The 72,089-nt window shown below is 41.9% G+C and overlaps 1 long non-coding RNA gene across 3 annotated transcripts; it reads left to right on the top strand.

Moving 5' to 3' along the window:
- Positions 1 to 12,897: 12,897 nt before the first annotated feature.
- On the top strand, positions 12,898 to 62,279 carry LOC309800510. Of its 3 annotated transcripts, XR_014293467.1 has the most exons (4): positions 12,898 to 13,194; positions 45,640 to 45,767; positions 48,194 to 48,320; positions 62,194 to 62,279. It is a non-coding gene; the product is annotated as an uncharacterized lncRNA (long non-coding RNA). The 3 variants fall into 3 exon arrangements; XR_014293468.1 differs by lacking the exon at positions 45,640 to 45,767 and having other exon boundaries at positions 13,053 to 13,194; XR_014293469.1 differs by lacking the exon at positions 45,640 to 45,767 and having other exon boundaries at positions 13,053 to 13,205.
- The last annotated feature ends 9,810 nt before the right edge of the window (positions 62,280 to 72,089 follow it).

Here is a 72,089-nt window from a genome sequence, read left to right as displayed (position 1 = left end):
AGGCTACACTGCCTTTGCCTTCCCAACTCCGGCTCCACTCCTCATCTGTTTAAACATCTCCCAAGATAGCTCAGGTCTTCTCCTCTATGAAGCTATTCTGAACTACTCCTCTAGAATGAACTTAAAATACATTGCTTGCACTTATATTAATTTATATCAAGTACAAACTTCTGCAGTGGAATCACTCATCCTCCGTCAAACTTATATGGACCTTTACCTCCAACACTGATACCTAGCAAATCCTTCCACTACATTATAAATTATTAACCATAAGGTTTAGCATGTTCTCTCTTCCAAGGTATTTAGAACTTTAAAGGAGAAAGAAGCCTGCCCAAGTGGACAAAGCTAACACTTATCAAGCATGAGCTCCCAACATTTGCACCAGACAATTTCACATCATCTCATTATAAACTGACAATAATCTTTGTGAGGTTGGGGTCCTAACCTTCTTTTTACTGTGGATCCCTTTGACAATATGGAGTAGCCCATTTAAAGAGTCTTAAAATAACACTTTTAAATTCATAAAATATAATACATAGAATCTCAAAAGAAACTAGTTACTATGTTTTAAATGCAGTCATTAGACTATTTTAAGAACCAAATTTGTGATATAGAAACAAATGGGTATTTAAACTCATTAAATAAGAAGATATAACAGAGACTCTATTAACTACTATACTTAAAAATAGTGATGTTGGGGAGATGGGTTCACAACTCTGATACATGTGTACTGAAATTGAACAATTAAATAAATAGATGGTGGATGGTGGTAGCCACATTTCTCAATATTGAAGTATGAATTTACAGATAAACAAGAGGAGAAGGCTAAACTAATCTCAGAGTTAATGGATTATAGTTGCAGACATCAGTATACACTCAGCTCAATATAGATATAGATAGTTATATATAGAAATATTTACTGATATGTGTATATACATGGGTTAGTATACATATATATTTCTTTGTTCTCTCAGTTAAGAGAGCCTAATCAAATAATAGCCCATTAGCAACAGCACATCTAGAGCCCAGATCTTGGTTTCTATTACTACTCTCCAATTAAAGGAATCAGGGCTCCTCAGAGAAATGACTGATTCTAGGACTGGGGCAGGAAATACACAAAATGAGCCTGGAGCATCTTGTGGTACCAGAAAGTCAGGAAGTGTTAAACACACACACACAAACATGCATGCTAAACACAGATACACACAGATACACAGACACACACAAACTCACACACCCCAAAGGGAGTATGTCAAAGGAGCGCAGTCGCCAAAAGCAAAAGCTCCCAATGGCCAAAGCTGGAACAATTCAAACAACAAAATAAAGTAGTATTGGATTATAACCCAAAGGATAAAATAGATATCCATGAGTCTATACTGATATAAATAAATGTCAATAATTGAATAAATTAATGTTTAGGGGGAAATAGACAAATCTGTGTGGAAGAATTCCAAATACTTTATGTACATACTCTGTCCTCAAGGAGGTGGATCATAACTCTCCACTCTTTGGGTTTGTGCTTCACATAGTGACTTCCTTCCAACAAGTGTAGTGTGGAAGGGGTGGAGGAGTAACTTTACAGTGGAGAAATCTGAGACACTACCTCAGCCAGGTTATCAAGGTCAACATCAACAGGCAAATCACATTGATAGCATGTACCCTTGATAAGATGTTATAAAAAAGGCACTTTATCTGGTTGTCCTCCCAATAAACCATAATCCCAGTCTTACCATGAGAAAAGCATTGGACAGTTTACATTAGTGAGGTATGCTACAAAACACTTGATCACTGCTCCTCAAAACCATCAAAGTGGGGGCTTCCCTGGTGGCGCAGTGGTTGAGAGTCCACCTGCCAATGCAGGGGACACGGGTTCGAGCCCTGGCCTGGGAAGATCCCACATGCCAGGGAGCAACTAAGCCCGTGCGCCACAAATACTGAGTCCATATGATGCAACTACGGAGGCCCATGCGCCTACAGCCCGTGCTCCACAACGAGAGAGGCCACTGCAATGAGAGGCCGGCGCACTGCAACGAAGAGTAACCCCCGCTCTCCGCAACTAGAGAAAGCCCACACGTAGCAACGAACACCCAACACAGCCAAAAATAAATAAATTAAATAAATAAAATTTAAAAAGAAACTGTCAAGGTTATCAAAAACAAGAAAAGCCTGAGAAACTACCATAGCCCAGAGGAGCCTAAGGGGGCTTGATAACTAAATGTAATGTGGTGTCCTGGATGGAAGCCTGAAATGGAATTAAGGGCACTAGGCAAAAGCCAAGGAAATCTGAATAAAGTACAGACTCTGGTTAATATAATTGTATTAATATTGGCTCATTAATTGTAAAAAAGGTACCACACTAGTGTACGGTGTCAATAATAGAGGAAATTGGGAATGAGATATATAAGAACTCTGTATTATCCCCTTAATTTTTCTGTTTATCTAAAACCATTCTAAAATAGATATAGTCTATTAGATAAAACAAAAAAGGTAATGATGATTTGATTGTAACATCAGACTAGTGATACTTTGAGATATCTATAAAAACTGCCTTAGGAAATTGTCTGTGGAATCTGCTGGGGTATAGTCACAGGTACTCCTAATGTTATCGTGGTTTGTTGTCTGCATTTAGATTTAAAGGACATGCTAAATACTAAATTGCAGCTAGAGGTTAGTGAAATTAAAGATGTAATATTCCCATCCAGATTCCACATACACTTTGATACATATTAAGAATCCCCTGCTCTTTGGTGAGGTCTAATTTTATGAAAGTGAAACTCAGAGAGATGAATTAGGTTGTTCCAGCTTTTAAAAAGCCCGCATTCTAGGGTCAAGAATTCTTACTGAGCCTTGTTGAAACTGTTTGCTACACTACCTCCTAATTTTGGAACTGCTAAACAGAGAGCTGGGAACTCTTCCTAGATTAAAAGTACTGCCTTGGCCTTGTGCAATTATACTGTTTAGGTTGCTGGACAAATCCAAGGATAAAACTGGCCTGGACCTAGTGATGGGCAATTCCAAAAGCAAGCTGAATGTGAGAAGTTCACTCACAGAGAACCCTAGTGTCAAAGAGCCTCTCTACTTGGGAATGGTTCAACGCTGGGAAAATAAACCCTGTTTCAGCTGTAAAGAGAGCACATCCTTGGCCTTTTTTCCCCCTTAAGTCCAGAAACTGATGATCTGGTCAGCTTAGGAGAGGGAGGGAGGGAAGGAGGGAGGGAGGAAGATGAGACAGAGAGAGAAACCTGTTAATAGCTAGTGCCAATTTAAAGAGAGAAGGAAAGGGTTTATTATATACGTATATGCTAATATTATTCTTAAAGCCAATTCTGATAAATCCTTCGGGAAAGAAAGAGATGCAGTCATCTGTTAATGTGGCTTCAGCTTGTTTGTTTCCAAATGTTACAGCTGTCACCAGACCAGGCATTCCACTTGGGGCAAGGCCAGGGGGTTAGAGGGGGAACATCTGTCCACTAAGGACACCACTAAACAGCAACAAAATCTTGGGGCGACCCCTCTCTCTTTCCTCGAGTGCTTTTGCTAGCCGGTCCTACTTCCCTGTCAGAAGCCATCCTGGAGCCATTGCACCATGACAAAGTCATGAGCAACGGAAGGCGAAACTGCAAGGCAGCGCCGTGCCAGGAAGGTGGACTACAGCTCTGTTGTTATGTTTTATGATAATAAATTTACATACAGGGGCAATTTTGGGGGGATGTTGCTCCACGTGAAAGAAAAATTCCTCTAGGACTCCCCCTCCTGAAACTACCACAGAATGGGAAGTACCCACTAAAGCCCGGGGGAAATGGGTAAAGAATTAAGAGCCTGGAACTAAGGGGATGTTTTTATGAAAAACACCCTCTAGTATGGAGTTATGGCCATGGGCCGGAGTTTCTGATGACATAGGAAATTTATGGTTCTATTATAAAGGAAGATTAATTATAGAAAAGCAAATGACTAGAGCAGAATTGGTTGCCAGGATAGGGAGAAAACACTGTCTCAGTTGAAGGAAACAACGAGAAAGAGCATGCAGGTACATTGTAAATATTTTCATGGAACCATTGTAATAGGTTGTGCATGCAAGAAGAGAAATAGGAACAAGTAGCTCCAACTTTTACAATTAAAATAATCATATAACTGCTTGGCTTGGTTACTAAGAAATAACCTGTGATTAATGGGAACTTGGGGAAATAATAGGACATCTATAAACTAGGCGATATTTTTTAAAAAAAAATCTTTATAGAACATTTTGCGGTTTGATTGTGCTAAGATTGTTTGGCCACGTACCTGGTAATGTAATCAACTACAATATATAAACCTGTGATTGTAAACAATAGAAGAAGAATGAAGAATAAAGACATGAGAAAGAGAAACATGCAATGCTGATACTTTAAGAAGTGTAATAGAATTATTTCCTTTGCCGACGCTATCCATCCCTCGGGTATCCCTGGACTCGCTGGAGCTGGACTCCAGCAAGTGGCGCCCGAACAGGGACCTGAAGGGTAAGTGTAAATAGAGTGAGTTCGGGATAGCTAGGCTTCCACCTAGGGTGCTGCAGACCCCCTTGCAGAGTATAGGTAAGGTAAGTGAAGGGTGGATAATCTAATAAGTAATATAAAAGGTAAGTTAACTATGGGTCATAAGGAATCTAAAGAGAGAAAATTATTTATTGATATTATTAAACATATGTTATCTGGAAGAGGTATTAAGGTAACTACTAGTCAATTAGCTAACTTTTTAAACTTTATTCAAGAACAATGTCCATGGTTCCCAGAGGAAGGTACAGTTAATTTGGATACATGGGCTAAGGTAGGGGATCAATTAAAAACATATTATTCACTTCATGGGCCTGAAAAAGTTTCTGTAGATACTTTTGCTCTATGGAATCTCATTAGAGATACCTTAGATCCAGTACAAGAAAGACAGAGAATACCTTATATGGGAACTCCAGATGAAAGTACTCCCTTAATACCTCCAAAACCACCTCCTAAGAAAGTATTGGCAGCTACATTTGAAAAATGTAAAATAGATGATGATGATGATGATGAGTTGTCGCCTCAGGACCAAAAAGACCTGGAGGAGGCTGCTGCTGCTTATCATAGAGAGCCAAATCCTTGGGATTTTCCTGTTATTAATTCTGAGACAAAAACACCTTTGCCAAAAATTAGTTATCCTGCATTACCAGATTATAAACAAGAGATGCCTTTGAGACCACCGCCGCCTCCTCCAACTAACAAAATGATTAAAAATACATTTAATATTAAGCCAAAGACGCATTCCAGAAGAATGCAGGTCTCTGATGATCCAGAATTTGCTGCTTGTTTCCCTGTAGGTTTTGAAGGAGCCTTTGATGATGGGGTGACATGGGAACCTCTGCCTTATAAGATTCTCAAAGAATTAAAGGCTGCATGTGCTGATTATGGACCACTAGCTCCCTATACCCTCACTTTGCTAGATGCTCTTGCTAACAGATGGATGACACCATATGATTGGGTCGGCTCGAGTCTGTCTCTCAGGTGGGCAATATCTGTTGTGGAGAAGAGAATATGAAGACTTAGCTAGAAAACAAACTGCAATTAATAAAAGACAAAGGAAAGCTGATATCTTGTTGGATATGTTAATAGGTGAGGGAGATCATGATACTGCACAAAGTCAAATGTACCTAGATAAGGAAGTCTTGACGCAGGTCACTAGCTGTGCTGTTAATGCCTGGAAATCTCTTCCTTTGGTGGCTGGGAAAGCAACGACCTTGGGGGAAATTAAGCAAAGGGCTGATGAAGCATATGAAGACTTTGTGTCAAGATTAACACAGGCAGTACAGAGAGTAATTACCAATCAAGAGGCAGCTGATATGCTTGTTAAGCAATTGGCATTTGAAAATGCAAACAGTACCTGTCAAGCATTATTGAGACCTATTAGGAAAACTGGAAATATAACTGATTTTATTAAACAATGTGCAGATGTAGGACCTGCCTTTATACAGGGCGTTGCTATAGCAGCTGCATTAAAAGGGGAAATGTATCCACAATATGTACAAAATAAAGAAAAAAGGAGCTCCTGTCATTATGGCTCGGGGTACTCCCGGAAATTATTGTTATGCCTGTGGTAAGCCAGGTCATTTTACTAGAGCATGTCCTTATAAGAATGCAGATAACCAACAAGAAGCACCTAACATGCCTCCACTATCGGTTCCTTCACCTATAAATTCAAAAGTCAATCTTGCAAATACTTTATGTCCACGGTGTCAGAAGGGTTATCATTGGGCAAAAGAATGTAGATCTAAATTTCATAAGAATGGACAACTTTTACCACCTAATTCTGACACAGGCAATTTGGGAAACTTCCAGGGGGCCCTGCCCCAGGCCCCCAAAATGATAGGGGCAACACAAATAAATACATCCCAACATCTGAACCCCTTCCTTCCTTTTGTTCCATCTCAGAACTCTTCAGAGCAACCCCAGACAGTGCAGGATTGGACCTGTGTTCCACCACCTCAACAATATTAACTCCTGATGCTCCTCCAATAAAAATTCCTACTGGAATCAAAGGGCCATTGCCAGAAGGTGTATTGGGTCTCATATTGGGAAGAAGTTCATCATCTCTTGCAGGGTTAACAGTTTTGCCAGGTGTTATAGATTCTGACTATACAGGAGAACTACAAATTATGGTGGCTCCCCCTACAAAAACGCAACAAATATTTAAAGGTCAAAGAATAGCTCAATTGCTTTTGCTCCCATATTATCAGACGGGACAATCTGTAATTGATAAACCTAGAAATGAAGGAGGTTTTGGATCTAGTGATATGGCTTTTTGGGTAGAGGAAATTACCCAGTCTAGACCTACAAAAGCACTAAGGGTTAATGGAAAAGAGATTATAGGATTATTGGATACTGGAGCAGATGTGACCTGTGTGGCTGGTAAGGATTGGCCTCCAGCCTGGCAACTAAAAGTACTCATAATGAGCTTACAGGTTTGGGGAAAGCTCCATCTGTAGCAAAAATTTCACAAATATTGCATTGGACCAATGCGGAAGGTCAATCAGGTAATTTTGTCCCTATGTAATACCTTCTTTGCCATTTACCCTTTGGGGAAGAGATATATTGGCACAAATGGGAATGCTATTATATAGCCCAGATGAAAAGGTTACTTCTCAAATGTTAAATATGAGATATGATCCCAATAAGGGATTAGGTAAGGAACAACAAGGTGATATGTTGCCCATACTAACTAAACAACATAAATTTAGGCAAGGTTTGGGTTATCCAAATTTATAAATATGGCCATTGCTTGAGCTGCTGACCCCATTTCTTGGAAATCAGATCTTCCTGTATGGGTAGAACAATGGCCGTTAACTATGGTAAAAATTGTCAGCAGCAAGACAATTGGTACAACAGCAATTAGAAGCAGGACATATTGAAAGTTCTAACAGTCCATGGAATACACCAATTTTTGTAATAAAGAAGAAATCAGGAAAATGGAGACTCTTACAAGATCTAACGGCAATTAATAATACTATGGAAGATATGGGAGCTTTACAGCCTGGATTGCCCTCTTCTGTTGCTGTTTCAATAAATTATAATATAATTATTATAGACTTACAAGATTGCTTTTTTACTATTCCTTTGGACCCTCAAGATAGAAAAAGATTTGCTTTTAGTGTACCCTCTACTAATTTTAAACAACCTTATCAAAGATATCAATGGAAAATATTACCTCAGGGAATGAAAAATAGTCCAAACTTATGTCAAAAATTTGTGGATAAGGCTATAACAGAAATAAGAATTAATAATCCGGAAGTATATATGATACACTATATGGATGATATATTGTTGTCCCATTCACATAGAGGATATTTACAAGAAGTCTTACAGCATTTAACAGAGGCATTGCAAAAAAAAATGGACTCCAAATAGCTCCGGAAAAGATTCAAACTGAACCACCTATGACTTATTTAGGGAGAATAATACATACATAAACTGTGACACATCAACCATTACAACTTTGGAAAGATAATTTACGAACATTAAATGACTATCAAAAACTATTGGGAGATATTAATTGGATTAGGCCTTATTTAAAAATAACTACAGCAGAATTGAAGCCTTTATTTAACATATTACAGGGAAATTCAGATCCAACCTCATCTAGAAATATGACTCCTGAAGCAGAAAAGGCTTTTCAGTCTATTGAATCTGCTTTAAACAACTGCTTCTTACAAAGAATAGATTCCACAAAAGAATGGTGTTTGCTAATCTTGCCCACTCCAGTTACACCTACAGGTATACTTTGGCAGGAAGGACCTTTGGAATGGATCCATTTACCAGCTACTTCAAAGAAAATAGTTTGTTCCTATCCTATGTTAACAGCAACTTTAATAGCTAAAGGAAGAAAAAGAAGTAAGGAATTGTTTGGAAAGGATGTAACTAATATAATTATCCCTTATAATAAAGATCAACTAAAAATTTTATTACAGAATGATGAAGTCTGGCAAATAGCTCTTAGTTCTTATACTGGACAAATTCTGTTTCATTTGCCAAAACATCCGCTATTACAATTTTTTGCTACACTCCAGTTATATTTCCTAAATTCTACGTTGATCAGCCAATAGAAGATGCAGCTTTAGTTTTTACAGATGGATCATCTAATGGAAAAGCTGCTTTACTTATTAATAATGTTCCAAAGGTAATTCAAACTCAGGAAACTTCTGCTCAAAAAGCAGAATTAATTGCAATAATACATGCTTTCGCTGAGCTGCAGAACCAGACTTTTAATTTATATTCAGACTCACAGTATGTGGTTAAGCTATTTCCTCATATAGAAACCGCTGCTGCAGCAGATACAAAACCTCACCATCGGAGAGAGACCAATTCTTTGTCTGCCGCGTCCGCGCCCAAGACCTCGCAAGAGACAAGCCATCTCTATGAGAACTTCGAATCCACCAACTTGGGGTCAGATTAAACGACTTGCTGACGACGCCGAGAAAGTGGTAACAGACCAGGGAGCTACCTTAACACCTGGAAATCTTTTTGTTGCTATGCTTGCTATATTGGCCTTCCAGGTAACTAGGGGAAATGTTTTGGGTAATTCTTATTGGACTTATCTCCCTGATCCACCGATTTTACAAACTGTAGCCTGGGATAATGAGGATATACCAGTATCTACTACTATGCCCAGGTTAATGGGAGGAGCCCTAAGCTCCTATCCATATAATAAATTTAAAACAAATAATAATTTTACTTTTCATGGAAAATCAAGGTTCCATCCTATATGTTTTATATTTCCATCAATTAATAATTCTGTAGCCTCTCGTAAGGATGGATGTATACCGGTTTTTCTTAAAGGACAGCTTACTGCTTCTCCTTCGAGTCAATCTAATAAGAGACTTCTTTGGTCTTTGATTTATCTAGCACCCGGAGAAGATCCAACTTATAATCAACCTTCCTCTCATCCTTTAAAATTTCCTCCTTGTAATCCTCCTTATGGTATTCGTACAGGAGTACAATCATCTATATTACAATCTCCGGAAGACCAATTGGATAGTAACTGGGATGCTGTAGATACCAATACAGGATTTCCTACATGGAATTATTGTATATATTCTTCAAGAATCGATATTCCCATACAGGATACCACAAAAAATGTGCATGATTGGAGTAATCCTGATCCATCTAAGGATTATAGATCTTATTTACAACATCATGCACGTTATGATTGGAATAATTCATTCATTCCTGCTTCTATGCGTGTTAATAGATGGCACACTGGAGGATGGGTGCCTCCTATCCTAACTATGGCTCAAGATAATATGTATTATGCACAGACCCAGCTTTGGAAAGCTATTGCTGCACCATCGCCAGTTATTCTTCATAGACCTAAAAATATGGGCATTTATTTTGTGCAGGGTTGTATGTCAGCGCCTTATGTATTCTTGGTAGCCCCAAAATATGTGGATCTAAATATTTATCATAATACTTCTGGTTCTACATTTTGGACACATTGCTATGATTGTATTTTGACAAGTTGTATAAATCCCTCTATGAATGTATGAGTTTTAATGATTCTTAAACGACCACCATACATTATGTTGCCTGTAAAACTATCCTCTGCCTGGTATGATGATTATGGCTTACAAGTTTTGCATGAAACTGAAGTTTTATTACATTCAAAGAGAGTTGTTGCAGCTTTGATTCTAGGAATATCTACATTTATAGCTGTAATAGCACATTTTCTCTTTCAATAAGTTCCTTAGCTCAACAAGTACCTACAGCTCAACATGTAAACGAGCTTTCAAAAAATGTATCTTTAGCTCTGGCTACTCAGGAAGTTATAGACAGAAAGTTAGAAGCAAAGGTGGATGCCTTAGAAGAAGCAATTTTACACATAGGGCAGGAATTAACAGCGCTCAAAGTAAGATTAGCTTTGAGGTGTCATAAAAAATATAGATGGTTTTGTGTTACTCCTCTAAAAGTGAATGAATCATTATATTCTTGGGAACAAATTCAGACTCATATTATGGGAGTTTGGAACAAAAGAGATGTTAGTTTAGACCTTACTAAATTACATCAAGAGATTCATGACATAGGAAATACAAACTTAGATTTATCTCCGGCACAGTCTGCTCAGAACTTTTTTGAAAGTATTAAGTCATTTGTGTCACATAAAACCTTATTCTCAATGCTCATTAATGGAGGAATCATTGCAGTAGTTGTACTAATTCTGATATTTTTACTGCCGGTCATCGTCAGAATAATTATTAAAAGCATCAAACAACTTTCCGTGGAGCTACATACTGCACTTTTAAAAAATAAAGAAGGGGGAGATGTCGGAAGCCATCCTGGAGCCATTGCACCATGACAAAGTCATGAGCAACGGAAGGCGAAACTGCAAGGCAGCGCCGTGCCAGGAAGGTGGACTACAGCTCCGTTGTTATGTTTTATGATAATAAATTTACATACAGGGGCAATTTTGGGGGGATGTTGCTCCACGTGAAAGAAAAATTCCTCTAGGACTCCCCCTCCTGAAACTACCACAGAATGGGAAGTACCCACTAAAGCCCCGGGGAAATAGGTCAAGAATTAAGAGCCTGGGGCCTCCCTGGTGGCGCAGTGGTTGAGAGTCCGCCTGCCGATGCAGGGGATACGGGTTCGTGCCCCGGTCTGGGAGGATCCCATATGCCGCGGAGCGGCTGGGCCCGTGAGCCATGGCCGCTGGGCCTGCGCATCCGGAGCCTGTGCTCCGCAACGGGGGAGGCCACAACAGTGAGAGGCCCGCATACCGCAAAAAAAAAAAAAAAAAAAAAAAAAGAATTAAGAGCCTGGAACTAAGGGGATGTTTTTATGAAAAACGCCCTCTAGTATGGAGCTATGGCCATGGGCCGGAGTTTCTGATGACATAGGAAATTTATGGTTCTATTATAAAGGAAGATTAATTATAGAAAAGCAAATGACTAGAGCAGAATTGGTTGCCAGGGTAGGGAGAAAACGCTGTCTCAGTTGAAGGAAACAAGGAGAAAGAGCATGCAGGTATATTGTAAATATTTTCATGGAACCATTGTAATAGGTTGCGCATGCAAGAAGAGAAATAGGAACAAGTAGCTCCAACTTTTACAATTGAAATAATCATATAACTGCTTGGCTTGGTTACTAAGAAATAACCTGTGATTAATGGGAACTTGGGGAAATATTTTAATAGGACATCTAGAAACTAGGGGATATTTTTTTAAAAAAATCTTTGTAGAACATTTTGCGGTTCGATTGTGCTAAGATTGTTTGGCCACGTACCTGGTAATGTAATCAACTACAATATATAAACCTGTGATTGTGAAGAATAAAGACATAAGAGAAACATGCAATGCTGATACTTTAAGAAGTGTAATAGAATTATTTCCTTCACCGACGCTATCCATCCCTCGGGTATCCCTGGACTCGCTGGAGCTGGACTCCGGCACACGTTCAGCATAAAAAGAGCCTATCCAGCAACGGAGTGGGGTCACCTTTTGCGGCGGTGTCCGGGCCCGGTTAGGCCGGAACACCCCTCCCCCGCTCCCACCCCTTCCCGCCCGCTTCACGAACTGGGGCTTCTCGGCTCTCCCTAGAGGCTCTGCGCTCTGGGGAGGCCGAAACCTCGACTCTCCGCTTCCCCCTCTCACCTGCCTGCCCCCTGCCCACCCCCCGCTCCCAGCGCCGCGCCGGGTGCGCTGGAGAAGCTCAACACGTGTCAATTGAATTGAACTGCTGCGGGCGCAGGCTGTACGCCGCCGCCGAGCTCCGATCAGCACGACGTTACCGAGTGGAAATTTATGGAGTGAACGGTGTAAGCCAAAAGTTGCTCCCTGCCAAGGAAAATAAAACGCGGGTGATAATCTCCCAAGGCAGGGGTGAGGGGCCAGGACAGACCCTCTAATCATCTGAGGTGCAGACTGTGAAATGCCTGAGAACGGGGAGAAATTCTGGTGGATCTCCACTCCCCTACCGCCCCCACTCCCGCCTCCTTGTGCTCCACGGGCTGCCTCCTCCATCCCCCGCCTCTCCAAACAATTCCCACACAATCGAAACATCCGGGGAACTCGGGCGCGGAGTTCGGGCGGAACGGCCACCGTTGCCCACGGTAGTGTTTTCAGGTAGCTCTGGACACCGAAATGGTAAAGGGCTTCTCCGGGAGGAAGGGGGGACCCAGTGTGGGGATGGGCACCGACGCGCACTCGCCCAGGCTCTGCTTGGTCTCGGAGGGGACGCACGACCGGGAGAGCGCAGCGCTGGTGGCGAGAGGAGGCAGCGGCAGCTGCCGCTGGGGTTTGACAGCTTTGGCTGAGCCGAGTGCTAGGCGCTTTACAGTAATTGCGGTCCTCCACCGGCCTTCTGGGTAGCGAGGGGAGTCTCGGCGCGCGGCTGGGAGAGCCGTCCCCGCCGCCCCCCATCCCCTCGGCTCAGGATCAACGGGCCGCCCGCGCCGCCGCCGCCGCCGCCCGAGTCGGTCTCTCGCTCGCCCAGGACGCGCGCCCGGGCGGGGTGTGCGCAGCCAACTCGGTCCAAGCGGGGGAGGGGAGGACAAGGGGCGAGGGGGACGCCACCCAAGTGGTCTGGGGTTCGAACCCAGATAGGCGAAACGCGCCGGGAATCGATGACGGCTGGGGAAACTCGGGCAAACCTTTTTGAGGAATCACCGCTCCGACACCCCACCGCCCAGGCGCTGCAACGGAGGGTGAGCGGAGGGTGAGCGGAGGCTGGGGGAGCTCAAACTTGTGAGAGCTGGAGGCGGCGGCGGGCGGGCGGCTGGCTGTCGCCTGAGCGCTGCGCCTGCAGGGGGAGGGGAGGCGGCTGCTGGGAGGGAGGGAGGGAGGCCGGGCGGGCGGGCGGGCGAGAGGGCGGAGGGAGGGGGAGGAGGAAGAGGAGGGAACCAGGGAGGGGGGACGCGTTGGGATCGCGGCGTGCGGCGGCAGACGGAGCCTGGGCTCCCAGCGGCGAGGGGAGGCAGAGCTACGCTCCTTGCTGAACGCGGACCGAGCTCGGCGGCAGCGGGGAAGACGCGCCGGAGCCCAGACCGCGACCGAGAGCGGGAGCGAGGCGGCAGCGGCGGCGGAGGGGGAGCCCGCGAGCTGCCGGGCGGGGAGCCCAAGCCGCGCTGTCGCCGCGCAGGGAAGACTTGGCCAACACACTCACACACACATAAACACCCAGCCCGAGCGGGCGCTCGCGGCTAATCGTCAGCATGGCTCTGGGGCTCCTGCCCGAGCGCGGGCGGCAGCAGCGGCGACGCGAGAGCTGCTGAGCCCGGCCCAGCCGCCGGAGCCCGGAGGATCGCGTGGGGCTGTCGCCACCTGCCCGGAGGCTTTGAGCCCACCCCCGCCCCCACCCGGCCCAGAGCCCACCCCTCGGCGTGGCCGACCCCGAGGGCAGCCGGCTGGCAGCAGACGGCGAGGGAGGCGAGCGAGCGCGGCCCCGCGAGCGGGTTGCGGGCAGCGGGGGACGGCAAACTTTGCTGTTCGCCGCGCTTCCCCGGCCCGGCCCCTTCTCCCATCGCCAAGGTCGCCACCCCACTTTCCTCCAACCCCGCACACCTCTCCCCACCCACCCCACCTCCCGTCGCTCCTCCTCGCCGCCTCGACTCTGCTCCGGGGAAAACTTCAAAGCGCCGGATCGCAGGCTCCCTGCTTACTCCCCGGCTGGGGATTTCAGGTCAGTGCCCGGAACACCTTTCCCCGCGGAGGCCGCGCGGGCTGGCGGGCGTGCGTGCGGCGGGCTGCAGTCGGCCCCCTCCCTCGGGGCCCAGACTAGCGGCGGGTGGCTCCTCTGACTCTCTGGCGTACCCCTCGAAGCTTGTGCCTCGCGCTTCACTTTGGCTGCTTTGCTCGCGTTCGTTTTTATTTCCTAGCTGTAAGTTATTAAAAATGCAGCCAACCTAAGCGGCCCGGCGTGGGCTTCGGGGAGGGAGGGGCGCGGCGGGGGTGGCTGCCGCCCCCCTGGGGGCTGGGAGGAGAGCAGGGAGTTCGCGGATTAGAAGTTTGCAGGCAGTGTGTGTCTGTGTGCGCGGGAGCGCGGTCGTCGCTGAGTGCCGCGAGTCCGGCGGCGGGGGGCGTGGGGGTGAGCTGGGCTGGAAGCTGGGAAGCTCGGCTCGGCGTTAGCTTGCTAGCAGGAAGGGGAGGGCGGCGGGTTCCCGTCTGCTTTCGTTTTCGACTCGGGAAAGAACTGTAAAAACCTCCAGCCGCCGCTGCCTCGTCTCACCTCTCCGGGGGCAGCTCGTTCTTGCTCGTGGAACGACGGCGTGTGCGTGCGCGAGGGTGTGTGTGGCGGGCGCCCCGGGCCGAGCCGAGCTCGAGCTGCCGCCGCTGCCGCGCGACTCGGGAGGGGAGTCCCGGTTTTTTGGTTTTTTTCGCTATTTTTGGATTGCTCCAAAGCGTGAATCACATGGATTAAAAAAAAACTACTAGGAAATCGAAACAGGCGACAGCCAGTTCCGACTCGGCCCGCCCGCCAGCCAGCCAGTTAGGTCAGACGCTTTGTTTTGTAAATGTTCTTTAAAAATTTTAATCTGCCACTCTGGTCCACCCGCACCTTCCCCGCGACGTCGTGGGGTTGGTTTTAAGTTGGTTTTAAGTTTAAGATCTACCCCCAGGGGTGGGGGTAGATCGTGCGGAGGCGGGGGCGGCGGCGGGCCGGGGGGCGAGACCTGGGTCCTCCTCTGGGTAGTGTGGAGTCTGGTGGAAAGCCCTGTAGGGCGTGTGCGAGTCTGCGGCCGGAGGAAGTTGGTCCCACTCGGAGGGCGTGCGGCGCAGAGGCCGAGAGCGAAGAGGAACTTGCGCACCCGGGCGCGATCCTCGGCCGAGGCGGGGAGGGCGAGGCGCCGCTGCACCGCGGGGCCCGCGCTCGGAGCAGGCGGGCGGCTGCGCTGCAGAGCCTCCGCCAACTAGGGGGCTCGGGGCGGCGGCGACGTGCTCCTGCTGTTGACCAAGCAAGCCCCGGGGCGCCGTGTGCGGAGTAGGGCGGCTCGAGGCACGCGTGGTCCCGGCGGGCTTCCCGCCGCCTGCACTCTCGAGTGGGCACGTCTCCGGGTCCCTGAGATGGCTGAGCCTGGCCGCGTGTAGGCCGAAGCCGGGGCGAGGCTTAATTTGCAGTTAATGAATCTTTTCCAGAAAGTCCGCGATCTCCAGCTAGAGGCTGTGAGTGCCCGCGCGCGAGGGCGCGCGCCGCCGGCGTCTAAAGGGTTGGGGGGTTGCGGGGATGGAAGAGCGAAGGAGGGGGGAGGGTTATGTGTATTTAAAAACAAACCTTAAAAAAAGAAACCAGCGCGCTTCAAATAGGTATTCGTACAGCCTCTTGTGTCTAGAGTAGACAGCTCAGGGTTTTAGCTGGGTTTTTTTGTTTGTTTGTTTCTTTTTTGAGAGAAGGCCAGAGGAGGGGTAGTGGTATTTGATTCTAGGGGTAGTCTCTGAAGAAAAATCCTTAAAATGACTTGGGAATAAAAACGAGGAGGAAATGGCCCACCCCAGAAGGTGGTGGGTGGTGAACGCAGACAGACTTGGTTATTTGTAGCCATCTGACACTTCCTGTGGCACTGGAAACGGACACCGCGGGCCGAAATCAATCCTTACGAGGTGCTGGATTCGGTTTGGCCAACAGAATTGCTTGTGTGGAAGTCATTTTAATTGTCGGCCTCCGAGACTCCTGTACGTGGACACTTGGAAAATACATTTGCTTCTCGACCCTTCCCACTCCACCCCCGACCTGTTATCTGGTCTGGGCTTTGCAGTGTTGGTTCCCGTGTTTATTTTGGGCATGATTTCACCGCGAGGAGGAAGCGGGGAGATGGCGGTGATTAAAATGCCGTCCAGGTTTAACCCGAGGCTGGCCTTTAGTGTGCGGGTTTACGCCGCCACTCACCGGGATTGCCTGGGGTAGTGGGGGGGCGCGCGCGGGGTTCGGGCGCCAGGCGCTCCACGGGCAGGTCGGGGTTAGGGCTCGGACGGCCCCAGCGCTGTCCTTTGAGGCGCTGTCACCAGTAGGTGACTGAGAGTTAATTGGGAAGTGTTCTCCGGATCAATGGGCCGCACAGCTCATTAGCGATTCTCTCCAGCCCTTTGCAGGGCCGGCCGGGCCTGTGCCTCCCACAGAGGCCGGGGCCCCGCGGCCCGGGCTGCTGAGAGCGCCTCTGGGAAGTGGGGAGGGATGGGCGGCGAGGGGCGACCGGGAGGCGAGTGTAACTTGGCCGGGCGGCGCGTTGCGTGCGGCGCCTCGAGGCCCGCGCAGCCCGCTCTTTCTTCCTGCTCTCGGTCGCCTCGACCGTGTCTTTAACTCGCTCCCGCTCGCGTCGCTGCCTGGCTGCTCCTCCCCGCCTCCCTCGCCTATCTCTTGTTCTCTAAGCACGACGTCTGTGCTCCCCGCCCAGTTTGGGATTAGACAAGATAAAAATAGGACTGCCCAGCGCACAGAGCTGTGACTGTGCCCCGGCAGCCGTGTTGGCGGGAGCGCTGTGGGCCGGGGCCAGGGCGGACCCGCTGTGCGCTCGGGGCAGCCCGAGCCCGTAGAGTCCCACCCCGACCCTGCAGGCGCGGTCACGCTCCAGCGTTCTGTCCACCGGGAACCGTGCAGGCAGGGGGACCTGGGTAGGGTCTCCGCGCTCTCGCGGGTGTTGTTGGTGTGCCTGTGATAGATGGGTCTAGACAGGCATGCAGGCTCCCTCCCGGCTGAAGGACGGGAAGGGGGGGGGGCGGGCCGCGGAGGCGGCGGCAGACTCCCGTGAGCGAGCGAGCCTTCGGGCCCAGCGACCAGGGTGGAGGGAAGGCTGCGAGGGTTTCTCTTAACCCTTTAAAGACGATAGGGAGAGTGGGGGTGGGGAGTGTAGTAGAAATTCCTGGAGGCAAAGTAGCCCCCTGGGGAGAGGAGGCGGGAGTCTGGGCTTAGGGTTTTCCTTTCTCTTCTGTGTATGCAGTCTCACATCCTGGTACATTGGGCTCGATTCTTCGACGAACCAAACGCAGCTGCTAGGTGATCTAATTTGACCCGATACTTCTCAATGGGGAAGGTGTGAACACACACGGTGGGCACCCTCACTTAAGGAACTGAGTTGGGGAGATGCAGAGGTTAGACCTTACCGTTCCCAGAGGCCCAGTATGTGAAGGTCTGCTCAGAGCTTTAGTCAGTGGGGCCTCTGACCGAGAGTGTTGCCTACCAAAGACCCAAGCCTGAAATGCCTGGCCAGTGCGTACAGGTATGCGTCGGAGAGAGCAAAGGGGTCCTTGAGTTGTCTATGTAAATAAAAACACTTTTAACCATGAACTTGTGGCGAGTTCAAATAAAATATGTGCAGGGAGGCAGCCTCCAAACAGGAGTTGGACAGTGATGTGTACAAGACCGATCATTTGTATACACATCCATGGGGTCAACATTGAATGGGTCTAAAAATTGAATACAACTCTGCAGGCATTGGTCTCGTTCTTTCCCTGAGGTAGAAATTGGTGGGTGGGTTACCCTATAGAGAAATGAATCATTAGTCACACTCCTCTCTCCTTCCCCCTCCTCTTCCTTTTAGGGTTTGGAGTCTTAGGGGATCCTCTAGTTACATTAAACTGCAAACCCATATTGGTCTGGGAACGAGCCCCATTATAGACAAAGCAAGAATGTAATTCGTGGGGAGGTGTACGTGTTAGACAGGAATGCACAGATTAAGATGTGCGCCTGAATGACATGTGCTGAGACAAATCAAGACACTTGGACTCTGGTGCCCACATGGAACAAGAGATACAGAAGAGAGAAAGAACTGGCCGCGAGGAATGTAAACATGGGTATGCAAATACTGAGACCTAGAGCGAGATTCTAGGAGAAAATCCCAGACTTTGTTGAGCTGGAAACTGGAGCAGAATTTCTGTAAGTTCGTTCGAGAGACAAAAGCCCATTTAAAGGTGTGAAGAGGGTCACTTGGAAACACAAAAAGCATTCACATGCATACGTCCATGCTTAGATACACAGGCTGAATGACAAAAACCCCTCCATGCCTGATGAAGATTTTCCTGCCCGGTGAGACAGAGCAGGGCATGGAAGTGTGGGCCACACAACCACATTCGCACACTCATTCACTGGGAAATACTGTGTCTTCGGCTAGAGGGAAACTGAGGGCGACGGTGCCTAGCTAAGGGTGGATGGCCCTTGGTTACTAAGATTGCTTCTGGTTATAGTTTCTTCCCACCTAGAGTGGGGAAGAGAGTATGTCTTGAGCAGGTAGGAGGATTTCTGAAAGATTTTTGAGTTCTGGACCCTGAGAGGATGGATGGTGGAGGAAAAAGAGGAGTAGCTTTGCATTCTGGGTCGGAAGCAAGGGATGTTGCGCTCCTCTAAGCCCTGTTTGCTAAGGTGGCGCAGGGCCTAGTGAACTGAGAGAGACTGAACCGAAAGAAGTGCGAAGCTCGGCCTCTGGGCGGAATCAAGGGGAGGTATGCTTTCTTTCCCTTTTTTTTTCCCCCTTGAGGAGACCGTGCGGGGACGGCCAGCGTAGGGAGGATTAGCAGGCGCCTCTGTGACCCCAGACGCGCGCGTAAACTCGGCTTGGGTTTGGTTTGCCCGCGGCGTCGATTTGCCGCGGCCCCTCTTTGTCTGAGCCCAGCCGGGAATTCCAGCTTTTATTGGGAAGACCGCACTCGGGTGGAGCCCGCGCTGGGTCGGGCACGACAGCCGGGCCCACGGGGCTGGGCAGGAGGCTCGCCGGCCTCCGAGCCGCCCGAACCCCAGGACGGTCCTCGGGATGCCCAGCGGCCCCGGCAATGCCACCTCGGTGGTTTCCTCGAGGGCGGCGGGCCCGGCAGACCCAGCCCGGCGGGGCGTGGGGCCTCACGGGTCCCCTTGGGCCGCCGTACCGCCCCTCTCCCCCTGGCCCCACCGCTCCCCCCGCCAGCCCGAGGCCCAAAGGAGCTCTGAAGGCCCTTTGTTAAGCTCCAGGGTCACATCCGTGCCCCGGGGGCCGCGCAGGGGCGGGAGGACCTTCTCCTGGTCTGTTTGCAAGGCTGGCTGCGCTGCCGGGGCCTAGATGGTGGCGCTGGCTTGAGAAGCAGCCGGGGCAGGAGTGGAAGGTCTTCTCAGGCCACCCCCGTGGCAGCCAAGCCGCCTGTGCCCCGAGCACTTGGCCGTGGACGTCTCCCAACCTCCAGCCCGGCCCGACGGCTTTCGCTGGTTGCCCCCCATGTGTTCCTCCGGAAGGGATAGCTGACTTTCTGTTGGATGGGAATTAACCAACGAGCTCTTCCCCCCGCAACGTTTCTGTAAGAAGGTCCCCTTTCCCAGCGCAGGCTCATTTCCGCCGGCCCCTAGTTGAGGGTGTTGGAAATGTGGGGGGGGGGGCGTCCCCGCACTTTGTTATTTCTTAGAACCATGTCTCCCCGGCCAGCCATCGCCCCTCAGCACCCATGGGCTCCGGCGCCCCGTGATTAGACTAGCGGGGAAGTTCGCCAGGAGAAGATCCTGACAGCCTAAAATAGAATTTGATCTAAAAGACAGTTTCCAGTATAATCTCATTATGCATCACAGACTCCCGGTGTTATTTTGTGGAAGGCGGACAATGATCAATTTACATTGACCCGGGGCTGGGCGAGCTTTTAGATGGTAATTGCCATATTGATGTGCATGCAAAAAGGAGACCTGCTAAAATTAAAGACCGGAAGCTAAATGAAACTAAATTTCTTGTCTAGGTGCAAACCAGAGGAACTACTGGGGGGAAGAGGGTGAGTCAGGTCAGGGTGCCAGGGGCAAGAGCAGGTGAGAGGCCCAAGAGCTCCGGGAGGTCACAGATTTGGGAGCGATCTTTGCCCTGGTGATTTCAAAACGTGAGGAGGGGGCTTGTATAGGGTATGGGGACCCAGCAGGGAAAAGTTATAAACAGGCACTATTGCATTGAAGGCACTGGGATCTTTTAATGCTAGTAGTAACTGCGAGGGGGGAGGAGAGGTTTATAGGGTTATAGGGGTCTTCCTGCACCATTTCCGGCACCCCCCATTTCTATTGTTCTACCCGAGCGCTCATAACCGTGCCAAGGGCACCCACATTCTTGCATCTGAAGAGTTAAATTTTTTTTTAAAGACAGGCCTTAAACTTCCTCCGCACCCCCCTGCCCCCGCGTCTGGTCTTTCGAAGAGAGCGAGAGTAGGGGGCGGTTCTGCATGCCGCTGCGGGCAGGCCTGGACCTTTGGAGGCTGCGGGAGTTCCTCCCCGGACGCAGCAGCAGCCCCGGACTCGGCCGCACGACGATCGCTTTGGGAAGCGGCTCGCTCCAGGTGGCCCAGGGGACTCACGGTGCCCGGGGGCGGGGGTCACCTCCTTGGAGGTTAGAAGGGCCTGCACGGAGGGTGTGGAGGCGGGAAGGCGGGGGCTGGAAATCCTGTCCCAATCGGCGGTGATGGCCAAGGCCGGAAAGTTTAAAAAAGAGAGAAAGCCACTGGCTGCGAGCCAGGGGCTGCCGGGCCGCCGGGGCGTGTTTGGCTGACTAGAGGGGTGAGGACCCGGCTCCGCCATCGCCTCGGTCCCTCCCGCTGCGGAGGCCCTGGCCTGCCCCAGGCGCTCCTGGAGCCATTTCACACATCCGGAGCCTCGGCCACTGGAGGAGCCACCCGCCCGGGGCCGGGAAGGCGCAGGGGCGGCTGAGTGTCCGGCGCTCCTGCCCGTTCCCCTTCCCACCGAGCTGAGCTGGAGACGGCCCTCGGTCGTGGAGCCTGTGGCGTCTGTGGCATCGGGTGTGGATGGTTCCCGGAGCTTCTGAAAGCCCGGGGCAGAGCAGGAAATTGAAGATGGGGTGGGGAGGGGATGTTGAGCGCTGACCCTGCGCTGCTGGGATGAGAAGTTGGGGAGAGGAGAGATAACCCCAACCTCCGGCTTGTCTCGGGACTTGGCTTTTTGTGGGGACCCCCAGGAGTCCAGGAGGGTCCAGCATCTTGCAAGCCGCTTCCCCCTCAGTTGCCTCCCCAGCCCACTTTGGTCCCTGAGTTTTTCATTAAAGTCCTAGGAAAGGTAGATGTAGGCAGTCTTTCCAAAGGGCTTTTGCTCTGTCTAGATAATTTGATTTATTGCTTTATGTGGCAAGCCTTCTTCTAGTTCCAGGTGTCAGCACTTTTTATAGAGACCTAAGAGTAGCACCCACCTCCCACTGCCTGTTCTGGGCTCCTGGAGGAGGGGAAAGTGGAGCCTTGTTGGGAACCCCTGGCCTCACACCAGGGTGTTCCAGTGTAGGGAGATGGGTAGGATGTTGGCAGAAATTTCGAAAGACTTCACATGGACCAAGAGATTTCTGGGTGTAGGAGAAACTAGGGTGCGGGCTCCTTGTGGACCGAATTTCATACGTGTTAAGTGCTATCCTTTTACCCTGTATTGGAGTACAAGGGCTAAGGAAGGCTTCCGAACTTCTTGGGGATTCTGGATGGCACAATTTGACCAATAATTGGCTCCTCTCCTCAACTCCAGGACTGAGTTTGACCGTGGCCCATTTTTACTAGCTGTGTGACCTTGGGGGCAGGTTATTTATGGCCTCTGAGCCTCAGTAAGTTTCTTCATTTGTAAGACTGGGAATAATTTTCCACCTTTAGGATCAAAGAATACTTGGCACATAGTAGGCCCGGAGGATTAGTAATTGCTTTGAATGACTGGTCAGATTCCTATAGGTTGCTTCTCCGTTCCCTGCTGCCCCTGAGATGCCAGCCGCCCCCCCCCCCCAACCAAGACCTGCGTAGGCCAGTGTCTGGGGACCAAACTTCAGGTTAAGCTCCCCTCCAAGGGTATTCCTGAGGCTATTCCTCCAGGTCTGCCTCCGTGGGTTCCTCTTTCCCTTTGTTACAGTTCTTTGCATTCTGGGCTTTAAAGGAATCCATATGAAAAGGCTGGGATTTTTTTTTTCTCCCCCTAAGTGGGATCATTTATATGGTTAGGAATTGATTCCAGTACCGGTATCTAGGTGCTCTTTGGCAAGTTCTCCCGTCATTCTTTTGGGGAGAGGGAACAGCAACGGCTGGAGGGGAGAGACCTGGTGGGAAGAGGTGAAAGGGTCTGGCCCACTGCAGGGGCCAGAGGTGCTGTGGTTTGTCTGATAGGGATTAAGTCTGGATGTTATGAGGTCTCAGTGTGGTTTTCAATAAAAGTCTGTCAGGGATTGCTTCTTTTCTATCGATATGTATTTAAAAAAATTACTAGCATGAGAAGAAAACCAGACCTGTATGGATCCAGGCCGGTAGTAAGCTACTGTGATCAGGTTTCCTACTAGACTCCCAGAGGGGAAGTCAGCGTTTGATTGAAGCTACACTTGGTTCTTGACTCTCTGGGGATGCCTGCTCTGAAACAGGAGCGCTGCCTTTCTCTCCTCCCCGCCCCCACCCTCCTTTTCCCTTCTTCCCCTAAAAGACTTTGTGCTGAAAGAGCTTCAGTAGGCATGAGTCCCTGGTACCTCTCTAAAGAATGCCTTTCAGCCTTTGCTGACATTGTTTTGTGAACAGTGGGTTTTACCAGGCCAGCAGTTTTCCCCCATCTTAGCTCACTATTTTAGAAGTTCGAGTATGCCCAGGATGCGCCCAACTGCAGTGCTTTCCAGTGTGTGTAGCCAGGGCCTTGCCTGTAATCTGAAGACACCTTAACCTTTGCCCTAGGTGCCCCCCCCGGGGGTGGGGGTGGTGAAGGTGGGGAGAGCAAGGACAGGGGATCGTTGTTGAGTGTCTGTTTGTTTTCTCCAGCCACAGAGGCAGAAGGGTGGAGTGGGGCGAGGCCGAGAGTACGTTCCAGCCTTGGGTCTGATTTAAAACTTGGTTTAATTGGAGAAACTCTTAGGCATTTAACAGTTCTGTACAAATGCAAACTTGAAATAGCTCTAGGCCTACGTCAATTAGGAAAGAATAAATGAAGTACAGAGATGTCCAAACTATGTAAATCCTAGAGTTGTCTGCCCTCCCATAAACACATGACAAGTGCCAAGGCATTTCCAGTCAAAACACCCATGGAACCAGCAGCCTCCATCCTTTGTATTTATTATTTTATTAACAGCATTTTACACAGCATTTAACAAGCACAGCCTGCCTGCTTTCCACCACGGCTCTCAGCAGACTGAGGGGTGGAAAACAGATGGGGGTGGCGAGGAGTGGTCTCTAGAAGAGACTTCTAAGCTGGAGAGATCTCTTCAGATGGGCAAGGAAAAGGAACATTTGGGGTTCCTTTCTCCTGGCCCCAAAGAGAAGACAAAAGTAATGCTTTGGAGGAAGAAATCCCCTCTCCCTTCTCCGGAGGAAAGTTGTGCAGATGTGGTCTGTCTAGTCTCCACTTGGATTCCAGAAGGTGTGAAGCAGGGTCTGCTTTCCCAACACTCTGCCCATCAGTTATTGGTGCTTTTCAAAGAATAAGTGTATGTCTGCTATCAGTATTCTATATCCTGGTGGAAAGTTTATAACGAAAACTAATGCCTTTCTTAAGTCATAAAATGAGCCTTGTATGATTATTTAATTAAAATCTATTTAAGGACCGATTAGGCATGTAATTTGCGCTAATAATGACGATTATGGAAATGTTCGACTTAACCAAAAATCATAAAAGGAGACATTTTGGTCAGTGGGGCGACCAGGAAGGATTCAGGGAGTTGGACGGTTTTCCGAAACACACGAGGCTTTGGGCTGCAGAAAGTGCCGGGCTGCCTAGCCTCTGGGACCACGGTAGAGAGGGCTGCAGGACCCCAGGCCTGGCCGGGGCAGGCCGACCCACACTTTGCTGAGCAGAGAAACCGACCCTGGGAGTCTGAACAACCTTTATTCCCAGCTGAGGAAATGGGGGAGGGGGCCTGGGAGGAGGAAACTCTGGGAGAGCTGATGAACCGCACAGAACTCTGCGCGAAATGGCTGTGTTGTCTTGCTTTAACAATCAGCAGCGACACACGCATTGCTGCCTCGGCTAGCCTTGGCTGGAGCCTGGAGGGGTGGGGGGAGGGCGGTCTCTTGTTCCGGAGAAACCTGCCAGCTGCTGGGCTTGGTGCGAAGGCAGACACAATGCTGCTGTTGTTGGTTTGATCTCTAACTGGATTGTTAGTCTGGCCTTAACTGTGTGGTAAGGGGGGAGTGTGAAGGCTGTTTACAGCGAGTGCAAATAATGTGACAGCTGTTGGCGCACGAGCAGCGCTGTGCCTCCTCGGCGCTCACACAGAGCGCGCACCGTGCAGGCCCGCGGAGAGCTGCAGAGGTGGCCGCCCCTTGCTGGCCCGGGAGCCCTCGGATGCGCTGCGAGAGAGCCCTCGGCGGCGGCACCCGCCCCCCGCGACACGCATCTTTCTGGCTCCTGGGATCGTGGTGGACGTGCGCGCTGGTTGGTGTGTTGTGGTTTAGGGAACTTGTTAGGCAGAGGTGGCAGGAGAAGGCCTGCGGGGTCATGAGTGTCAACTGTCTGGAGGGGTTTGGCCGGGATCTGTTGACCTGGGGCCTCAGTGGCTTGTGACCGGGTTGTTAAGATTTGGGAAAATAACTTTCCGCCCTAAAGCAAGCCTGTTGGAAAGAATGTATTATTAACTGAAGGCTTTCTGGAAATTGCAGAGGCTCTGAAGGCCGTTGTTCTTCCTCTGAAATGGCCCTGTTATTCAGACAAGTTCAAGAGACGGGCGGCCGCTGTGTTCTATGCCCTCGGCCCTGTTTCCTGGATTGGAAACACAAGTGGGTAGGTTCAGGACCCGAAGGGGGGGTGAATGGGGGTGGGGAGGGGTGCAAGTCGGCTTTTGATCACCCGCCTCCCTTTGCCTTCCCGGTTTTTAAGAGCGCGCTTGCCTTTCAGCTGCAGGACCAACGGTGCTGTCTTGAGGTCTGCCCACAGCGCCACCCACTCTGTGACTTAATCAACTAAATGCCCAGAGCCCGGCCTTCTCTGAGTTCCTGGTCCTCTGCCAGGCACTGCGGGGAGGCGCCAGGGTGGGAGGGAGAACAGTTGGTGGGTGGCAGCAATACCCCGCTGGGCCGGTCCAAGCTGGCGGGCTCAGGATGGTCCTCAGGTTGGTCCAGAAGATGGGCCTGCCCCTGGGCTGTCCTGGGGCAAGCTGGGTGTAAACACCACTCCCCCCAACCTCAAGGTTGAAGGCTTCCGCAGCCCTGGCCCCCGGGCTTTGGAGGATCATTTAGAGCTGACTTAACTCTATATCGTGCCCTTCTGTGTGACTTCGGCCCCTGAGTGTACAGCTTGCAGGATATCTGCAAATTATGGGTCCACCTCCGCCCCACCCTGCCCCCAGATCTACTCTCTGAGTTATAATGTGGACTTCTACATCTAGTTGGGTTCCCTAGAGGGGAGCTGGGAGATGCTTCTGGAATGATACATGAACTTCGGTGCCAGTTCTATAAACTGGTCTCTTTTTATGACGTGTGCCATTTTCTGTAGGAATGTTGCTTGCAAAACGAGTTTCGCCTTGGAGGAAAGGCGGAAAGATAGACAAGCCTGCAACGCCAAAGCGCTGGCAGTCTTTCCCTCCTTCCAGCTCTCTTAAAGCAGCCGGGCTGCATTTCCAGGATTAGACTCGTGCTTGTGAAGAGGGACTCTGGTTGGCTTTTTTTTCCCCCGAAGCAAATGCAAATCAGAGAAAAATAATTTTCTTTCAACGATATGCAACGTATTAGTCACTTGTTATCGTGCTCCGAGGCAGGCCTCATTTGCGCGTCTGCCAGCTCGCTCACATCTGCTCGGCGCTGTTTGGGGCATTTTAACCTTGGTGGTGTCGTGTCTGGTCCCACGGATCAAGGAGGAGTAATTAAGCTCTGAACAGCTAGAAGAATTCACGGGCCCCCACGTCTACCGCAGTTTTCCCACAGCTTTGTTTGGGGTGTTCCGGGTTCCAAGATGAACAGACGTGGGGTTCCTATTGTTCCTCGTAAAGAAAGTGGGAGCCCCTGTCCTCCTCTGACCCTCATCCCCAGCCTTCCCAGGACTCCCAGGCTGCACACAATCAGCAGGGAAGCCGGGTGCAGATCACAGGACCCTGTGTTTTATGCATCTTTTATTCGTAAAAAGTTCCTTTGTGCTTCCTGTGTGTACTAATGATAGCTGTCGTTAATAGCTTTCTGGTATAGCTTGTTCCTTGTGGGGGGAGGAGTTTGCAGTGAGTTCACTTTATTTCTACAAAGCCCTGATGGAGGCTGCAGTGCAGTGACACCCCCTCTAGAGTCGTGGTCTATGGATCGTTTATTCTGGATTTGTTTCCAGGTTGTGTAGACTCCAAGTGGGATCCCAGCCTGTAGGGACCAGACCCGGGGGGGTGTGGAGGGTGGGTGGGCGGGGAGGAGTGGAGTCAGGTCGATTAATTGCATTCAACCTCGGTTTCCTGTCCTGGGCTGCTGCCTCCTGTTGAGGGACACCAGCTTCCAAATGGGGCCCCCTCTTGCATACACGCGTGGTTGTGTGTGGCACAACCGTGAAAGAAAGTGAAAGGAACAAAAAGCCGAGGCCTGGCGTGGGGGGGGGCGGGTTGGCGGGGGGAAGGGGAAGTGTCTGAGGTTGGTCCAAGAGCTGACGGGGGGCCACGGCTCTGCTTTTGGGAAAGGGGGTGTGTGGCGGGCAGCCCCGGTTTGGCAGCGGCTCTCCCGGTCGATCCTTGCTGGTGCCCCCCTCCCCAAGCCCCCGAGCCCCCTTTTACAGTTGGCTACACCTGGCTTGCATCTTTGAATCGGGGAAGGTGGGGGAGGCGTCCACGGAGAGAACACTCCAGACTGGCCGAAGGGAGCGCAGGACGATGGGCCGGAGCGGTCTCCAGTCAGTGCCCACTCCCCTGGGGCGCGCCGCCGCACATCCTGGGTTCTCCGTGCGCCCACCCAAAGTTGCTTTTTGTCAGAGATTCAGCGGCAGGCGCCTGGGAAGGGGGATCCCAGAGGAGCGCGCGGGCGGGGTGAGCTGGGGTCGGCGGCTGGCCGAGAGAGCCGGTGGTCCTGGAAGGTCGGGCGGGGGGTGCGTGTGCGGGACCGGCCCCGCGCGGGGACCTGGCGGAGGAGGGGCGAGGAGCCTGCGGCAGCGCGGGTGTGTGTGGTGGGAGAGAAAATCCCTTTGATGCCGACCGATCCGTGCTCAGGGCTGAGGCGGAGGAGGGGGCGCCCTTCCCCCACTCGCCGCCGCCGCTGCAGGCCAAGTTCACTCCCGACTGACCCGAGTGGCTCGCGGCGCTATCCTGGCGCCCTGGGAGGAGGCAGGGAAGGTTCTGGTTGCTCAAAAGGTCAGGGCCAGCCACGTGAGTTTCCCGTCCCCCACCCCGTCACACCCGCACTCCTGCTCCGCAGCTCTGTTACTAATGCAAAACTTGGGTCGTGAGTGGGGACGCCTCTGGAGGCGGCGACAGCCATGACTTGGAGTGTGCCAAGAGACAGAGCCTGGGCAGGCTGGATCACTCCTCCCACCCTCCACTCCCCCCCAGCACCCATGCCCGGCTGCAGGACCCAGTCAGGCGACCTCCTTCAGCCACACCCCAGGAAGCCTGCGACCCTCCCCCCGACCTGGGTGCATCCTTGGGGTTCCCTTCTCCCCACTGCTACGCATACTGGGGAAAACATCCCAGGAGGACTTGCCCCAACGCTGCACACCCTGGACTGCTTTTTCTCATCTCCCACCTCCTCGCGGCCCCCAGTGCTAAAATAGGAACTTCTTCATCCCTCCCTTCCTTGACGCCAGTAGAGAAGTGCCTGTGTGTGACTCAGTCTGCGCTTGGAGCAGTCCCAGGAAGGGCTCCCGCGCCATGAGCTTTGGGCTTCCATGAAAGCCACACACTCTGCAGAAGGTCACCCCTCCCTGGCCCCCTCTGTGTCCCTGCCTCAGCCTTCCCTCTGCCGCAAGGAAACTATGTAGCCATTCTGGGGTTTGTTTGTTACGTAGAATGTTTAGTGGAGTCAGATGCTGTTTAATGGGTTAGATGTGGCCTGCACCAGCTATTGCCAGGCAGAACTCAAGTCCATAGTGCAGTTTAATCCTCTGGAAAACACGGTGCCAAAGATTTACAGATGAGGGGGTCAAAGTTGAAGAGGTCCGGCCACCTGCCCAGAGACACGCCATGGATGAGAGTGGGAGCTGGGAGGCTGTGGTGACTGCGCGCGCGCGCGTGTCCTCCACAGAGAACCAGCCATGCCCGTGCAGTGAGAGACACCCCTTCCCCGAAGAGGTCCCCAGCCTACGGAGGACCGTGGCACATGGCATGCTGGCTGGGAGCCCTGCCGTCTGCCCGGCCTTCTGAGCCGGAAGCTCCCCAAAACCCGTCCAGGTCTTCTTGGTCACTAACTGGATAAGTGCCTGATGCGGCATGGGGTGCCTAGAGAGTGAGGCCCTAGGAAGGGGCACCGTTAGTATTGGAGTGGAGTTGGGATGGTTTGGTGGCGCTGCTTCCCATTCCGTCGCTGTCACTTGACAAGCGTGCTGTGCAGACTTGAACCAATCCATCAGCGCCTCAAGGGCGGAGGCAGTGGAAAGTGGCCCGGTGCCAGGAGGAGCTGGGGTGGAGAGAAAGGAGAGGTGGCAGGAGTGGCCTGGTGCTGCCTTCCTCCCTGCGCTCACGCCAGCCTCTCACTGCCACTGCTCCTTCCTTTGCAATCTGTTTGTTGCCTGCCAAGGGGAGTCGCCTTTAAAGAAAAAAAACAAAACAAACGTTCTCTCCTTCTCCTCATTCCATAATGGTGTCTTCATAGCAGGAATCGGCAGAACGGTGGTGGGTACAGCTGGGGACCCGTGTGCCCCCTCGTGTCTTTTCACAGAGGGCCAAGGTGCCCTCACTCAGGGATGCCGAGGTTGGGGGGACAGCTCCTAATCTTGGTCCCTCTGACCTCTTTCTGCCAATCAGGCTCTTCTCCCCAGCGTCCAGGCCAAGCTCGGATGCTAATCATAACTCTTGGTTCCCGGACCAGATGACTGCCCAAGTCTGTCGAGGGAGACTCAAGCTCTCCTGTGCTTGGCCCTAGGGCCAGACCGAAAGCCGGAGACCACGCGGCGAGTCTGCGTTTTGCAAGCCGGGTCTCTCCCAGAACTGGGTGTTCAGCGGGCAGCCACCACAATTCCTGGTCTGTTCTTCAGAAACCAGACCCTCCTCCGTCTCCCCGGCTGACCCCTTCTCTTGGCCACCTTCCCTCTTCATCCCTATCCCACATCCTTGCCCCCTTCTCTCCACTGCTGGAAAAAAGGGTTAAAACCCAGAGCCAAGGTGTAGCTTAGCAGCTCCCACTGGAAACAGGTTGGTGCTTGTAAAGTGCTTTTCATGACTGACTTCACACATCTTGGCACTTCCAGAAGCATCACCCACCTGTGGAAGAAAAGGGGGGGGTCGTTGAGAAATAAGGGCAGATGAGCCTCTTATATACAGCAGCAAAGCGCCTGCTCTGTCTGTCATCTAAATCACGTCATTTGCCCCCTGCAGCATGACCCACAGCCAAGGGTGAGGGAAGTCACTTTTGAAGAACTTTTCCTTGGAGGTTAAAAAAAAAAAGAAGAAAGTAAGAAAGACCCCCAACTATTTCAATAGCCGCTTTTAGAAGAGGAATGGGGTGAGTGTGGCGGTGTCTCTGACCCTATCTCTGTGTCCCTTGTGCCCAAGATCCCCTTAGTTACTTCTACATCCCAGAGAGATGGGGGGTGGGCCCGTTTCTCAGTGATGGTGGGGTGTACGCAGTACGGCCTTTGCCCAGGATGAGGGTGTTCCTGCCCAGGATTTGGGCTGTCGCTCTGGAGAAGGGCCTCACGCCAGGCAGGGCCCCCGGCTCCTTGGCCCTTTCCGCTCAGGTCCATCTTTGGCCTGGAACCTGAAGAGTTAACAGTCTTTAGCTCGTTGCAATGAAATTATGGCTGGCAGTGGCGCCGCTGTTTGTTCAACAGACCTCCAGTTTTAAACAGTTCACAAAAAGTTCATGGGGCAGCTAAAGATTATAAGTGTGTGTGTGGGTGTGTGTGTGTGTGTGTGGGTGTGTGTGTGTGTGTGTAGTCAGCAGGATCCAGTACTGAGCCTTGCCCCTCCTCCTCTTGTTTCTTCACGGCCAGCCCCCCGCCCCGCCCCCACTCCCGTGACACTGGACCACGCTCGGGGCCTCAACCCTCCATCTGACCCTGTGCACGTAAGAACACTTCATCCTGACACTGGGTGTTATTTCTCTGTGCGGCGTTAATATTGAAAACCCCACCAGACAAGACCTGGAAGGGCGGGGAGAGGCTTTGAAAGCACCCCGTGGTCCCAGGTGTCTCTAAACTGCATTCCCCTGTCATGCTAAGTCCAGGCCGCCCTTTCTAAAGAAAAGCCCTTTCAAGGGAAGGGGGCTGCTGGCCCTTTTTGAGGGGAGGGGAGAGGGCTCAGTAGGATGATTGTGGCAGCGGCCTTTCTGTTTCCTCAGTCAGGTGCTCAGAGGTCCTTGTCCCAAGGTGACAACTAAAGGAGACATGTAAGAGGCAGCTTGTGTAAGTTTTGAAGACTGGAGCACCAGAAGATTGGGGCTTCGAGGGCACACATGCTTCGTCCCTCATCCTTTTCTTGAGGGTTTGGTGGAGTGACCCTTTGGCTTCTGGTATAATGTCCAAATTTCATCATGACACCCAGCCAGGGGGTGGCATGGTGTGGTCCTCCCGCTGCAGCCACGGCCAGGACACTTGCACCGAGGAATGTTGCTCCTCCACCTTTTAGATGAGGCTTCCCTGGACATCTTCCTTTTGGTCTTCCTTTTGTTAGAAGGGGCTGCAGGGGTTAGGGAGGGGACACTTTGTTGAACGTGCCTTCTGGTCGGCCCTGCACTAGTGGTGGCCTGCCCCCACCTTGATTTGTATGTTCGAAACACGGAAGAACAGCCCGTGAGCCCCCCACAGGACCTTCCTTGATGCCCAAGTCCATCTGAGTCCACCTTTTCGGGGCACTGTGGCCAGCCACTGGAAATGCCCCAGTCTGTCTGAAGAAAGGGACGCTTCCTAAAGAAATAGCTTCTCTAGAATCCCACCAGGCCGGACACAACTGGGAGATCCCTGCCTCTCCTCCAGCTTCATCGTTGAGCTCTAACTCCGCGCCGTGTGTCTGCGGCGTGGGGCTCTTGATGAACAGACGGTGTTCTCTTCTGTATAGGGGCCGACGGGGATGCTGGTGGACAAAAGCCTGTGTTAGGACAAACAAATGCAGAGGGATAGCCTGGCTGGCTTTGGGATTCATAACATATCTTTGGGCTCATAACATATCTAACAAGATATAGCAATCTTTTTTGATTTTTTTGAAGTTTAAACAAATAGTGTACTCTGCATGAATTTTGTCTTTGAAATGAATCATTCTACTGTGGGATTTATGATGCTATAGAACTAGTTTACGAAGAAAGTGTAGTAGGCTTCACATATCTCCATATCTTATATTGATGGCATTTAAATTCTAATACCAAACTGTTATTGTTTCATAAACTAGGAGAAAATTGCGCTGATAACAAGCAGGAGAAGCTGGCAGAACCAATAGATTTTCTACTCTTTCTTTCTATTGTTTGTAAGCCTAGTTACCCTAGTTGACCAGTTAATGACAACACAAAATGAAATTTTCCTGGCTGCTAATTAATTAGCTCTAATTTCACTAGTTTTGTTACTGGTAAGGCTTCCACTAATTCTATGTGTGAATGTCTTCTTACCCTACTCATCCTATTTTCCTCTCTGAGCTTCCTCATATGTAGAGAACCCATTTGATTGACTTAAGAGTCAGAAGAGACTTACAATCAGAGAAAAAGCAAAAAAGAACGACTATAATGCCAACTAGTATAACTATTAATTAGAACTTATGTTTTGAGGATTTTCAGACAGAAGAGGGGTAGAAATGATAATAGTTTAGTTTTAGGAAGGCTGTAGTACACAAATAGAACCCCAAATCACACCACAGATAATTTTCCAGGAATTTAATATATCTGATATACACTCAATTTGTGCCCATGAATGGTGAGCAACTGGAAGTAAAGGAGAATCACAGAGTTACATTTCCGGACAAATCAGGTTATCAGAATGATGCAATAATGACAGTTTACCTCAGTCACTTCTTAGGCTTTCTTATTTACTATGCTAAATGTTAAATGAGATTGCTGAGTAAAAGCATTACAATGACTTCAGCATTGTGGGACATGAAACACAGTGAGAACTCAGAGCAGGGAAGGAAATAAGTCAGGTAAGCAGGAAAAAGAATTGAAAGAGCTGAAAGATGTATTACTTGGCTGTCAGGTGTTAGGAGAGTTTATTTGTGCTTTTTCTTAATCTTCATAACGCTCTTGTCAGAATGGTAGTAACATACCCATGTTTTTAGATGAGCGACCTTTAACTGTAGGTTGCACTTGATTGTCTGCCAGGTTTTCAAGTCTGTGATGGGGACAGTAATGTCAGAAATTTCAATCCCAGTCAAATCAAGAGCTGGTAGAAACACCATTAAGGAAGTGCATAGTTTTGACCCAAATTTAACCACATTAAAATGTTGTCCTTTCTTCTCCAGGATGATAGTCTGTATTTCAAGAAGAATTCTAATTCTTGCCCCATAACAATTTCTCTGAGTTCTTTGTGCCAACTAAAACCTTTGATTGATTTTCGTATTAGCAAAGCCCTGGAATTCTATGCAAAATGCTATGAATAGTTATCTACCTATCTAATTATTTTTAGCAAAAGGATGCAGAGCCGTTATCAGATTCTCAAAACTCAATCAGATTATCTAAGAGTTTACATTAAATGAGGTAATGAATGCCCTTTCTGGATCCAAACATTATAATATTTTTAATCCTTACCGTGGTCCCTGAAATGTCTATTATCTCTAATTATCAGTAAGGGAACTGAGGCGTCGTAAAGTCTTAAGTAAGTGAGAGGTCTGGAATTCAAATCCAGGTCAGTTTCAGTCTTGAACACCACTAATTCTATAGCCTACACTGCATTCTATACTCTTAACTGTAGATAATCAATAAATGTTCATTTATTTCCTTTACCCCAGTTGGGGACAAAGAACATGGGTGTGTGAAAGTACAGATTAGTTTTAATGTAAATGATATAACAAGAATGCTAGTCAGCAGTTACGGAATATTCATATTGTTCTAGGAGTTGAGCATTAAGTACTTTACAGGCATTCTTTTATTTAAAATCTCATATATATAATACCTACCTTAGGAAGTAGGTAATATAAATGTGCCAAGGTGATTGAAATAACGTGGTCATGTACAGGCAATGAAACTGGGAAAGAGTTTTCTGGGCTGATGGTTGAATTTTGGCCAAGACATTAAGGGGAGAAGGGATGAGCACTGGTGGGGAGACTGAAAACTTATTCATCGTAGGGAGAAAGCACTGGTGGAAGCATTGTGCTGCTTGCTTAAGAACTGTTACCCTCATAACCCGAAAACTGAGGTTTTGCTGAAAGCTGAAGGCAGATTTCTTGCAGTGTGAAAAAGAATTTACTGATATCTCTTCATCTCTTCACGTTTGAACACGACTGTTTTGCAGATTTGTTGAAATGACTCAAGTTCTCTTTCAGATCTGGACTAAATGTCTATATCACAGCATTAGGGCCCATGGAGCAGCATTTGCAAGCCCATACTCACCTCCCCCCTTTTTAGTGTTTTGCACTCTGGAAAAGCAAACAACAGCAACAACAATATCTTATTTCCTTTTATCTATAGTTATTATTAATCTTGTCAGGAAACCCAATTTGATATATTTATGCTAAAATATAAATGAGATTTTTCCAGTTTTATTGAGATTTAATTGATATATAATATTGTATCTGTCCAAGGTGTACAATGTGATGATTGATATATATAGATATAGTGTGAAATGATTACCACAATAAGTTTAGTTAACCTTAATTCACATAATTACAAATTTTATTTTTGTGATGAGAACTTTCAAGATCTACTCTCTTAGCAACTTTCAAACATAAAATACGGTATTGTTAACTTCAGTGACCAAGCTGTACATGACATCACCATTACTCACTTATCTTATAACTAGAAGTTTTTATCTTTTGATCATCTTCACTCATTTTCCTCACCTCCAACCCCCAGCTCTGGCAACCATCATTCCATCCTTTCTATCATGAGTTCAGTATTTTAGATTTCACATGTGAGATCCTAAAGTATTTATCTTTCTCTGTCTGACATTTCATTTAGCTTAATGACCCCCAAATCTACCCATGTGGTCACAAATAGCCAGGTTTCTTTCTTTATCATGGCTGAATAATAGTAGGTTGTATGCACCCCATTTTCTTCATCCATTCATCCACAAAAAAACAATGAGGTTGTTTCCATGTCTTGGCTACTGTATTAGGTTGGCCAGAAAGTTCATACAGTTAATGAATACACTGTTCAATAAAACTTGGTGAAAATGAAAAATGTGTCTTTTATTTTTACTTAAAATAAATCTTTGACAAAGCCAGCTAGGCATCCCTTTGAGTAATGACTTATATCATGTTGAAATATTTTAAACATATGAACAGTAATAGCTTAAATGACAAATGTTACTAATATTGACACAATTGATCAAGGAGAATATGTTAGAATATGTTAAAATGCAGATGGACAGTGAAAGAACAAATATAACTTTTAACTAAATATTGTCTTGATATTTAGACCATTGGTTAAGAACATAACAGGTTTCATCCATTTCAAGAAAGCAGAATATTTGCAGATCACTTAACATTTACTAGGTATGTTCTCAGTCTGGAAGGATATATTTCATTTACATGTGTCATTTAATTTAACCCCATCCCTCTGTAATAGATAGTGTTATCCCTATTTGCAGATAGGAAACAGGCTCAGAAAGATTAAGAATGTTACCTAGTTTTAGTAGGTAGCCAAACCTAAACTGATCTAATTCCAGGGCACAGCTCTTTCTGACAGGTCAGTGTGGGTCTTTATCTCTTTGAGAATTGTTGAACATTAAAAGCCTTCTTCCAGGTAAATGCATAAAGAAACAACATGAGCAATGATATAACAATACAAGTCTCACTAAATAATTAGTGTGTTTGGCCCTGCTTTTGCTGACAGATCTTTTGCAAAATTGCTTTTCTCTGAGATAGTGGACTTCAAATATTTTCTTTGAAGACTTTCCTAAACTATACCTATCAGAAAGCTACTTTGCTTTAAGGCTAAAGAAAAATGAAAGCTTACTTAACTACACTTAGGTGCCACGGTCATACTATGGACTCTACACCTGCCAGGATTCACGCTAAGATAGGGTGGCTCCGCAAACTGTCCATAGTGCTGTGATTTCTTTCTGATACTTTGAAGTAGAAATAATTTAATAACTATTCACAAAAGAGAGAAACACTGTTTCTTGGTCCTCAATATCATACTGCTGTAGGCTAATTCTTTCTCTCTTCTGTTGCCCCTTAGTATAGAGAGTGTGTTTTGGGGACCCTCCTTCACGATCTTCTCCATTCCAAGAGCATCTTACATAAATCCAGGACTTCTCAAGCAGCCAGTTTTGCCAGATGGTCTTAGGGTTGGTTGTACCCATATATGTATAATCCTGAACTTCTCAAGTAAGGTCCTTATAGAGCATAATGGTTAAGAGAATTGGTGCTGATACCAGACCTGAGTCCAAATACTGCCTATGCCCCTAACTAGCTGTGTAACCTTGGAGAAATAACTTAAGCCCCTTAAACGGATTAGATTTCTCACCCGGAAAATGGTATAATAAATACATCTACCCCATATGGTTAGTGTGTAAATTAATGTAACTTGAGATAGTGCATGTTAAGCATTAGCACAGTGCCTGTCTCTTGTTAGTCATACCTGCTTTTATTATTAATTATTCTCTTTATATTCCCAGTTTCAGCTAGGTGCCTAACATATAATAGTTGTTCAGCAAATATTTACTGGATTGAACTAGCTCTGAAATTTAAGCATTGGGTCAACAGCAAAGTAGTCACCCCACCATCATTTCTCCCACAGAAAGGGAGAATAGATGGAAGCCAGCCATCATACTTTCTTTTCTTATTCTAAACTTCCCATCCAGGCCCAGCAATAAAATAATCTTCCTGAACCCCAACAATTTCGAGAATTTTTCAAATCACACTATTTGAAAATAGTTGGGTTTCCCTAATCTAATATGTCCCCAGACCCCAAGGTCACCAAGCTTATATTAATGAAGTCTAGTTAAGATAAATGATTACAGTTAGTAAACCAACTGCTTATGAGCTCATTGGGCTTTTTAAAATTTACTATCTGCACTTCATAGAGACACAAGTAGTTTGCTTTTGTAGGACACTCCACAGTCAAAGTAGTCTTTTAAAAAGCACAAATCAGATGCTATTATCGCACTGCTTCTAATCTCTAAAGGCTGTCTATTGTAAAGAGATGAAAATTTCAACTACTTAGCCAGGTTCACAGGGACCATGTGCTCTGGTCACTTACTACATGTTTCCCTGACCTTCATGGGGTTCGAGGCACAGTTGTCTTTTTCAGTCCCTCAGATGCAACAAGCTCTAGTTCTTGCTCTCCCAGCTTTAGATTGGCTAATCCTTCTACCCAGACCAATTTCCCTCTGATCACTAAGGTCTCGGTTCAAACGCCACCACTACTATCTTGACCAAAGAGACCTGCCTCCTCACTGCCTCTCCATCCCACTGTCCAGTCGTATTTCTGTCGCTGTACAAAATGTATTTACATGTTGACTCTGTCTTCCTCCACCACTGGACACTTGCTTAAGAGCAAGGACTTTGTAATTTTTTGCTCACCACTGAATCTTCCAAGGCTTGCAGCAGACACTGGCACATAGAAGGTGTGTAGGAAACGTGCGTCTAATAAATGAATAAATATGTGAATGGAAGAAAACTGTAAAACACTAACACAAGAATATTCTTCTTTCAAAAGAATAATGAAAAATAATTTCATTCAATAAGAGTCAATCTTAGTTACTGATACATGACTTAGTAGTTCCCATTCAATTAAAAATGTTCCATTTTTTTCCTGATACTTCACAAGTCATTAATTAAATGTTGCTCGCTTTTAAGGCCAATCTGTGAGACATTATTTAACTTGTCTACTCTAAAGTTCCGGCATTAACTCAGGCGGGGCTTCACCAAGTACTGATCATGTGACCTTGGCCTCTCATTGCCTCAGTTTTCTCATTTGTAACGTGGGTATAATAATAGGCTTATTTCATAGGCTTATGAGGAGGAAAACCTCATATATATATATGTGTGTGTATATATATATGTATTTAAACAGTGTCTTAGAATAGTGTCTGGCACATGGTAAGCTTTATAGAGTATTGACTGCTGCTCCTAGTACTGTTATTTTGAGAACTAACTGTTGAGAATAATCCTTCATATACTGGTTTATTCCACTGAAGATAAAGGAAACTAATAGAATATTAGAAATGAGATTAAACACAGAAAGCCAGTAAAATATACCAAGACAGAAGATGATGAGAGTGTAAAAGCATAGAAGAAAAGAAACGGTTTTTGTTTTTGTTTTTCTTTTTCTTTTTTAAAGAAGGAAAGAGCCTAGAATTAGGACAAAAACTATTCATTGGCTATACTGACATGGAGATCGCTGGTGACCGTCATAAGTAAAATTTCAGGACAGTGGGCAAAGAGCTTACGGTGAGAGAAGTCAGATGGATGTAAATTATAGAGTAAATGGGACGTGAGGACATGGAAACAGTATATGAAGATAACAATTTTGAAAAGTTCAGACATGAATTGGCTAAAGAAGATATGCAGGGATTAGGGGAGGAGGGAGGCTTTCATGTTACACGTATAGTTTTTAACATTTTAAGTTGGAGTTACTAGTCTAGAATGAGGTTGAATTTTGGCAAGAATCATTCCTAAGGAGTAGCTGGGTTGTAGAAAACGCAGTGCTGTGAAGTACTTGAGAAGATGAGGGAAAACGAAATGCTGTCTGTAGTGCACATGGCCTTTTAACTTTCACTCCTGTAGTAAAAGGGAATACAAAGAGCAACGCAAATGCTAATGAATTAATGGATTTGGCAGTGGACTATTTACTGACTTCTGAGTTCTTAATGAGCTATGAAGCACCTCACCAGCTCAGAGTGAAGGAAGTAGAGAGGATGGAGGGACATTTGAGGAGGGCAGGTAAAGCTTCTCAGAAAATAGTCTGTAAGGAGAATTAGAAAGAACGTACTGTAAGTCACAGCAATATTTCCAGTCTTGAAAATCCATTTGAAGTTGGTGATTATTAATTTATTGGAATACCAATTTGCCCTGCCACATGATTTTTCTCCAGCTACCTGGATATAAGTTACACAGAGTCAGAAAAGAGTGAGAGATAACAATCGAGGGAAAATACAATTAGTATTTTTTTTACCTTTTTCCACTTCCCCGCTCCAACTCTGGGGAGCCTTCACGGACATGACTGCCCTCCCAGCCTCCAGCAGCACTCTGTTATCAAAGAATTCAAAGAAATGGAACATAGGTTTCCAACTTACTAATTTAGCAAAATCAAAAATTATATATAATGTCTTCTGTTGGCAAAGATTTTTGCAATATAATTTGGTTCCATCTTTAGACAAGTAATTTGGCAATGTCTAGCAAGATAAAAATGTTAATAGCTTTTTACACATTAATTCTAATTCTGGAAGCTTATGGCAACAAATAATTTATAATCCCCAAAATTATTATATAAAGATGCTCATTGTCATGTCATTTGTAATAACAAAAAATTGGAAACACCTTTAATTGTTAACAATAGGAAAATAGTTAAGGAAATTATATCCACTTAGTAGAAAGCTACACAGTTACTATATTATAATTACAGGATGATGGAGCAAAATAGAATAATGCTTAATAAAGAAAGAATGAAGAAAGCTGACCTAAAATTGTGTCTTCCTTATGACAGTAATTATGTAAACATATAAATATTTATTAACACTTAAAACCAAAATAAGGTTTTAAAAGCTCTGTACCAGTAATGGGGATTTTATGTTTGTTTCAAAATATTTTTTAACATAACTCTTATAATTTTGTTTTTTCTACTCCTTTTCTTAAGAATTTCTTATTATTACCTCATTTTTCATTTCATAGTTTCAAATAAAGTCAGCAATTTTATCATCAGGGGAGATTAGACTCATTTGACAGTTCATAATTCCAAGTTATTTTGTATAAAAAGACCATATACACTTGTAGGTACTTTCAAAAAATAAGATTTTGAGAATTTTTTTTTTTTTTTTGCTTAGTCTTTCCTAGTATGGAGATTAAGCAAACTACCTAAAATTGCCAGCCATTCTTTTTTCGTTTTTCTCATTTTATTCACAGAAATGATAACAAATGAGTCTGCAGTTGCCTCTGCCAATTTCTTAAATCCTCTATTATCCACATTATAAAATCATACTAATATGAATGCTTCCAGTATTTTCAGAGCTCTTTAGTTATTATACTTTAGCATTCTGTATGAAGTATCTTATGTAAGTGTAAAATTTAGACTCAACTTCTGGAAGCTTTTGATTTCTTGGTTCAAAAGTGAGAGATCCTTAGTTCAGCCATATGATTAACAATTACTTGTATAGTAGGAATCTCCTAAATTATTGTTTTATGGATACCTGGCAGTTTTCTTGCCATTTCTCAGAAGTTCTCTATTAAACACATTCTCTCTCTCTCTCTCTCTCTCTCTCGCTCTCTCTCTCTCTCTCTCTCTCATACACACACACACACACACACACACACATTGTGATTAAAAGCACAGACTTTGGCATTATGAAGTCTAAGGTTCAATTTCCAGTTCTGTAGTTTCTGGGCCACCTCACTTTAGGCAAGTAACCTAATATCTCTTAACCTTGTTATTTTCATCTGTAAAATGGAGATTACAATTATATCAGACAATCCTCAAAACATCCGTAATGATTTTAGAGTTTCAGAGTCAGGTACAAGCAGGCACTCAGTAAATGGCTAGTGCTTTTATTACTTTATTATTATTTAGGTCTTGATTTTCCTTGAGTCTGTGAGTCCCCATAATGAAATGTAATTTCCAGTAGATTGAGTAACACCTGTGTTCACCAAAAATTGTAACTGAGTTCATTACTTTCTGTGCAACCCAGATTAGTTTTCTGCCTTTTTTTCTGTGCTGTATGTAGGTGTTCAATAGATTTATTTAATAAATGAGTGAATGCATGCGTGCGTAGATGAATTTTTAAATGTTTCTTTTTGAGAAGGTAGAACAGATGTGACACAGTTGAACAGGTAAGAAAATAGTCCATGGAAAAAATAGCAAAGTCACGTATGTGCCCAGGGCCAGCCTAAGGAGAGCTACTTTTTTTTTTTTAAGGGGAAATGTGTTGAATAGCTTATTTTAATTATTTTTAAAAGTTAAGTACAGGGACTTCCCTGGCGGTCCAGTGGTTAAGACTTCGCCTTCCAATGCAGTGGGTGTGGGTTCAATCTCTAGTCGGGGAGCTATGGTCCCACATGCCTCACAGCCAAAAAACCAAAACATAAAACAGAAGCAGTATTGTAACAAATTCAATAAAGACTTTAAAAAGTGGTCCACATCAAAAAAAAAAGTTAAGTACAAAAATTTGCTGATGATTAACATATTTAGCACCAATAAAATAATGTGAGATTAGCTGTACTAAAACAGAATGTTGAGCTACATTCACATTAAGTGACATTATATATTCTAAATTTGTGGAAAACTTCTGAAATGGCTGATAAAAAGGAAGATGGTGAGCGATCTTTGAGCAGAAAAAGACAGAAAGAGAAATGGCCTTTTCTACATCCTATTGTGCCTCTAAGTAAAATGCTTGGTAATCTAGCTACAAAGCTATATGTCCTTTGGCTTTAGGCACCTACTGTGATTTACCTTGTGAAGATCAGATTTTGCCATGGAGAGGATCTGTAAAAGTATCACACATTCCAGTACCATTGGCAACCACAGCTACCAAACACTCCAATTTAAATTGATGAACCTAATATCAGATGATAGTATCATTTCCTTGTGGGTGTTTTGGGAAAAGGTGGGTAGGAAATGTATAAGAGTGAATACTTTATTAACTGAAAAAACAATTCATCATTTTGAAAACATAAAATACATTAAAGTTGTTATAGCATCAGGCATTAATATTTCACTGTACTTTAGTCATTGCCTACAATCAACATTTTCTGCCCTTTGAAAGAGAATCATGCTTGTGGTATGCATTAATCATATAAAAGATTAAACACTGAAAAGAAATTCAGCCTTTAAAGACAATTTGCTTTGATTTATTCAGTGGGTTCTTCCAAAAAGTTAATACCAAGAATTATTGCTTGTTGAATTGGAGTTACAAATTCTTTCAGAGTTACTTAGTATTTTCTGTAATATCAGTATCAAGGAAGGTAAAGCAAATTTACATATTTATTAGGAAATACAGGCACATAATCATAAAACAAGAAAACACAGCCATTTTTATAGACTTTACTTTTTAGAAGTGTTTTAATTTTACAGAAAAATTGAGAAGATAGTGTAAAGTGTTTCCATATACACCAGACCCATTTCCCTCTATGATGATCCACTTACATTAGTATGTTACGTTGTTACAATCAATTAACAAATATTGATACATTATCATTTACTATAGCCCATACATTAGTCCAGTTCCTTAGTTTTTACCTAATGTCCTTTTTCTATTCCAGGATTTCATCCAAAACATCACATTACATTTAGTTGCCGTGTTTCCTTAGGCTCCTCTTGGGTTTGATAGCTTCTCAGATTTTCCTTGGATGACCTTGACAATTTTGAGTACTTAGGTTTTTGTAGGATGCCTACTACTAGAATTTGTTTGATGCATTTTTCATGATAATATTAGGATTATGTGTTTTGGGGAGGAAGACCACAGAGTAGAAGGGTTATTTTGTCAGATCACATCAAGTGTACAAAGTATCAATATGCATTATGAATGCTGAGGTGGACCTTGATCACCAGGCTGAGGTAGTGTTTTTCAGGTTTCTCCATCGTAAGATTACTGTTTTCCCTTTTTCATACTGTACTTTTTTGGAAGGAAGTCAATATGCTCAGCCCACAACTAAGGAATAGGGAGTTATGCTTAAGATGGAGTACTACATAAACTATTTGGAATTCCTTTGCACTGGAGATTTATCTATTCTCCTGCGTTTATGTATCCAATTATTTATTTATATCAGAAGAACTCATGGATTTTTATTTTATACTTTGGGTTATAATCGAATTCTACTTTAGTTACTTTGTTCCTCAAATTGCTCTAGTCCTGACCCTTGTGAACTCTTTTCAGTTGGCTCTTGTGCCACTCTGAGGTATCCCCATCCTATATATTTTTTTGGAACTTCCTTACTTTCTGACACTATAAGATGGTCTTGCATATAAATCTTGTATATTTACTGCCCCAGTCCTAGAATCAGCTAATTCTTCAAGGATAACTAGGTCTTTTTAGTGGAGAACGGTATTAGACAGCAGGATCTGGGTGTGGGGTGCGCTAATTGCTGCTCAGATGTCATTGCTTCTAGATCTTCTCAGCTGACAGAGCAAAGAGATAATATGTGTGTACATTACCCATGTATATGCACATATCTGTAAGTATCTCTCTACATGACCATGTGTATTAAGGTAATATGAAGCAATATTAAGCTAAACATGAATGTATATTGATGTTTCCAACTTTAATCTGTTACCACATAGATCATCTTAGCCTCATCTCTTGCTTATCTTTAAATTTCAACTCCAGCAAAACACTTGGCTTTTAGAAGTATGAAAATCAAATTGTAGCAACTTTGGGAAGCCACATCATCTAGCAAAATAATTCTTAAAGTGCAAGGTGTATATCATCAAATTTTAATTTACAGTCAGCAGTACTTTTTAACATCAAAAGGCCTCCAGACCTCTGCTTCCAAGAAGATGAAGTAGCCCATTTCTCCCAGGTTCTCCCACTTAAAACTAAAACCCTGAACATAACAACAAACAAACATAGGAAGACGCTGAAAGGTGGAAATGAGAAGGCAGACTTAACTAAGGACTTTGGGACTTGAGGAATGACATGGTGATGAGTCCCCTGTGTTTCCTGTTGCTTCCCATACATCCTGGAGAGGGTATTACAGGACCCCCAATCAATAACCACCAACAGAACAACAGACAAAAAAGCTTCAAAAAGACCCCTACAAAACCCTGTTCCCCCTAGCCAAAGTATGAGGAAAGGGGTTGCTAAAGACAGAAGACCATTTGGGCAATAATATACACACCACTCGAGCCAAGTGCCAGTGGAATGTACACACTACTCGAGCCAAGTGCCAGTGGAATAGTGCACCCATCCCCTATGTCCTGTTGTTTCACTTGGGCCAAGGTAGGATTTGATCTTCCACACCACCCCACTCCTGCCCTCCAGAAGAGCCAGTGCTCTGATTCCCCACCAGGGTTGTTTCAGTGTGGTCCAGTGGTGAGCTGAGCCTCCACCCCTTTCCATGAGCAAACAGACTTTAAAAGGTGGTGCCTGACAGGCTAGTTAACACTGGGCTGCCCTCACACAGTCGTGGGGTCCACTGGTGGGACTTAGCCTCCATCTCTCCCTGACATCAATAAGAATAGGATGTTACAGGTTGGAGGGAGTAGGCACCCCACTAACCCCCAACACATGATGTCAGTGAGACCCACTGGGGTGCTGAATCCCCATAACCATCCTGAGGCAGTAAGACGGAATGAGACGGCACAAGCAGGGCTAGTTGGCACTTCTCTTCCTCTTACCCTGGTGTCAGTGGGGCCAGCAGGTAGCTGACCCTCTACCCACACCCGGCATCAACAAGAAGGAATGAAGCGGGAGGAAGGACAGCAAACACTTCACTTCTCCCCTCCCCTGGTGTCAAGAAATCTACTGGGGAGATGAACTTCCACTCCTACTAAAAGGCAACACAATGATATTAATGTTCCCACTTTTGGGGGGAAGGTGTCAGAAGGGCCATAGGCTAGCTGAACTTCTCCTTGATCTGTCTGCAGTGAGACAATGTAAGTGCCCACTTTTGCTGGGGTATTGTCAGTAGGGCCCAATGGAAATCTGTACGTAACCCCCCAGTCCTCATACTATGCCTCAAATAGGATGACTTCCTTCTAAAAAGTAATAATAAAATTAAATGGGATACAGAGTCATATAATAACTCACAATGTTTAGAATACAATGGAAAAATACTCATGACACCAAGAACCAGGAAATCACAGAATAAATGAGAAAAGACAATAAACATACACCAACACTGAGGTAAAACATCTATTGATATGATCAGACAAGGATTTTAAATAAGCTGTCACTTAAATGCTTCAATTAGCAATTATGCGTTCCTTGACAGAAATGGGAAAAATAGAAAATGTAAACAAAAAACTAGAAGTTATAACAATAAAAACAAATGAGAACAGTAGAACTGAAAAATACAACAATGAAAAATCTTTGCTCAAGAGTAGAGTGGAGATTACAAAGCATAGAATCATGAACTTAGAAGAGATCAGTACAATGTACCATATGTACAGAGAAAAATAGACTGAGGGGTAGAGATGGGAGAAAGAACAGGATCTCAAGAACGTGTAAACAGTAACAAAAGCACTAACATTAATATCATCAAAGTTCCAGAATGAAAAAAGAGAGCAAGTAGGACTGACAAAGTATTCAAAGAAATCATGACTAAAAAGTTCCCAGTTTTTTAGAAGACATAAACACAAATTCAAGAATCTGAACAAACCCAAAGAGGAAAAACGCAAAGATATCCTTGCCAAGACGCATCATAATTAAACTTCTGAAAAGTAGAGACAAAAAAAATCTCGCAAGTGGACAGGCAAAAACAATGCATCACTTATTGAGAAACACCAATTCCAATGACAGCATATTTCTTGTCTAAAACTCTGGAGTCAGAAGCATTGACATAACATTTTTCAACTGCTAACAGAAAAGATCGCTCAGCCACAAATTCACACTTTTATCTCCACTTTCTTGTTTGACTTACATTAATGGACTACTAACTCATCTTTGTATATCCGGGACTGCCGTCACCCTTCTCCAAAAATCTAGTCACAGTATTTCCAGAGTGATCGTTCTGAAAATGAAACAAATTTTTCTTATAAAAATACCTGATTGTGTTATGAAACTTGTCTCTCTTCTAAGTTACCAGTTAAAATCCTTCAGTGGATTCCCATCTTTCTTGGAGTAAAATCTCACATCCAAACTCTCTTTGTCCTTTTGGGCTGCTGTAAGATTATATTGCAGGTTGGGTGGCTCATAAACAACAGGCATTTTTTTCTCACAGTTCTGGAGGCTGCAAGTGCAAGAATAGGGTGCCAGTATGGTCAGATGAGGGCCCTCTTTTGAGTTCCAGACTTCTCATTGTAACCTCACATGGCAGAAGAGCTTCAGGAGCTCTGTGGAGTCTCTTTTGTAAGAGCACTAATACCGTAATCATTTCCCAAAGGCCCCTCCTACTAATACTATCACCTCCGGAAATTAAGATTTCAACGTATAAATTTGGAGGGGAACACAAAGACTAGACCATAGCACTTAGTATACATACATGGACCATTCATGGTCTGGCTTCTACCACCCTCTCCATTGTCTTCTTTTCTAACACTCCAGTGAGCATTTCATTTTTTTTTTTTTTTTTTTTTTTTTTTTGCGGTACGCAGGTCTCTCCCTGTTGTGGCCTCTCCCGTTGCGGAGCACATGCTCCGGACATGCAGGCTCAGCGGCCATGGCTCATGGGCCCAGCCACTCTGCAGCATGTGGGATCTTCCCGGACCGGGGCACGAACCCGTGTCCCCTGCATCGGCAGGTGGACTGTCAACCACTGTGCCACCAGGGAAGCCCCAGTGACATTTCTTATACTGATTATGAATGGAACTCCTTTCTGGACTGATCCTTAACCATTCATTTTCTGGCAAACATGAATTTATCTTCTCTTTTCCTCAAAAATTCACCCTTCCTTCATGTTACATATCCACTTCAATTGCCTTCTACAGGAAGCCCTACTGATATCCCCCATATACTACTCTCCACAGCATGCATTAAGGTCTTACCGTGTCTTCCTATAGCACTCTATAATAATTTTTACGGTAACTATGGATTTTCTTATTTGAGTGTCACAATACATTGACTTCTAGGTGGCACGATAATGATTTTAGTAACAGTAACACTGGTGCCTAGTTTAACCCATGGCATACTTTAGGTGTTCAATAAATGTTGGTTGAATTAGTGAATGAATGAATGAATGAATGGTCAGTTTGAAATCTTAATCATGTTACTTTTCAAAAATCTGTTAAAAAGATACCCACATTTTTCCAGACGATTAGGGACTTAGGATCTTCAACTTGATTTAATAGAGGAAATTTTTACTCATACATCATGATTAAATACCTCAAAGTAAAACCATTAACCCAGGAATTTAAGGTTATCCAGTTGGACTTGCAAGCCAGTAATTAATATCTCCTGCCCCGACTGTATTAGATGGTTTCACTGCTCCACTCATATCTCCCCAGCACTCATCATTCCACTATATGCTGATAGACTCATGCTACCACCTGCAATTATCCACCTTAAGGCAGGCCAGAAATGTACAGGAGTTAATGTATCTGGGTGTAGCTTTCAACCAAGGACAGAGGGGGCTGGAAGATAAGTACTTCAAGTTTCTCACCAATTCTTAGGATAACTCTGAGACATGTTCTGTAGAGTTTCACAGAACTCCCCTGAAGTACTGGCAGCAGTTCCCTGCAGGAGTAATTTATTCAGTAATGCACCTCTGTTGTCTTCCTTCCATGCCTCCATTCTCAATTTCTGCTCCACTTCTGAGTTTTCTGGAAGCACCTCCCAGATGAACAGTTTGCATTCAAATTATTGCCTCAGGTTCTGCTTCTAGGGGAATTCAATTTATAGCCTCCTACCAATCCGGTGCTCCTTACAGAGCCATCACTGGTACAAGTACCAAGGCATGGCACATTTGTATCACTCCTCCTAAATCCTAATATTTTTAAACAGATAGAAAAGAGCGTGACCTTGAAGAGAAAAATAATTTATATGAGAATAGCCAATGGATAAAGGGAAGGAGAGACAGTGCCATTTGTTTTCCATTAATGATAGTGTGAAATTTATGGGCAGATGGTCTAACAGGTGTGAGTATAATTTGAGGAGCCTGCTCCCTTGGTTACAGAAGACTGCTATTGTTATTATTATGGAGGCACAACCTCATGACTTTATTGCTTCGCTTGATGTAGCCTTTTCCTTTACCCTTAAATCTTTCTACATCACTGAATTGCAGCCAATAGCTTTATTTTCTCCCTATGGCTCCATCACAAAAAAGACACACATGTGCACACACACACACACACACACACACACAGAGTTTTGTGTATGCCAGTGCTCGAAAAGACAAGCTCATGGTGCATGTATGCAATGGATATTGTACATTACAGGTCTCTGTGAAATAGTCTTCTGCAGGTTCCTATGTTTATTTTATGAATAATTAACTTTAGTAAAGTTAATTTCCTGAAGATCTTGATAAAGACTGAAGAAAGGAAGTAAATTTTAAAGAAAAAGACTTAGAAACTTGCCCTTTTTGCCCTCTCTTTGTATCTTAATGAACAAAGGATAACTGGGCCTTTTTTGAAGTCTTTGCTTGAGTTGAAGACACAAAATGCAACCTGTACTCTTATCATAATATGTACAGTTCATGAGTACACAAACTTATAAACCGTGAATTTCCCTAAAGTTATTATACCATTTAGAAGATATTTGCTTGGACGTTTACTTAAAACCAAACAATTGAGGTCTATATGTCCAAATAATTTCCTTCTCTCTTGCTGTCTCCATTTCAGTTTCCTGAGTTTCTGGGAAGGCCTTGTTTCCCCAAAGGAACGATTTCTGGTAGAAGTCTGAAGGTCTGACCCAAGAAAAATAATCCAGTATAGCCAATGAATTGAGGACAAGAAGGTTTCCAATCAGGTAGGAACATTTAATCTCATACATTACAATCACCTTAAGTAAGGTGTGCTGATAGCTGGATATGATTTAACTGCTTGGAAAAAGATGCATATATAACCTACCTCACAAGGAAGTTGGTCTCAATTCCCTTAGAGGTTGTGGTGTTTATCAGAGAGTGCCTTGGGGGAAGACGAATACAATAACAGTATGATGCTTTTTTTTTTCATTTTTAGCTCATTGTTGCCACGTACACTTGGTGATCTTGGTGCCTGTGGTTTAATCCCAGGAGGTTAGACATGTGGAATAGCACATTAACCCTTTTTAGTATTTTCTCCCAAGACAAATCATTTTTATAGGTTGTCTCCATGGTCTTCTAGTTGCTTATCAAAATTAAGCATCAAGTCTTCTAAGTGAGCAAAGCCCCAGTCAGTGTGAGGAAATCAGCTTAGTTCTTATTGGGGCACATCTTCTTGGTCTTGGCACAAAGTGAGTTCACATAGGGAGTTAGAAGGAGGAGAATGGGGCATGCGAAAGGGGAGTTCTCTGTTCTCATTTACCTATGCATGTTGAAACTCCACTAACAGTTTTATTTTCATTAGCAATTTGTGATAAAAACTTAGGGTAAAGGGAATAATGAAGCTGTCCCATTATATGGCAGGACAAAAGATAGTAGTGACATCAAAATCAGGGCCTATCCATCTCATTTGCAGTTATCTACTCAGTGTTTAGCATGGCATTTGACCCCTCGTCAGTATTCAATAAGAAGATGCGTGTTGAATGACTTAGGGATGAATTAATGAATGAAGAAAGTTAATATGGTAGAAAATGTGTTTTATCCTTGTATTTTCGTGTGTTGACTTCTATATTCCAAGACCCAGAACTGTAAGTGACACATAGAATATAATCAATAAAATTTTGTTGAAAGAATGAATGAGTCCCCACAATTCTAAGAATAATTTTAAGACCAACACAGACCCCATATCTGCCAAGGTCTATGACAGAAGTATCCAGAGATGAAAGCCTGGATCTCAGCTAGTGGTAGAGCTGACAGAATTTATCTAGTTTTAATAATTTACATCTCATCCCATTACATCTAGGCATAGTACCTACGTGAGCCATACAATTAAATATTGACTGAAAAAAAATGCACAACCTGAAAGTTGAGAATTATGTTTTATTTGGAGGACATACTTAGGACTTAAATCAGGAGACAGCCTCTCAGATAGCTCTGAGGGACCCTTCTGAAAAGGTAAGGGAGGGCACAGGATATTTAGGGGTTGTTGCAAAAAAAACCCCAGGTAGTTGGAACATCAAAAGATTACTGTTAATTAAAGAAACTAAGTTAAGTTAATAAATTTAGCACTTTCCTATATATGGTGAGATGCAGGAATCTGGTCTCATGGAAATCTTTCCCTTGATATGCACTTTAATTATCTAGGGCCAGTATCCTGTTTTCTCCATCCTGAATCCCCTCAGGGTGCTGATGGCTTGATGGCTGTAACATTCTTTGTTACTGATACCGAAGGCTACATTCTTTGTCCACGTAAATGACTTGAATATGGATAGTAAATCTGTGGATTTGCAAAACGTAATTCTTGGAGCATTTTTAGAAGGGCAAAGTTAAGGGCAATTTCAGAATCACTAGCAGCTAAAATTGCTGTTTATACTTTTCCACCTGTAGGTAGTAATCTGCTGTTGCTATCTTCAGTATTCCCAAGGGATAACAAAAGCCATTTAATTCAAGAAAGAAATGTAAAATTTAGCACAATGCAACTTCCACAAAACCAAACACACAAACACACACCCAACTCTCGCAGATATGAAGTAATAATCTAAAATAGAATCCTGGAACTAATTGCAAAAAAAGAGCAAATGTACTCATATTGGATAATTTTATTCTTTTATTAATGTTTGATATATATACATATATGTATTTATTAATAAAATTCAGAGTTGCTATATGGAGAAATAGCTCTGTACCAATATTGTCTTTGTATGTGTTTATCAATAATGTATGAGATTGCCTCCTATGCTCCTTTTCCTTTATTCTCTTGCAGGCAGTAGATGTAGTTATCGGTTGTTTTTAAAATTTCTAGGCAGCCAAAGGACTAGTATCACTTAAATAAAGAATGCAAATTGTCCCAAAGTAGGAACAATTTTCCTTCATTATGGAACATAAAGTCCTCATATGAAGGGGGAAGAATTTCATAGCTAAAAGCTTTCAACTACAGAAGATTTATGAGTAACTATGTATGTTGTTTCAAAGTGGACTCTCTATAATTAATGTCTAAGGGTTATCTTTGGTATACAATGTATTTTGATTTTTTAAATATTATTAGATAATATACAAAAGAATATATTTAATTGTATGTAAGTTATGATAAATAATAAAAACTCCTGCAAACACACCACCGAAACTAAGAACTAGAATCAAAACTGCTGAGTCTTCTCTCTGTTCTCTACCCTGATCCCACCTTCCTGCTTTCACCCAAGAAATCACTCTGATCTTGGCTCTATGTTCAACATCCACATAATTTTTATCTGATTTTGCTTATTATTGAGATTTATAAAATTGATATCATACTTTAGTCTTCTGTGCTTGCTTTTTTTACTCAACATTATATTTCTAAGGTTCACCCACTTTACTTTAACTAGTGTTCATTCATTTGTACTACTGTATAATATTTTATTGTATAAATACAAGAAAATGTCTTTATTATTCTATTAATGATATTTGGGTTGTTTTGGGCCTATTACGGACAGTACTTCCATGAACATTTATTTTAATGTTTCCTGGTAGACATGTGCAAGATTTAACATAAGTAAAAGAGTAGACATACTAAGAGTAGAATTGCTGAGTTGTAGGGAATTCAAATATTCAACTTTAAAAAATAACGTCAAAATGTTTTCCAAAGATATGGAATCAATTTTCAGCCCTTTTGCTCTATAGCTTCACCAGTTAGAATGGCCATTCTAGTCTTTTGTTCCTTGTATTAGTCTGCTCAGGTTGTCCTAGCAAAATACCTCAGATTCAGTGGGTTAAAAAACGAGATTTATCTTCTCACAGTTCTGGAGGCTGGAAGTCCAGGATCAAGATGTTGGCAGTTTTGGGTCCTCCTGAGGCCTCTTTCCTTGACTTGCAGGTGACCACTGCTTTCTTGCTATGTCCTCACATGGCCTTTTCTCTGTGTGTATACATCCCTCGTATCTCTTCCTCTTCTTACAAGGACACCAGTCATATCAGTTAGGGCCCCACCATTATGACCTCATTTAACCATAATTATGTTTTTAAAGTCCCTGTCTCCAAACAGCCACATTGGGAGATGGGGCATCAACATACGAATTTTAGGGAACACAATTCAGTCCATAACAATTTTAATTTGTATTTCCCTAATTACCGATAGGTTGAGAATCCTTTCATTTGTTTAATAGTTGCCTATGTTTCCTATTCTATGAAAGTCCAGAGAATATCTTTTGTCCATTTTTCTACTGTTTATCTTTTTCTTACTTATTTCTATTGTTTTTTAAATACAAGCAAATAATCCTTGGTCAGCTATATATGACACAAATAAGTTACTTCATGCCTTCTCACTTTTTCAATGTTGTCTTGTGATAAATAGCAGCTCTCAATTTTAATGAAATCAAATTTATCTTTTAGTTTAGTGTCTTTTTGTTCTACTTAAAATGTCCTTCCCTAGTTTAATGCTACCCAGATATAGTATATTTTCTTCTGAAAGTTCTAGTGTATCTTTGTTTTATATTCAAGCCATTAATGCACTTACAATCGACTTGTCTGTATTATCCAATTTCTTTGTTTTCTTATGAATAATTAAGTTTTCCAGGACCATTTTGGAATGAATGGATTTTTTAGGTGTGTCTGAGCTGTTCTTGACCATTCACATAAATTTCAGAATTGGTAATCCTGTAAAACCTCTATTAAGTATTTTTATTGTAATTGTATTGACTATATAAATTAAGTTGGGGAAAATTTACATCATTATGATGAGTCTTTTCTCTCCATAAACAAGATGTACCTCTCCATTTATTTAAGACTTCTTTAATATCTTTCAATAAGGTTTTATTTTCTCCATAAATGTCTTGCACATTTTTATTTAGATTTATTCCTAGGTAGTTTTTTTTTTTTCCATTTTAAATAATTTTTAAGCTCTCTCTTTGTTCCTGGATTATAGAAATCCAATAGACTTTTGCATCTTGAGCTTATATCTAGCCATCTTGCTAATATTGTTTTTTAGTAAGAGAGAGGATTTTCTTAGCAAAGAGGAATAAATGTAAAATTAAATAAAAATGTTATGGGTCAGCTCTGGTCAATAGAACTTTCCATGATAATGGAAATGTTCTTAGTGCTGTCAAAAACTATAGCCATTAGTCACATATGTTTTTAAATTTTTAAATGTAAGTTCAATAAAATTAAAATTTAAGTTCCTAAGTCAAACTTGCCCACATTTCAAGTATTTAATAGCCACTTGTGACTAATGGACACTATACTGGACATTGTATCTCTAGACTATTAGACTGTGAAGCCATGGCGTCCCGGGATTTTATCTTTGTCAATGGCATAGTGAGATCTTTCATGTGACAGTTATTCTGTTATTAAAAAGAGAAGTTACTTAACCTAGTCATCCCTAACTTTTTGAAATAATCCAACATAGCTTTCACCATCCATGAATTTCTTGAATCATATTTATGTTTCTAATCTATTTCTTGTGTCAAGTGTTCACTTTGTAGCAAGTTCATTGTCCTAAAATGGCACAAGAGGTTCCCTTATTCCTGATAAGCTGTGATTGGATGAAGAAGACCTTGTTACCCTGCCTATCTGGTTTTTATTATAATCAGATGTTAATCTGTATCAGTCTCCATATTCAAAATTCACCATCAAAATTATATGTTATTCACATGATGGTTGTCTTTATTTCATTTAGCTAGTATCATGACCTTATAAATGCAGTTTTGGTCATTTTCTCCTAAAATATCATATTTATCCATGTGGAAATACATCTCCTACTTCTTTGCCCCCTTTAAACTCTTCCTGTAATTTAATCCTCATGAGCTTTATTTCCCCTAATTTTAATTACTTAATATTTTGTAAACCATTTAAGAGATCACTGGTATGCTCTTTTTTTCAATCATCTATACATTTAAACAGTGTGTTGCAATAAGAAATAGTACTGGTAATCAGAAGACTAGAGTCCTAGTTTTACCCATAAAAATGAACTATATGTGCATTTAAATAAGGCTTGTGTAAGTTTTATTCTGATTCTAAAATTGTTATGATTATTTAGAAAATTATGTTTGAAATATGACATTATTCAAAACCAATAGAGGTTTGAAATCTATTAAAAATCTACAAAGAACTCAACTATTTCACCTTTTTCCCTGATTTGATATTCAACTGTAATCCTTCATCTTTCACTTACAGCATGCTGTAGCTGCTGTTGACACAAAGACAAAATATAATGTCTAAATATTGTGTACTTGTTTTGTAAATGAAGACTTTTGTTTAAAATTGTCTTTTACATAAATTCTTTTTTTTTTTTTTTTTTTTTTTTTTTGCGGTATGCGGGCCTCTCACTGTTGTGGCCTCCCCCGTTGCGGAGCACAGGCTCCGGATGCGCAGGCCCAGCCGCCATGGCTCACGGGCCCAGCCGCTCCGCGGCATATGGGATCCTCCCAGACCGGGGCACGAACCCGTATCCCCTGCATCGGCAGGCGGACTCTCAACCACTGCGCCACCAGGGAGGCCCTTACATAAATTCTTGATTCCCTTTTCACAACTTTTCCATTCCCCATGCTACTGCAATCAATCACTCATGATAGAAAATTATTCTCTTTTCTGTTTGCTAAAGCTCTTTTTAAAATACCAAGTTTCAAATGATCATCAATTCAAGAAACTTTGGAAAATGAACTTCATAATTTCCAGAATGAATATTTTGTTTCACTGGCTACCAGGACACCATCCTCTCCTAGATTTCTCCCCTCCTCACTCAGCATTCCTTGGAAGTCTCCCTTGGTGATGCCTCCCATCCCTCAAAGTCTGTTAGAATGCCCTAAGGCTCATTCCTGGCCCCCTTCACTCTCCATCTACCTTAACTACTCATGAGTTTTAATCTAGTCCCATTACTTTAATGGGAAGATAACTTATGACTCCCCAATTCATACTTCTAGCCCTAACCACTCACCTAACCTCCAGACTCCTAATTCCAATTTCCCACTAAATATCTCCAATCTATGCATAATAGACATTTCAAACTTAGCAAATAAAACTAAATATTTTGCTTTGATCCATCCATCGCACTCCAGTTTTTCCTGGCTCCATAACTCATCCAGTTGCTCAGGCCAAAAATGTTAGATTCATCCTTAAACTCTCACTTTCCCACAATTCCTATGTCCAGTCCATCAGAAATTCTTGCCAGTCTAACTTGAAAATACATCCTGAATCCACCTACCTCTCACCTTACTCTTGCCATCTTTACTTACTCCAAGCCATCATTGCTTGCCTCATCTAATGCAATAGGCAGCCTCTTCCACAACCTCCTTGCTTCTTCCCCTCTTGCCCCAATCCTTATAGTCTATAACCAATACAATAGCCAGAATAATCACAAAAAAAACATGAATCATATCACATTATTTCCCAAAACCTGTTCCCATAACTTTAGAATAAAAATTAAACTTTTTACCTGTCCTACATGCTTTATTCAGTATTTCTTCTGCCCTACTCTCCAAGCTCGTTTACTACTACTATTCTCTCACACACACATCCAGATTTTCTTTCTGCAGTGGCTTTCCCAACATCAGGGCCTTTGCACTTGGTATTCCCTAAAACCTGGAAGATTTTAAAAATCTGTAAGATTCCTCCAAGCAAGATCTTAGAAGGTATTTACATTTCATTTTGTAGAGACATTTGGTAGAAGACATTTTTGCAGAAGACAGATACATTTTACTTTGGCGGCTATTCACACATCTGGCAATTTCCAAGTTGGTTAAATAACAAATGTGAATTGATGAAGCTAAGATAAAAGAACTGTAGTTGGTGAGACCTATGTGTTTTAAACCGTGAACTTTGAGGAATTGTAGACATGCAAACTACACCATGGTTTCAGTGTTAATGTGTGAGAATTAGCTAAGGTATTTTCCAAATACTCATTACTCTCTAAAGAGCTTCTGAGCAGGAAATCAGAACAGGGCCTGTGGACCTGAATTTTATCTAGTACCACAGTTGATTCTGTTGCAGATGGTTTTCAGTCAGCCCTTTGAGAGACACCAAGCTGGGGTATTTGCCCAGATATGATTAGCAAAGGTCATGCAAGTCACCAATGAGATACAATGGAGAATCAACAAATGACTGAAAAGAGTGACAAAAGAAGAAGAGGATCCAGTAGGACCAGTAGAGACGCTATCCCAAACACTCTTGGCTAGAAGTTTTACAAATCCATTCATATGAATGGACTGATAGTTAACAGCCAAATGGCACTGCATATTTTTTTAAGTTGCTGAGTATTAAAGTGTATGGCTAAGCATCATAAGTTTTGTTAAATTATATTTTGGTTGCTATAAAATTAGGTGTACATTGTGTGTCAGATGTAGGGATATAGATGTGTAAATATATGTCGTTGTTTCAGTTCTTCAGCTGATACTTCATAATGTCTTTGTAACTTCTAAATGAAGGACCTCTTCAAATATTGTTTAGAAAAAAAAGATACCTGTTCATCCCTGTCCACCTCCCTTCATCCCCTTCCTTGTCCCTTCCCTCCTTTTTTTTATATCTTTATTGGAGTATAACTGCTTTTTAGTGTTGTGATCCCTTCCCTTCTTGAACAAATTAGTCCATTAAGTGAGGTAAAATAACCCTTTGTCAGCATGGGGGAGGTGGGCATTCAAGGAGCCACATGACTTGGCATTGGGTCTCAGAGTCTGAGAAAGGGGAGAGGATGTCTGCATAAGGGAGCCTGGAGTTGACTGCTGAAGTCTGATTCGTGTGAAAGGGCATCCACATGAGGAAGTGGCCTTGGCAACCACTCTGTACAGATAGTCATAACCCGTGCCAGGTGGAGAAAATGTGTGGATGGGAAAGTGGCAGCTACAAGAATTTACTTAAATACAGGAAGATTGATCAAATAAGTAAGGATATTAACAATATGGTAATCAGTGTTATTTTAATATCTGTGGAGGGAGTTAAAATATGAAAAGGGCAAAAACTAGAATGAAAGGGTGTTGAAAGGGAATGGAGGATGTATTTTCAATATAGAGACATTATAAGAATAAACATAGACAATATGTATGCATATGTTTATGAATGTGTTTGTGAATATATGTAAATAGTTATGAATATATGTTTTCATATGTGTGTATGTATATATGTACATAAATCCCCTAGCCCTGCCTATTGAGAATACCTGGGACCACTACTTCCCAAGAGCAATGAATACACCTAGTGTCCAGATCTTGGTTTCTAAATACAGCTCTCCAACTGAAGGAATTAAAGCTCTTTGGAGAAATGGCTGATTCTAGAACCACTATAGGGAAAATAGAAGATGACTCTAGAACATATTATTGTTTCAAGAAGTAAGGGATCAGCCATAAAAAGAAATGAAATTGAGTTATTTGTAGTGAGGTGGATGGACCTAGAGTCTGTCATACAGAGTGACATCAGAAAGAGAAAGACAAATAGCGTATGCTAACACATATATATGGAATCTAAAAAAAAAAAAATGTCATGAAGAACCGAGGGGTAAAACAGGAATAAAGACACAGACCTACTAGAGAATGGCCTTGAGGATATGGGGAGGGGGAAGGGTAAGCTGTGACAAAGCGAGAGAGAGGCATGGACCTATATACCCTACCAAACGTAAAATAGATAGCTAGTGGGAAGCAGCTGCATAGCACAGGGAGATCAGCTTGGTGCTTTGTGACCACCTAGAGGGGTGGGGTAAGGAGGGTGGGAGGGAAGGAGATGCAAGAGGGAAGAGATATGAGGATGTATGTATATGTATAGCTGATTCACTTTGTTATAAAGCAGAAACTAACACCCCATTGTAAAGCAATTATACTCCAATAAAGATGTTTAAAAAAAAAAGAAGGGAGATATCACAGAATAATTGGGAAACATCAAAGGATATAGAAGCCAAACTGAAGGGGTTTCCACTGGACAAATCTTGAACAATCTAAGCCTCAAAACTAATAATGGTAGAAACATATTATAGTCAATTGAATAAAATAGGAGTCTATGAGTTCATACTGATTTAAATAATTAAATTGAATAAATTATGTTTGATGAGGAACAGGATATTTACATAATTACAAAGTGCCTTACCACAAAAATTATTAATAATGAAGGAGAAAAAAAATAACTTTACAATGGAGAAGACTGGGTGATACACCTTAATCAAATGAGTAAAATAATATTCCAGTAAGGTTACAAGTTAAAAGTTTGCCGAAATTGTTTGATAGGAAGCAGTGAGAAGAACAGAGCTTCACCACTGTGTTATTCCTGCCAACGACACATATCCTGAATAATCATGAGACAAATACAAACAGCTAAATCCTACAAAATAACTGATCCATATTCTTTAAAATTTTCTAGTTCATGAAATTCAAGGGAAGCCTGAGAAAATTTTCCAGATTAAAAAACTAAAGAGACAGGACAGCTAAATGCAACATGTGACACTGGGCTGATCCTTTTATTATGAAGGACATGATGGGGATAATTGACAAAACTTGAAAGGGGTCTGAGGATTAGTAGCTCTGTGGTCATGTGTCAGTGTTAATTTCCTGATTTTCATGATTATATTTGGATATATGTTTGTAGGAAATACTAGAGGATTTGGGGGAGACATTGCATTGTGTTGGCAACTACTCTCAAATGGTTTGGGAAATAAATTATTTTTATTGTCATTTCAATCTTTCTTTAATTTTCGAGATTGTTAAAAGAAGGCAAAGAAAGAGGAGAAGAGCCCTGAGTCAGGTAACCCTCCTTTTCCTGGCGACTCCCATAGTTAAAAGCTCAGTTTACAACGGTGGTCAGTTTTTCAGTCTATTTGTGCTAATTTCTGTTACTAACAACCTAGCATCTTATTTTCTATTTGAGGTTTTTGGATTTTTCCTAATTATGCTTTTGCTTTTTATTCTATCAAATGTCTATGAACTTGATAAAGTCCTCGGTATTAAAACAAAATCAGTGAGATTCATAAAAATAAAAATAAGTTCTTGGAGAAATTTATAAATTTCTACCTGCATTCAAATTGGAGTAAGTTGGCAAGAAATTTATAAGGGGAAAATACTATAAGGAGCACTCCCATTCAGAAACTCAAAATGGTTGCACGTGTTTATCCTGTAAGAGATCTGTGATGAAACAGCAGGGTGAAGGCTATATGTCCAAACTTAAATGCAATCTTTTAAATCACCTTTCATGTCAGGCCATGTAAGAACTGGGCAATTCAATAAGTAAATTAGAACAATTCTTTCAATAATTTCTTAGGTCAACACTTAGAATAATGGAAAACTTATCTTTAACTCCAAGAAATCTGGACAGTTATTAAAGCAAATGTGTTGTCCTACTGGCCTACACCTGGTTATAAACAGCAGTACGACTTCAGAAAACCCTGGACACTGAGTGGACCTTCTAAATATAGCTTTTTCTTTCTATAAAGGTGTTTTACAAGAATGCTATCTTTTGTGAAAATGTGGCCTTTATAAAGGGTACACTAAGGTGTGTGACTTTTAGACCTAGAAAAGATTTGAAATATTTTCTTAGCCTGGGAATCCAAATTTTAGAGGCATAGAAACAGAAACGCAATGAAATTAAATATTTTGCCCACCATCAAATGGCAAACAAGTAATAACGACAGCACTCAAGCCTCTGTCTTCTAAATCCATTGAATGCAGCATAAATAGATTGCAATAACTGCTGATTTTCATTGTCCTCAACACTACATTTCTTCTGTGCCTTATCCCTCTTCTTTTAAGAGGGATGACAACATTATCTGCAAACTTTATAACTATTTTTTTTTAATTTTGCTGTTTTGTAACTCACTTTTGAAAAATTCTGTTTCTATGTTGAAAATGTGTAAGGACATTTACCTTCCTTCTTGAAACAACTTTGCCTGCATTTATCACATTTTATTGTTGAACTGTTATGTAGCAATAAGTACAAAAGCACCTCTAGTAGAGGAGATAATGTCAGAGGCAACAAGGTGTGTGTATGGGGGGGGCGGGGTTAGAGTTGACATACCTTAAGGGAGATGAGGAGAGAGGGAAGAGAATAGAAATTTTATTGATTTGAAAAAATATGATGGCAAGTTAGACAATGTTTGGCTAAACTTAATACAATATAGCTTTCCTTAACTTAAATTCCGGGTTAACTTCCACTGTTTACATTGCCACAGACTAGGGGATAAACAAAGCAAAAAGATTTTTGGTACTACCGTTTTGTGTTAATTTCATAAAGATTTCTACAAGACTTTTTAAAAATAAATTGAAAAACAAAAGTCTTGTCTTTAGCTTATTTTCCCTGCATGCTTGCACTTTAGTAAGTTGATAAATGACATTTAAACTCAATAGTTATGATTAATTCTGTCCCACCATTTTTAAAAGCCCTGGGGATTGTGTGCGTGTTCATGCGCACACCTTTACAACCAGTAAAATAAAGTTCTTGATCAAAAAATTATTATCATTTAGACTATTGAATAAAATCAGATATGATAGAGGGGCCAGCTGTTGGTAGGTTTAAAAGTCACCCTAGGTGATTAATTCGTGCAGCAGTGTTGCAGGTCTCTCTTTAGATGAAGCATTTAGAAGTATAACCAAGCATGGCTCTAGTTTCATATCTGAAACCTGTTTTATTTAGTTATTCGGCAAGTGCTTGCTCCATGTGTTTTTATAGTCTTTGGTTGTGCTATAAAAATGTCAAAATTATGAATTAACAGATATGCAAAAGTGAAATCCTAGAAGATAGGATAAACATGAAGTCCTCTAATTATCACTCAAATAAGTTTGGTTGACACAGAACTGGGAATCAGATAAAGACATTAATAATTCATAATGCTGAAATTAAAATCTTCTAGTTACAGTACAAAAGAAATCCTAATTTGTACCACAAGGTAATGAATTCAGTACTTTTCATTTGTTAAATATTTGCTTATTACCCTGCACTGTGCATATAACACTGTTCCAAAATTTGGAGGGCAAACAGGAAAAACAGAAACTCTACCTTCAAGTTGTGTATACTGCAGTCAGTGAAATTTCTCTACTTTGAGATCTTTTAATTCCTCAGCTCATTGTAACATTTTCTTCAGATGAATTGTTTTTTATTTGTTAAAACCAATGTTTAGCACTTGAAATAGTTTCTTCAATGTTCCTGATAGTGAAATAGAGTCAGCATGCTAATTTCCAATACTAATTATAGAGTTGATAGGAGAAATGCTCAAGATTGATAGTAAAGTGATTTCGATAATCTACAAAATGTCTTGAGGTTTCCCAGATAACAACTTGTCTCCCAGACAAAAATGTACTTATTATTTATATTCCAAGCTTATACAAATTTTTGTACTTTAATCATATAGCGATTTGACAACATCTTTTCATTCACATTTTAAGATATTTTGTTCAGTAAATTATCTCATTTTGAAACTATTGATTTATATATACATACTATGTAACTATTAGTATATATTTCTCAATGACTAGATTAGTGCTTTCTTAACTACTTAAATTTGTTTAATTCATATTGTTGTTCTTCAGCATTTCTTTTACTCACTGGAGCCTATCCTACTGACTTCAAAAAGCCTGAAAAATCTGAAAATCCCATTTAAAGTAACTGTATGGAAAATCTTTAAAATAACATACAATAATGGTAGAGAAGAAGAGTATTTAACATTGTGTTGAGATCATTCCATTAATAAAGAGATTAATCAATAATTCTAACAGTCAGACATATAATAAAAATGAAAAACAATCATAATACTGAGCAATGACATTTTCAATAAAGGGAGATATTAAATATTGTATAGGAAACTAGTATCTGCAAAGCAGATAAGTTGGCAATGATTATACATATATTTAAAATATGTTGAAACAGTCATAGACAGTTTTTCTTTTTGGCTGAAAAGAGGCATATTGCAGTGTTTAAGCACTACTTTAACTGGAATAGATATTTAGACACTATACAGAAAACACATGATTGCAGAAGAGCAGATATTAGCAGGTGTGTGAACGTGTATGTCTTTAATTAATGCATTTTCATTCATTCAAAAAGGAGAAGAATGCCAAATTTACTTTAAAGGTGGCATTGTGATATGTTAAAGTTCCATTCTTAGACTTTTGCTGCTGTTGCTGTTCCTTTAGTATTCACCAAAGAGTACCGTCCTGTCACTTATCCAAGTTAGAAATCTAGAAGCAATCCTAGGATTCTCATTATAGGGTCCCCTACCTTCATGCTCCCCGCTCAATAAGTAACAAATTCTTGGCTCTCCTATATAGGAAAGCTCTCTCCAATGTACGCCTGCTCTGTAACTCTCTGGGTCCAGCATCTCTGCCTCAGCCTCCCATTCAAGTCACTTCTAGTTCATTCTGTGCAGGGCCATTTTTAAACCTTCCTCAGTCCTAGGCAATTGCCCTTTTAGAAGCTTTACCCTAAATGTTATCAAATGCATTAATATGTGCCCAAGTCACATATCCAATATAATTTATAGATAACTATATGAAAGCTGAGTAACATTGCTGTTGTAGTAATATTAGTTGAAAAAATTAATTACACAAGTTTTGATCTCAATTTTGCAGATTTTTTTTTCATACCCTGGAGCCATTTTTTTCAGGTGTCAAACAATTTTCTAAGTCCTTCTCAAACTCCTAGTCCCTAGTGAGTGTGCTTTTACTGTCACAGGGTTGAACAGCTCAGACAGCAAGATGTCTGAAGATGAAGACCATCACATGGATGAGTAAATCAGATACGTGGAAGATGGAATGCAAAGTGTTTGTAGAAAAAAATACACAAATCAAGGAAGAAATTGCAGTGTCAATTAATATGATGTATATCAGATGATAGTATTAAAAAGCCAGGTTAAAATAAAATAACTTAATAATGTACATATTTGTCAGATTGTTCACTAGTGATATACTGCTCAGTGTAAGGTGAGAACCACAGATATTATCTTCTGGAAAAAAACCCTTTAAGCCCTAACAGATTCAGTTTATAAATTTCCTCTCTAATAAATGAGGAATAAAATAATTTACAATAAATTAATTATTTCCTCTTCTGAAGGTACTAATACTACAAATTCAGTCAGAAGATGGATCAAGTTTTTCGTACATTTCTCTCATTTCACATTTTTTAAATAAATGAGACTATATTTTGTCTAATGACTACCAGAACAACTATCTGGAAACTGTGCCTTCATTATATGTGAGACAGTATTTTAGGAGATATAGATGTATATTTAGATGGAGATATAAATACATAGCATATATACACAATATTTAATAAGACACAGGAAATGTGGGATAGCTCCAGACTGCTACACCCTATGTTCTGAGCTGCTCCGAAATGCAGTTCCTTTTTTATTTTCTTAACATCTTTATTGGAGTATAATTGCTTTACAATAGTGTGTTAGTTTCTGCTTTATAACAAAGTGAATCAGTTATACATATACACATGTTCCCATATCACTTCCCTCTTGCGTCTCCCTCCATCCCACCCTCCCTATCCCACCCCTCTAGGTGGTCACAAAGCACCCAGCTGATCTCCCTGTGCTATGTGGCTGCTTCCCACTAGCTATCTGTTCTAATGGGAGTTCTCTGGGCACAAAGAGCAGTATTTTCTGTAATGAGATTAGAAGAAAGGATTTGCTAATAATTGCTTCTATAGCAACTAAAAATCTTGGAATCTCACCTTTCAGCATTTTGAAAATCTTAAAGGGGATGTTGTCAGTAACAGAAAAATTGAAGAATGATAATGTATTCAAATTACTCATTCTTTAAATTCATCTGCCCATTCGCCTTTTAAATTGATTCATGCTTCTCAGAAAATAAAATATGCTAATCCATATATCATTTTTCCACTGCGTAGAGCAACTACATCTAAAAAAAATACTATTTTACTTTCCTTTACTATATTCCTCCACAACTTGTGTTGTACTTTCACATCTTCTTTTCATTCTGCTAGTGAGATATATATACATATATGTATATATACACATAATATTTAGATTTTAGATATTTGCATTATGCAGGGCAATCCATAAGATGGATAGATGCTTAATATTAATACCATTGAATACAATTTTCATAATTTTATACTTTAATTATTTTTGAAAGGGTAAAGCAAGGGTAAAGCAAATTCGAAATGAAAAAAGGTGACCAAGCTGGCATTTTTCATTTCAGACTTTATATTTGGACTACTCAGTGGGACAGATTATAATAACAGAATTTTGCTTTTGCAGGGAGGTCAATCTTTGCTTCTGCATTGCCTCATCTCTTTTAATCCCATCCAGTTTATTTTTCATCTCAGAAACTATATTTTTCATCTCTAGGAACTCAATTTGGGTTATTTTTATATCCTCTATATGTCTATTTAAGATGTTGATGCTTTCCTTTAACCTTTTTGAACCTATGAAAATTAGTTATAATAACTGTTTGAATGTCTTTGTTTACTGATTGTACCATTTTTCAGTGTCTTTTCATTAATTAATCTTTCTCCTTGTTATGGGTTATATTTTCCTTTGTCTTTGCATCCCTGGTAATTCTAGATTGCATGTCAGATATTGTGAATTTTACTTTACTGATTGCAGGGCGTTTTTGTATTTTTTTAAATATTTGTAACTTTGCTCAAAGAGGTAGTTAAGAAATAGTTTGATCACTTTGAGGCTTCCTTGTAAGCCTTATTAGGCTGCAACTGAAACAATTTAGTCTAGGGCTAATTTGGTCCCACTACCAAGGCTATACCCATTGAATACTCTGTGTATTGAATACTCTAGTTGATGCTGCATGTATTAAATTATATCAAAACATATTTGTATAATCTTAAAACAATAAATGCAACACATAAAAATATAAAAAAAAATTTAAAATTAACTTTTATTAAATAAAACAAAAATGTTTTCTTCTAGTAACTGTAGTATTTTAACATATTTAAATACTGTATCCCTATGAAATTCATTTTGTTAATAAATATGAAAAGAGAATCCACCTTTATTTTTTACAGGTGACCAGGGACTTGTTCAAACACCAACATTTAACTGTATTACATAAAACATTATGCCACTGGTTTTTATGGGTTTTCATTATAATTAACAGCTTTATACAACCGTTGTCTTGTGCTGTTTGTTGTTCAATGTCTAAAATTATTGTTTATATATATATATATATATATATATATATATTTTTTTTTTTTTTTTTTTTACTTTTAGCAGTTTAAGCCAGGAGAGTAAATCCAGTTCCTATTACTCCATCCTGTCCAGAAGCACAGGTCTTAAGTGAAATTGAATACCAAAGAAACAGTTCCAAATTTTACAACGGATCTATCACTGGTTGTTAGCATATCTTCCCACACCCAAGACACCAAGATAACTTCTACTCACTGTTAAAGCTTTATGATGAGCAAAACTTCCACCACTGTGCTTCCTTGGCATGTGAGTATATTTTTAATTTACTGGTTATATATATTCTCTAATTATCCATTATTTTGTCCTTCTTTTTGATTAGATATTGATATCCACATGTTCTTTTCTAATAGCTCACAGAAATTTCTCTCATTAACAACACCAATAGAAATCACAATAAAAATCACCTTGGGGGACCAAATTTATATCACATTACCAAGTTTTTATTTTGCTCCCATAAAACTTCTGCAAAATACAACCACTATCTATCATCAGTATCATTAGAACAAAAACAAGGCATTCTAATCTCAAAAGCAAAATATTTTATTTAACTTAATAAATTTCACATTATAAAAATTTTCTCATAGCATCATCCTTAATTCCTCAGTATTCACTAATATTGGGGGATTTTTCTTTCAGTTATTTGAGACTAAGGATGATTTTATTCATCTCTACAGCCTGGTACATATATGTACAGTGTTTGTCAAAAGGTGGATATTCAAAAAAAATCTTGACTAAATTATGGTAATTCATATGATCAGTTCTGCAGTTCTTAAAACTTTAAATTACTTGTTAATTCTAAGAGAAAGTCAGATAATTTTTAGAAGGATTTCCAAACCATGCTAAAGTGTCAGCCTTCATTTCCTTGTCTGAGGGAAACAGGATAGAAATAGATGGTTTTAAAGTTCTCCAAGCTTCTGTGTCCTTTATACATCCACAATTTTAATCCTTATCATTTTCAAGATTTGCTAAATTATTTGAGGTGATCCATTCTCTTATTAAAGTTACATATTTTATGGCACATACTGAGCATATTAACAAATAACTTACTGATAAATGACAATGCCCATAACACCAGGTTAATCTGATTTCCATGAAATGAGCTGTAACTTCAAGAATATTAATTCATCTAATAAGGGTGATGATTTACATAATGTTGCCTAAAATATTTCTCTTGATTATTTAAGAGAGTTTTCCTAGGGGTAAATAGCTGGGAAGTCAATAGAAAAAAAAATACAACCATGATTAATTTAATTCCAGTCTAAAGGACTCCATATATAATGTATTTGAGAAAACCAAGTCACTATTATAGATTCAGATAAATGGCTGTATATATGAGATATTTTTAATGTAACCCAAATTATAAGAAATAGTTTTTTGGTATAGAAGCAACCACTCTTTTACCTAAAGGAAAGTATAAAATCTGAGTTCATTGTAAATTTGCCTCATTGCCCTCTGTTAGTTTGTGCCTGCCCCATCCTTAGGGGCCCAGTTAAGGACTACTGTATCATCCATACATCAGAAGAGAATGTCTGTGTTCTATGTTGATAGTCAGTCTAAACAAATATTTATACAGTTGAGATCAGAGATATAAAATGTCAGTTCCAAATCCACCCATGATGGCACATATATCAGGCAGATGACAAAGGTTATAAAGGCCTGTGAAATACTTGAATCGTATTTTGCAACCCTTGAAAGAATTCAAGTCGGAGATTAGCAGAAACCAGGCTCAGTTCTGTCCATAATCCCCTTTATCTGTCTTCTAGCCAACAAAATGAAAACCTGAAGCCAAGCTGACAAATAGAGTGTGAAGGGCCTTCTACTGCATTTAAGAAAAAACTGAGACTTGCTATAGGTAAAAATTATCTTTTCTATTACTATTATTGTTGATGTTGTTGTTATTCATAGAAATAATGAAAAAAAACCTAAATAACATTATTCTGCTGGATTCTTTACTATATGTAACACAATAAATTAACTCGCTTCATATTACACTGGGCATATAACATGAAAACATGTGCAGAGAACAGAAATCAGTATCTGTAAAGACAAATTCCCCTGTGATAGAGAAATCTATTATTTTAAGTCCAGACAATTAGATCTATTAAAGTGTAAGAGTGTTTCAGTACAGTCCTGCTAAAAGTAAAGCTTAAAAGTAAATCGAAAAAAAAACTGGAAAACTGATGCCAGTTAGATACAAAATATAAGATTATGCTATGTATATGGGACAGGATAGAACTCTGAATGAGGTCACATGTAGGGAAAGCAATATTAGTGACAAATCAACTAATGTCCTTATTGAGCATAGACATTCCAAGAAGGGTGAAGAGTACTGTATAGATGTAAGACTCATAATATTCAAGTTAGTTGTAAAAGAAACAAGGTAAATGCTTTCAGTCAATACGATAGGCTGAACAGATATTGAGAATCCTTTCTTCCAATCTGAACACACAGTTTGCTATACTTGTGTTTTCTTTTATATGTTGCTTTTACATGTAGCAACATATAAAAAGCAAATGAACAAGCTTACAAAAAAGGGGGGGGGATCCCCAGTCTCAGGATTTAAGGGGAAAAAACAAATTCAACATTAGAATAGTGAGGAGGAGTTGAAACCAAGAAATTCAAGGGGGCCCTGGAAATAATAAGCCTTGTTTTTGAGGGCTGGCTTTAAATATTCGTTCTTATCAGAAAACAGGTAGATGCTGGAAAACAATAGAATAATATCTTCAAAGTACTGAGGACATATAGCTGTCCAAATTAAAATTCTACACCTCATTTTAAAAAACTACTCAAGAACAAGAAGTAAAGAAATTTTCATTCATAGACAAAGAGGAATTGCCACCCACAAACTGTAACAACAACAACAAAAAATGACTAAAGCAGTAGCAGCAGCTATTGGAATTGTCTGAAGGCATTAAAAAATATTCTGATGCCTAAAGCCAATACTTTGAGTCTTTTTTTTTTAACCAAAGTGATCTAGGCAGTGTTTCAATAATGGGAGCTTTAAAAAGTTCTCACATAATTCTCATGTGTTTTAGGCAAGATTGGAGACCATTGTACAAAAGAATGTTCTTCAGTAAGAAAGAAAATAAGCATAAAAAGAAGTAGGAAGGTGCACTGAACAGTGACCAGCAAAGAAATTTGTAATGTTGGAATGAATCTGAATAACGGTTGAGTGTAAAAAATAATAGCCAATGGGGGTATGTACAAAGTAAAACTAAAACACTAGATAATATACTGAAATACTGAAGATCAGATTTAAAATTTGAGGGGTCCATGAACCGCTTAGGAGGAAGATGAGATAATTAGTTTTAGACTTTTTAAAGTTAGAAATATATGTCAAATTTTTCAGAAAACACTAAAAATGAATACTTCATATATGATTCATAAAAAAGGTAGACCATAAAAAGAGAATGAAAAATGTGTTTAAACGAAGTTAGTACTGGGAGGGATAAAACATAGAAAAATAAAGGAGAAATAGATCAATAATCACAATACATTTGATCACAGAGACAATAAAAATAAATTTAAAAATTCCAGTTTTTGCTGCTTACAAAAGACATATATAAACTATTTTTAAGATGCAATGCAATACTTCACTCGAAATAATTAATTATATACATGATAAATGATTTTCAAGATTACATATTTGGCATGATGACATGTATACAAATTTTTAAAACTCAAAGCAATCATGTATTTTTCATGGATTCATTTGCATATAGTAAAAACTTCAAGCATGGATTCAAAATATTTATATTAAATTCATGATACCAGTTACCTAAGAAAAGGAAAAATGGGACTGAAATGAGAATAGAGAGGAGAGAAAAGAAATGTGTGTGTATCTGTGTGTTTGTGTGTGTGTGTGTGTGTGTGTGAACACATGTACAACAGTCAAATATGTGCTTCTTTCACAGCATGATTCACTGTATTCCATCACAATATTAATAAGATTTCATACGATATGGGCATCTCTGCAGAAATTAAAATTTTCACATGCTTATGTGTATTGGGCAATGAGCTCACCTTACTATTTCCATCCATTCTTCAATTAAAATCTAGAAATGTGAATGGGCTGTTAGAATTTAGTTAGTGAGCCAATTATCTTTACGGAACATGCTAGTTATGCATAGCTTTTCCTTGGCTTAATTATGTTTTAAAATAGCAGGCATTCATTTTACGTCTTTAATCGATGGCTATCACACACAATTAGTTTGAAATTTCTTATCAATATGCTGGAAATATATTTGGTTGAATCATTGGAGTAATCTTTTTTGAACTTACCCAAAAGTATGTGTTTAGCCTTCCTAAACACAGTGGCACATTTCCAAATACAAAGTATTTGCATTAGAATTATTCCTAATATGAAGACATTCAATATTTGTGGAAACAAATTTTCTCTTGAAAACTTAGCTTCCAGATGGAAGAAAAATAGGGGTAGAAATGTATTTAAAGGCAAATTTGAAGATGAGAAATCAAAATTCACATTCCATAGTGAAAGAAAAAGGGTTAATAATTACAGAGAGAAAGGCAAATACAATGCAAAAATTATTGGAACATATTTTGCTCAATTACAAACAAACTTACATGGTAAGTTGTAGCTTCCATTATTGCACCAATTTGTAGCATATTTTAATATTTTCATTTTGAAATGAAAATTTTAAAAAGTCATCTATTGTTTTTTTAGAAAGTATCTAGAGTGGCTGAAGTGAAATAACTTTCAGAAAATGTGTTAAAATGGGGCTACAAAAGACTTAGGAGGACATAAGCTTGGTTCTTATTATTGACAGTTTGCAAATCAGCCATGGGGATACACATTATTTCCAATTTAAAATGAATGATGATTCTATATATACATATATATGCATCTTATCATATTGATTATAAACCAAGTAAAATCTCATGAAATCTAAGTATGTTTGAAAAACTTAAACCTATTTTTATGTTTTTCCAAACACTAGAAAATGAAAGCAATTTCTGTTGTTTGTCATTTTCTTTTGGACTCTCTTGGCTTCCTGAAAATGATTATGTCAAGATATTGGAGAAGTATTCATAGGAAGCAACAGAGGCCATGAGAATAGAGACCTACACTGCTTCCTCATTAGAAAAAATAAAATAAAGATTCCTGTCTATCCATTTCAAATTACACTCAGGGATGCTTATAATATAGAATTTGAAAGTTGAATACATACTAGTTGTCAAGTAGTCAGCCCCATTGATTACTTATGCATTCCCTCCTAAGTATGTTGTTCTTAGAATTCAGAGGGGTCCTTTAATCACACCCCCCATCTTGACCACTCACATCTCCAGATTTTCCTACTTCACGGCATATTGGTGTTTAACTTATTAAACAAATATTTGTTGAACAATTACTATGCATGCTAAGCAATGGGGATCAAAGATGAATGAATATTCATTTGTCTTTAAGGAGACACAGTCTACTGGAGAGAGGCAGAACTGTGAACAGATGACTGCATAAAGAGGCAAAGTCAAGTCTTATTTATTCAGAGGAAGAAGTCCCCGTGATCAAGCAACAAGTAAAATCATTTCATTGTGCAAGACATGGATTTGTGATTGAAAATGCACAAGCATATTTATCTTACTATCCATCATAGATGATCACCTATTATAATCAGTGAGATTTCTTAATGGCACAGCATCTAGAGGAAGACGTCATGCATGAACCTGTCATATTCAGAAAGTAAGGAAGTGGCATAGTGGGAACAATTCAGGAAAGTAAATAAAACATGACAGTAGATTTAAAATCTACTTTAACTGTTCTTACTATTATTAATCTATTTGGGCAAGTAGTAGTTTTCATTGATGTTAGCATTTTTTCATCCATGACTTGAAATCAGACATTAAATATTAATATTATAAAAAAATGTTACTAATTGAATTCATTCACAAATTTATAAAAATAGATCAGCACCAGAGACCTATTTATTGGAAACAAAGTAGGTAGAACAATTAAACTCATTTATAGTTCCTTCTCAACCAAAGTGGACAGAAGTTTTATATGTAGAGGTCAATCCTGGGCCAGAGGCTACTTAGTATTTTCATCAAGTCTAGGATGATAGAAAAGCATGTGGATTTAGTAATTTACAGTTCTCTTTAGTTGATAAGACTGATTAATACTTTGTCAAGATCAAAATTCAACATGACCATAATATGACCTTGACAAATTGGAGAAGTGGTTTAAAACAATGCAATTTAATAAGTCTAAGGGTCAGATGTGGGCTTTAAAGGGATTGGGAAGGAAATGGAAATTATAATAATGTAGGTGATACCATGCCAGTGAGAATGCATTTGTGTGTGTAATATAATATGTAACAAATAATATTGAGTATGACTTGAGTCAAGAATATAGCAATAGCTTTTATTTTTTTTCTCTCTCTCACCATGGCATAGTGCTTACTCACTCACAAATATTTCTAATACATTTCATCAAAATTTCATCATTAAATCCTGTATCCCTGCTGATAAAATTAAAAGTAATTCTAAGATATATAAATGAAGAGAAGGGTATAAAGGTACAAATAAGTGGGTGAATATTAATGAAATTACTTTGTATTGTGCTTTACAAATACGATTTATGCATTTATCTTGTTACTAACACATTCGTTCATTCATTCATTCATCAATCATTACATATTTATAGAACTTCTACTATGTCCCAGGCACTGCATTAGGTGCTGGTAATACAAGGTGTGAAAAAGCAAGCATTGTCCATATTTCTTAGAGCCTGCAGTCTAAAGAATAATTACTAATTGTAGTAAATATAGACAGGGTACTATGAGCCATGGAACAGGGAGCCTTTCTCTCCTGGAAGGATGAGGAAAGGCATCCCTTGTGAAATGTCTTCTTAACTGATGTATGAGGTAGGTAGCCTAAGGGGACAAGGGAGTAAAGGAGTAAGTATTTCTTGCAAAGGGGAAAGCAAGTATTAAGAATTTGAGCTTCAAAAAAGGAATGCTTCACATTGATATTACAGTCTCAACAAATACAATTAAATTTCTGGTTGTTAATACATTGCATAAAAGTGGAGGAGTGGATTTCTGCCAAAATTAGGGCATATAGTTAGGATTAGAAGTGTGCTCTGTGATATCAGTGACTTTAACATTGCAGTGAGACTGGGAGAAAAAAACGTACAAAAAGGCTATCCTCTGGACCCAATGGCACTGATGTACATCAAGGCTTTTGCTGAAGTAGAAAATCTGCTATTGATATTGAGGTGCTCTTGAATGAAACAATGACTTCAAATAAGAGTTCCAAACTGAAACTCAGAAAGACCACCAATCTGACATGACTTAAATTTGAACTGCTTCTCAGATAGGCGATTTATACTTTGGGGTAAATGGAAACTGGGTTTGGTTTCACTAATGATATCAATGACATTTTG

This window comes from Mesoplodon mirus (genome assembly GCF_964341445.2).
Source record: "Mesoplodon mirus genome assembly, chromosome: 3".
NCBI classification, from domain to species: domain Eukaryota; kingdom Metazoa; phylum Chordata; class Mammalia; order Artiodactyla; family Ziphiidae; genus Mesoplodon; species Mesoplodon mirus.
Note: the sequence above shows the minus strand (reverse complement) of the source record. Positions and strands in the feature narration are given on the sequence as shown.